Genomic DNA, 72,089 nt, shown 5'->3' on the forward strand with positions numbered 1-72,089 from the left:
ATTTCTTTTGGGCATAGAGCTAACTAAATGCAAGCGATAAATCCGCAACATAGAAAAATGCTAAAAAGCAAAAACACCTCACTAGTCTATATCTACAACATCAATTTTTAACCACACAAAAACTTTATCAACAAACCTCTAAATTTTGTTATTCATTGGTATTTTTCTTCCAGCTTGAGAGTATTTTCCATGAAACTCTTTGTCAACCAAATTGTAGTTTCTCTAGGAGAAACCTTTTCCAACCCAAACGGCTTCAACAACACCCCCAGTTCTACCCACACCAAAAAAAACACCCCCAGTTCATCGTACCTTTCGTCTTGCAATAATCTCGCACTAAATTTTAACAAACCCTCCAATTCGAACACCTGCACCGTATTTCCTAAGCACGATTTTTGAAATATTTGAATGATTGAATCATATCTCTTCACATCACAAATGTTTTTATTTTCCTTACTTTTGCATCATCTAACATAATCTAACAATTCTACTTTGGAACATAATTTAAAATTGCTTTGGTTGTAATGGAAGGATAAATTACAACATTAACCTCAGGAGCTTAACTGAAATATAACATTAATGTTCATAGTTTTAATTTGAATAATTTAAATTTTATATTAGAAAATATTTGAGACATTCAAAAAGTATTTACAATTTTACTCACATTGATGTAGCAGGATATGTGTCAACTTTTAATTTATTACACCCTTAATAGTGGGCCTAATTTCCATACCACATCACTGTGAGCGAAATTGTGACTCTCTAACATTACTCTTTTATATTTTTAATTTTATTATAAAATTTAAAAAAAATTAAAAGAATTACTAGTGTAATTTACAAATGATAAAACTGCAACGTGGGAAATGCAAAGAAAGCAAGAAAACCTCACTAACATCTACAATATGAATACATTATTATAACTCATTGTTATATTTACTCATATTGTAATTACATTATTTTATTATATTTTATTTTTAAAATAAATTGGGAAAATAACTCACTGTTATATTTTTATTTATTTATTTGTTACCTTCGTTGACGAGAAGAACAAAACGTTATGCGTGACATCACCATATCAGAAAGCACCTAAAAAGCTGGACCGTGACGCAATCCATGACATCAGCAAAAGCCCTCACCTATATATATAGGAATGCATTGCATTGCAGAGTTGAGGAGCAGAGGAAGAAGAAAGATGATTGATTTTCAGATGCCTAAAGTTAGACGTGGAACTCACGGGCTAGAGGTAACCAAACCAAAAAACCCTATTTACCCTTTTTCAAATTCCCACCCATACTTGGTAATGTTTATGTTTGAGGATTGTTTTGGGTATGTCATATATATATATATATATATATATATATATATATATATATATATATATCATGAAAATACATGTTAAAAAATAAATAAATGCTTGATGTGACTAAAATAAGTCAATAAGTTAATAAATTGATTTTCTATATAAATGTTGTTTCAATTCTTTAGACTCCAATCACATTATCATCAACAAACTTTTACTTTTATTTCGTGTATATATATATATTAGAAGGTGTGCACACTCAATGAGCGTGCTATGAAAATCAACCAGTTGAATATGGAAGGAGAAAAAGAAAATGAAAATTTATTAAAATTTAAAATTTAAAATCAAAATAGAACGTAATGAGAGTGAGAAGAGAGTGAGAGCGTCTATATTGAGTAATGAGCAACAGTTGATTTTACTTTCTACTCCAAACAAATGTGTGATGATACAGAGCTCTAGAGCTGGGCTCTAACCCAGCTCTAGTGACGTGAAGTGAAAAAAAAAAAAAATCACATCACATCACATCACATAAGACCCATTATCCCCTAAAGCTCCATTAGAGCTCTTATTTTAGAGCTCTAAAATATGTTTGCAAACAAATAACTACTAATCAAACGTAAATATTTGGGAAAAATAAAATGTTGCTATAAGTTTTGGGGAATCAAAATTATGTGACAAAGATTCACACCAAGTGATTTGTGTGCTTTATATAATAGAATAGATATACATTAATGGTGGGTGCAAAACGCAATGCATTTGTAATTTTTATCTAAACTGAGTGGTTTGATGAATAAGAAAGATGTGTCAAATTTGAGAACTTGTTAATAGCTATTTGTAACTGGATGTGGACTTTTAAATTAACTGAATTATAATTTGGGGAAAAAAAATGTGAACAGTTAAAAAATTTACGGGTGTTCTTGAAAAAAGAAAAAGAAAAGAGTGATGGATTTTCAGAAAATGTTCAGATTGGATTTCAATCTTAGTAGTGGCTTCAAATCAGGCTTTTAATCCTCTTCTGCCTTGAAAAATTAGTTTTATTGATTTATTTAAATATTTTTCTAGCTGGGTTATATACACTGGGGCTTTGTACGTCCTGTAGTTTTCAAGTTCTATACAAAGAATTTTATTAGTTAAGCTAATTTGTACTGTCGAAATACTGCTTGTAAAGCTTTGATTCATCAACAAAAATGGACTACAATAGCAAATGGACAACGTGTCTTTCTCATTAATTTTTGATTTTTTTTTCCCAGGTTTCAAAATTGGGTTACGGTTGTATGGGGCTTACTAGAATGTACAATTCTCTCATCCCTGAAGAAGATGGCATTGCAATAATCAAGTATGCCTTCAGTAAAGGAATTACTTTCTTTGATACATCATATATTTATGGAGCTGACAACGCTAATGAAATATTAGTGGGAAAGGTAATGCTTTCATTCATATGGTACCTGAGCATTTTGGGCTTGCTATGAAATTTGGTTATAGCCATTTATTACTTTCAATGTATTCTATTAATAGAGAAATATAAAGGCCTTGTTTGGTTTGTGTTTTTCAAAAAATTTTGAAAAAAAATTCTTTACAAATAAGTTTTTAAAAGTAATCAAACCAAACAAATTTTTCTAAATTTTTTTTTCAAAACATTTTTGGTTTACAAGTTTTCCAAACAAATCTCTCTCTCATACACATAAAATCAATCACTTTTTCAAAAACTCTCTCTCAAAATAATTTTTCAAAACATCTTTTGAAAAAAAACCAAACCAAACAAATTTTCGTACTTTTTATCTCAAAACATGTTTTTCAAATACAAACCAAACAAGTTGAAAGAATTTGAACTTGATAAGTTTTAAGAAAATGAAATATTTTGTTGAAATTGTTTGTTTTGAGAATTCCTGAAACGTGAGTTCTTCTCTGCTCTACATTGGGACAAAGGACCATTAGCACTCTGTTGTCATATATTCTAAGTCAAGTTTTCTAATCACACTTTCTCTGCCTTCTTTTTTTCTTTTTGTTTCCGTTCCTATTTTTTATGTTGCCCATAGTGTTTTCTGGACTATATCTGACAACAAATCTTTTTTTGAGGGGGAAAACATTTCATACTTTTGAAAGGTAGAAAACATTTTCTGAACTAATGTCTTACTAATTCCACCACACTACCACTACCACCACCCCACTGCCAGTCACAGGTGCTGCCCCACCACCACTACCACAACAACTACAACCATTGACACATTAGTTTCAAAGTCGTAATCAAACATATGAATGAAAATATTTTCTAATCCGTAGAAACGAATGGAGTGTAAATATGTAAAATATGATACATGCAGTGGATAATCTTATCTTTTTGTTGGCTGTTTTCAAAGAAAAAATGAATCTATTTTTGGGTGTTTTGTGTGTTAGTTATTTCAGTTGTAGATCCTAAAACTTGCAGGCATTAAAGCAATTGCCTTAAGAATCAGTAATGATTCAGAATACTAATTTTGGTGCTCTAATGGAACACTAATGACATGGCAAGAAGAAAACAAACAAACAAACAAACACAAACTAAAACATCACGTCACAGTGGGTGGAGCCCACTACCAGCTCATTGGAGCTGGCTTTAGAGTTCAAGAATTAGAGCTTCAAAGCATTTTTTGTGTTGAATATGTGCGCTCCTATTTTGAGGCTAGCCTGAAGCTCCTTGGTGTGGACTGCATTTATCTCTACTATGTACATCAGATTGACACATCAATCCCTATAGAGAAGACTGTAAGTGGCTTGTTTCTTTTTTCCATTTATCAACACACTCTCAAGTCCTGTTCTTTTGGCTCCCAACTTTAAGCTGGCTTTGTTTTTAGTGAAAATTTTTCAATTTTTAGTCAAAATTTTTGTACATTTTAGGTTTGTATAGACAAGATGACCCTAAAATTTAACTTCTTTTTTTTTTTTTTTTTTTTTGGACACAATAGCCAACTGTCTTATTGATGTTCTTTTTGTTCTTTCTTTTGAAAGGAATGGTACCTTAGTAGCTACTAATTTCGAATTAGTTGGAATACTTTCCTCAAATCTAAGTGATGTTCGAAATATTTACTGATTGATGTTGAATTTTCTTCATGAATGACAGATGGGGGAACTTAAGAAATTGGCAGAAGAGGGTAAAATCAAATACATTGGTTTATCAGAAGCAAGCCCAAACACAATAAGGAGGGCGCATGCTGTTCATCCTATAACTGCTTTACAAATGAAGTATTCCCTTTCGAGTCGTGACATTGAAGAAGAAATAATCCCGATTTGTAGGTGCTTCATTTTGTTTCCAAAATTTACTTAAATTTTATCCAAAATGTTGGAGATTCCTGCCCAATTGTTACTCTTCATTAAAATAATCCTCAAAAACACCGCTTTAACGAGAGCCTCATGCTTTGGATCACCTTTTTTTGCTTATAGAAAGATGTTTATCATAAGAAGACACCTTACTTTCTGTTTGAACTCCAAATTCTTGTAATCATTTTTTGTGATTTCTTCTTTATTGCAATTTCCATCTTAAACTTGTAGCCATTTTTATTATTTTTTATAAGACTTCCAATTTGTTTTCTTTTCTCCTTTGACCTTATTTTTGTCTAAAACATGTGTTGGTTATCGGGGAACTTGGAATTGCAATAGTTCTATAGTCCCCCACTGCTCATGGGTTTTTTGGTGGCAAGGCAGTTGTGGAGACCGTGCCTACAAATAGCTTCATGGTATTGAACTGGATCTTTATCTTTTATTTTCTTTCAATTTAATTAATGTCAGAAAAAAAATCATCTTTTTGTTTGTTTCAGCAGAAAGCAAATGTCAACAGAAAACAAACTTATTTAGGTAGAATTATCATTATTATTTTTAAAGTTTTTGAAAGGTAGAAAACGTTTTCCAAACTATGGTCTTAGTAACACCACCGCACTACCACCTCCCCCTCCACCTCCACCTCCACTGCCCTGCCACAACCACCAATGCCATCACTAATACAGCAACTAATAGTACATTAGTTTCAAAGTCACAACCAAATATAGGAAAATATTTTTGGCTCAAACAAGTGGAGTGCAAATTCATTCAGATATTTCCTCGTTTTGGTTAGTAAAATAATAATATGAATGAATGACTAACTTAATCTTTCTATCAGCTATCACATCCTAGGTTTACAAGGCAGAATTTAGAGCACAACAAGATCTTTTATCTTCGAATAAAAGAGTTGGCTAAGAAGCATAGTTGCATCCCTGTTCAAATCGCACTTGCATGGATTCTTCATCAAAGGGATGACATGGTACCTATACCTGGTGAGTGGCTCGTCAAAATTTTGATTTCCTGGTAATGAAGTAAATGTGAAAAGCTATGTCAAAAATGCTAAAAGTTTGATAAGTAGGAGATTGTGGTCTTTCTTACAATTCAACGTAAACCTTGCCGAAATATGATTTTTTGGCTTTTGAATTAAATTAAACATAATTTCTATTGAATGATTACTTTTGATTAGTTTTTTTGAAAATTCGTGATTTTTTTTTTATCATATTTGGATGTATAAAATGTTTTAATAATTTGTGTGGTGGATGTTTATGCAATCAAGGCAAAGTTAATCAATTTAAGAATTCTAGGAAGTTAAAACAAAACTAGCTCAAAGAACCATGGGATCTCTTCTTGTATTGAGTTCTTGAAATCAAACAACTATATATGAAGGGAAAACGGTAGATTGAAAGATTAAATAAAGTTATTATTGGAATGTTTATTGTTAAATTTTAGAAATCTGGTTTGATTTTTGTTCTACAAGTTTTCTGTAACTTGTAGCAAAACAATGTAATGAGGAAGGAAAGTAAACAAAAGGATGAGAGAGAGAGAGAGAGAGAATGAATCCTTATTGATTTTTGGTATTTATTTTCACCACACTAGTTTTTAGTATTTTCCCAAATACAAGTTTTGAAAACAAACGCAAAACTTTCCAAATGTGCTCCTAAATATTGTATTTCAAATGGTTATATTAATATTTGACCTCTGATTGTGCATTTGCAGGAACAACTAAGATTAAAAACCTTGATGAGAACATTGGTGCCGTGAGAGTGAAGCTTACAAAAGATGATTTAAAAGAGATTTTTGATGCAGTGCCCGATCTTTGAGGTAGTAGGGCCTAGAATGTTTGAAAGTTTTCATCACACCACGTATCAGTTTGCAGACACACCATTGCCAAAGAATTCCAAGTGATCATCTTAGATTTTTCAGTTTTGTATTTCGTCTTTGCAGCTTGTTGTGGCTTTGTTATGTTGTCTTAATAAGATTGTGATGTTAGTGTATCTTTTTTGCTAAGCATTTTCATAATGTGAGGTGAATGAGATGTGAATACCAAGTTTTATACCCAAAATGTAGCCCCACTATTGAGAAAAAAAATAGGGGAGAGAGGGAGAGAGAGCGAGAGAGCCCTTTATTTTGTGTGGCACATGGTAGGATGTCAATAGGTTAATTACTATAGCAAGTCGATGACATTCTATTGACTCACACTTGAAACTTCACCTCACTGACAAGTGGCCCCTCATTACCACTTGAGCTACAACCCAAGTCCATTAAACATCATAGGGAGATTGTATCGAAGGCAAATCTTAGGGGCTGTCAATGTAATTTATCTATTAAAAAAAAAAGAAGTAAAAAGAAATTTGTGTTTTGTTACTGCATTGGTGGTAGTGGAAGAGAGGGCTTTCATTTGTGGTGTTGGCGAGGACCGTGGCGGTCTTATTGGTAGTGGTGGTGGTGGGATTTTGGGCCAATATTTCCCTAGTCTACAAAAATGTCAAGTTTTAACCCTTGAACCAGTGACTCTCCTTATAGCATTTCTTATTAACCACCCAATTCTCTGCAACATGCTTTGTTTGCCTTTGTGCTCCTTGACCTCATGAAAGAACTTAACAATATATATATATATATTGACAATAGAATGGATATCCATAACAATATATATCATCACAATTAAAAAGTAATAGCCAATAGTAGCAGTAATACAACCACACAATAGGTTTTAATACATAAATAATAAAAAGAAATGTCATTGGAAATCCAAATACAACAAACATGACAAGCAAACCAACATGACAACAAATAAAAGAAAAGAAAAAAGAAAAACTCCAAGTCTCCAACAGCACAATGGGCACAGTAGCATCACCAACAACTTTTATTTGTTTCCTCCAACTTTTATTCCTGGTAAATAAATAAAATGAAAAAAAGAAAAGAAAAGAAAACTAAGATGTAAGAAATGTGTTAAAAAATTAAAAATTAAAAACAAAATTCTTAAAGATGTATGTAAAAAATGAAATCAACTATCACACAAGTGACACACGTGAGGTGGGTCAGTCCAAGACTCTATGATTTGTCATCTAAAAAAGAGACCTCTTTGAGAATGATGGTGGAAACAAGAGGAATCTCAGCAACTTGGAACCTGATTTTTAGATCTTTATTTGCTTGGGAGGAGGAAGAACTGGAAAGACTCATTACCATGTTGAACTCTTACTTACCTTTCTTTTGAATTAAAGAGGATTGCTTATTTTGGAAGGCTTCCCCATCATTCAGTTTTCTGTGTCTACAATTTATAATAGGAATGCTTCTAGAAATAGCATTGGGGTCACTAAACTGCTTTGGAACAATATTACACCACCAAAAGTGTAATTCGTTGGTTGGCTTGGAAAGGGAGAGTTAAAACAGCTGTCTATCTCCAAAGATTAGGGGTAATTGACCAGAATGTGAGTACTGAATGCATTTTCTTTAAGGTTGAAGTTGAATCTGTGAATCATGTGTTGATGTGGTGTCCCATTATTTGGAGGCTTTGGTCGAATCTTATGAATTTGTGGGGTTTAACTTGGGTAATGCCTGATAAGGTGGTTGGTTACTTGAGTGGTGGAGGGGTTTTAAATGGAAGAAGTTGGAAAATAAAATTTGGAATGCCATACCACTAGCAGTAATATGGTCCATTTGGAAACTTAGAAATGAGTGCATCTTTAATGGGAAGCAGATTTAGATGGAGGAGATTTGTGAGTTGATAAAAGTAAGAATTGCTCTATGGGTCAAATCTCACTATATATATTTTGTATATGGTAATAAGTCGTATTTCTTTTTTCGTTTTAGGGTTAGATTGTTATATAAACCAATGTATTCTTGTATTACGATTACATTTGAATATACAGATTATTTAGAAATCTTACATGGTATTAGAGCCGTGTGTGAAATCCTAGCGCCATCGTTGTTGACTTCGATTCTAGCCTCTTCGGTTGAGGTTCTCTTCTGATTCTCTCTGTGTTCTTAGAAGTCGCAATTGTATCGGAATCACAGTTCATGACTCACCCATCTAGTTCGCAATAAGCACCTCTGTGTTCGACTCGCCTCGCGTGATTGAAATTTTTAATCTCCTGTCTTGCGAGTCTCAACCCTTCTTCCTCTGTGCATCAACAACCCGGTCTTCTGAGTAATTGCTGAAGTTGTTGATCCGAGCTGCCTCTTTCTAGACTCATGATCCTCGTCTCCATCTGAACACGTGATCACGAGTCTCGAGTAATCCATCTGGGTTCGCGATTCTCTCTTCCTTACTGGTTCTGTCGTCAGGTTTGAGGAGCTTGGTTCATCGCGTGACCTAATCGTCTGGTTTGTGGAGTTTGGTTTTCCCGTACTGAGTATTGATCGAGAGTACCACTGGTGTTCTCCCACTCAGTGGTCTAATATTATGGTTATTTTGTTTTCACCCACCAGTTCTCAATTTATTACACTTGAACCCCCTGGTTGGCTATTTTGTTCTGTTTTGGGTTTACTACAATCTCTCAAATTTCTGGCTATTCAACCTCTCAGATTTCTGGCTATTACGATGTCTCTGGCTTCTGATGAGTGTGCCTTTTACCATCAGAGGGGCCATTGGAAGTATCACTGTCTTAAGAAGGGATGTCTGTCTAGCTCGTATTCTCAACAGTCTCAGACCCAATTTTGTCCTTCTTCTCCGAGTAATTTTCAGGATTCTGCTGGTTCTACTGCATCTGCTCCAGCTTCTAATCCTGATTTGGCTTTCTTGAGTGCTCAGATTAGTGAGCTTTAGCATACACTGTCTATCTCCCAGCCATCTCCGTCTGCCTCCGCTCTCAGAACTAGAGCCGACATCATCATCTCCGCTCTTAGACGATCTAGAGTGCTGACTCGCTACCTCCTCCGAGCCGCTGGTCTCAGCATCATCGTCGCGCAAGATGGGCTCGGGAGGATTTCTCCGGCCTCGAGTGCCCCTATCTTTGCCTCGCCTCCCTAATGCTAGAGGAGGTACTGCCACTACTGAAGTAGTCGGTATAACTAGGATCTGAAAAGGACAGTTGTCACGTATCAGTTTCAGTATGGGTATCATATGCAAGTGTGGTATGCAGAAGTCAAATATAATGCGTAAGTGCAGTGTGTGAATGTAGTGTATCAGTGCAGTTTGGAACAGTCTACGGTTGAAATGCTAATGCATCAGTGGAAATTTGATAGCATAAAGTGTAAACTGAAGAAATTACCGGGATGCCGTGGAGACCAAGCAACGTCCCCTTCCTCTATATTATACCCATCGATGAGGCTATTAGCTCAAAAGCGCTCCTCATGTACTCAATGGATGCCTATAAATGCATTTGGATGATCAGTGTTCGCAGTGAATATATCTGAAATGAAATATGGGGTGCAAATAGTAAAGAGTGGTCCATACCTTAGTTGGGCCTCGAACCTTGACAAGCTCGTGCCTAGCTGCTACAGGCTCAATCGGGACCTGGTAAGCATCCCTGTTATGCCACCAACATGTTAGCGTAGTGAGAAGCTCTGGCCAACCAGTCCTCTGCCTCATCTGGGAAGCCCCTCTAGTACGGGCCCTGGTCGCCTTAGTTACTCTGGTCACTCTAGGCACCTCTCTCGCACCAAGGGCTCTCACTCCCTCACCTCTACGAGCACTGGTCAAAGGTGGCATGAGGTGTGTCTGAATGAAGGTCGCATAGTCGCCCTCTGCTCAGAAGTAGTCAGCATCCAAGCCCACCATAAATTAAGTCACCTCATCAATAGATAGGCTGTCTGCTGATCACATGGACTCTGGCTACACTATCAGAATGATCAGGTCAAGAAGGCCCACAGTCTGGTGCATGAATCGCTCTCTCAGGAACCAGGCCCGACAGACTAGGCCCTCGAGTAGAATGCGAAAGCGAGAAGTGGCCCAGGCCCAGGCGTATTGGTCCCGAATCCCGGCCGGCATCATGGCCCATGGTTGCCACATGATCTACAAGTAAAGGTTGTACAGATTATTAGTTGCTATCAATTGCTAAATGTGAATCAAAATAGCTGTAAAACAAAATGACTGTGTTTCGGGTTACCTCATGAGCAACCATAGTGTTGAAGTAATGGCGAAAGAACGAGGTCTCGCGGGTCCTACACTAGTGTCGGCCGTCATACCTCCGTGAATAAGGGACTGCCAGTGGGAGCTTCTTTATGGGCTTTGGAGCCAAAGTCGGAAAATAAGCATACACCCCAGCTGCGGAGAAAATGCAGTGATATGTGTCAATACAATATGAACATATATAGAAAGTGCAAAGTAGAAAGCTGCAATGTATGAATAGATACATAAAGTGCAAAGTAGAAAGCATAATGTATGAACAGATGCAGAAAGTGCAAAGCAGAAAACACAGGTGTTGAACAGATGTAAAGCAAAAAATGTAAAATGCAAAGAGGGAACTGAGATGCATACCTCCCAGGCTCTCTAGTAGCCTCCGATCAAGTCTCCTCTCAGACGGGAGGTCGAGCTCATGTAGCTATATAAGGTGGCAAGGCCGACTCCACCCCAATCATAGAAGCTCACTCGGGAAAGAGTCACCAGAGCGCTCAACAGATACAAGCCCACAGTGTTCCACCTGTTCGAAAACAAGGTGGTACCGAAGACGAACATTAGAAAGCCTCTAACGTACTGCTCTATCTCCTCTACTGTCTCGGGCTCGCTCCCTTTAAACTGCTCAGTAAACCAGGTATATCTAACCATGCCTATTCGGTAAATGCGTGGACGCACTCCCAGCAGCTTAACCCAGGCTGCCTCTTACTCTCCAATGTCGGTATCGAACGGGATCGGATCACCCCTTACGTCTAAGCTGGTGATCATGGCGAAGTCATAGGGAGTCATCGTCATCTCCTCGGTAGAAAAATGGAAAGAGTTCGTGGTATCCCACTACCTCTCCACAAGTGCGCCCAAGAGAGGACAACTCGTGATAAATCGCGTCAGGCCGAAGCAGAATAGGCCGAAGCCAGTCTCGTCTACAATGTCGCGAACTCTTGCGGGGAGCTCGTCGTACAAGTCTTGTGCGGTCGTGGCTCCATACCCTCTAAACGCACGAGACTCACCCTATGGCAAAGAATAGATGAATCAAATCAGACAGTGATAAAAGTACAATCAGAAGATGTAGTGCAAGAAATACAAATAAAGACAAGCAAGGATGCATGAAAATAGGGCTCATACCTCAACTGTGATGGATGAAAGATGAGAAGTTGACTCCCTCAGCAGAAGGTCCTCCGGTACGCCGAGAAGGAAGTTGCTGAAGCGCTTGATGCCTCCAGCTGGTAGGATATGTGTGCGAGGATGATACCTCTCCGGATCAAATGGTCGTACTCTCACTGGTAGTGGTTTTGGCTCTGGCCTGAACTCCGCCTGGAGGTCAGCCTTAATACCTCCAGCCGTCTCGGCAACGACTGGCTTATCTGCTTCGAGAACAGGTGAAAATGCAGGGGGAACCTCTAAAGGGGGCCCGTCGTGTGGTGAACCATCTACCATCTGGAAAATGAAGAAAAATGAAGAAAAGATGGTAAACTTAGAAAAAGTCAACCTTAGGAGAGAAAATGAAAGAAAAAGTCAAAGTCGAGAAAAGTGCACGGAACTCGAGAGAAACTCGAGGGGAACAAGCCTAGAAGGGTGAAAATGAGAAAAAGTGTGTCGAAATCAAATTCCAATTGGTTCAAAGTGAAGAGGATCAAGCGGGTTTAGCGAATAAAGTTTGCGTGGGGCGTTGGAAAATGCGTAAAAAGTGCAAATCTAAAGAGAAGGAGCACCTAGAGAGAGGGGGAGAGGATTTTTGGATGTGTAAGTGTGAGGAAATGAAGGGCCTTCACTTATATTTATAGACCCGAGCCGAAATGTCCAAAAAACCCCCGAGCTGCCATCGTTGGCTGGCAGGTGGCCGGCAAGGCTCATTCATGGCCGGCAATGTTCTTCCATGGCCGGCAGGTGGCCGGTCAATGGCCGATGGCCTTCTTTTGTGTTTTGATGTTGTGTCTTTGTTTCCCAAGAGTTGCTAGGAAGGTTCACTGTTGGGTCCAAATTGTTTCTACAGAAGCTCAAAACTATGTTTTGGCGTACGATGTTCGTCACTTGTCAACATGAACGAGGTGTATCCTTTTTAAACATATTGTAACTCTTCCAAGAGGTAAATCAGAAGTTGCTAATGAATTCTTTTTTTTTTTTTTTTTTTGGTTAAATTACACTTTTGTTCCTTGCATAGAATATGCATTTCACTTTTTTCCATGCATAGAATGTGCATTTGACTTTATTGTATAGAATATGCATTTCATGCTGTTGCTTAGAATATGCATTTCACTTCACATATATATTGCACACGTGTCTTGCATCAGTTATGAGTCACACATAGAATATGCATCTCGTTTAATGCATAAAACATGCCTTCACTTAACTTCATATTTTGGTTGTTTATCTTTCATAGAACATGCATTGTCACCGTATCACATACTAACCGGCAAACAATATTGTATGTACGGTTTATTCGGAGGAGTCCCGGATAAATTCATTTGTGTCTCGGTAGGAGAACTCGCACTTGTTCACTTTGTGCATCTATCGTACTAGTTCACTTTATGTATCTATCGCACTTGTTTATCTTCGTGCATCTATCGCACACCACTCACCTATTTCTCGAGACGCATGAAACGCGAGCTCGAGTGATTTTTCTTGTTATCTCAAGACGCGTGATGCGCGACCCTGGGTGGGTTTCATCTCAAGACACGTGAAACGCGAGCCTGAGCAGTTTTTCTTGTTATCTCAGGACACGTGATGCGCAACCCTGGGCGGGTTTCATCTCGGGACACGCGAAGCATGAGCCCGAGCGGTTTCTTGTTATCTCAAGACGCGTGATGCTCAGCCTTGGGCGGGTTTCATCTCAGGACGCGTGAAATGTGAGCCCGAGCGGTTATTCTTTCATCTCGGGATGCGGGAAATGCAAGCCCAAGCAGTTTCTTTTCTTGTTTCTTGGGGCGTGTGAAACACGACCTTGAGCGGTTCTTATTTTTTCAGGGATACGTGAAACGCAACCCTGAGCGGTGTTTTGTTTCCTCGTCTTGTGTTTTGGCGTGGTTAAACGTGTGCTTATCTTCGTTTTGCATGAAACCTTTGTTGGTTAGTTTGAAACTGCTTATTTATATGTTGTTATCTTGCTTATCGCATTTGTTATTGCTTATTGTATCGTGTCGCATGATCATGAGTTTTCAAAATAGTTGGCTTCGCGAAGCGTGTGAGTCCCGCTTTCAAAGTTGCAATGTGCATATCATTTGCATTTTGCCCCAGAACTACGCTGGTTTGATTCCTTGCAAAGGGATACGTAGGCAACGTGCGGGCACAACCATTTATTTCTATCTTGATTGTTTGTCCAAGTCTTACAGCCTTGTCAAAATGGGTCGTCTCTGGGCTTTAACATTCACTCATGTCATTTCATGACTCCAAGTTCTGTCAAAAAGGGGTAACTGTAGACACCCCTTTTTTGATAGCCCTTACGACTTGGACGTCCTCGCATGCACACCTGATGATGAGTTTATATGCTCGCCAAGTGCTCAAAGTCCTCAGCAAAATGCCACAGCTTTGAGCCTTTCAAACCCCACACCTTTGTTGTCCCAGTTTTGGACCAGGCCAAGCTTTTCCAGCTTGCAGCCTGCAGCCTTTCAAACCTCACTGATCCTAAAGTACCTCAAGTGAATGAACTTCTCAATTGCATCAAAGAAGATTTCTTTGAAAGGGTAGAACCTACTTTTTTCAAGATCTAACTCTCTCAACAATCTCAATTTTTTGTACAGAAATTATATCTCTCATATTTTGGCGGATTCATTTTCCGAGTTGAAGAACAAAAGGGTTCATAAACGCAAATTTGATAAATGATCAAAGGAATCAAACATTTTTAATCCACAGCTACGAGAAATTAGTCTTCGATGTTTACAGGGAGATAGTGCGAATAAACATTTCCATCATAGGAAATTTAACTCCTTTGACTTTTCAATTGCAAAATCTCGAAGAAGATCATGCATTCGGCAACTTCTAATTCTCCTCCAGTTTCTTTTAGTTACTTGAATCAAATTTCTGTCAATCAGCTCATTTAAATATTCCGCAACTGTATCCTCTAAAGCTTCTCTACCTGCTTGTTGTATGAAACTTCTACCGACCAAAATCGTTCTCTTTTAGTGTTCAGTATTTTAAAAAAAAAATAAGTTTTGAAAACAAAACAAAAAATTCCAAATGTGCTCCTAAATGTTGTATTCTGGATGGTTAAGTTGTATTTAACCTCGCATTGTACATTTGCAAGAACAACTAGGATTAAAAACCTTGATGAGAATATTGGTGCCTTGAGAGTGAAGCTCACAGAAGATAATTTAAAAGAGATATCTGATGCAGTGCCCATCCTCGAGATCGCGGGGCCTAGAATATATGAAAGTTTACTCGTGTCTCATATATTTTTGCAGACACACCGTTGCCAAAGAATTCCAAATGATTGGATTTATATTTTTTTGTGATAATGTTAATAGTGTTTTTGATCAATTTTGTATTTCCTCTTGTTGCTTGTTGTGGCTTTGGTGTGTTGTCTTAATAACATCATGGCCACGGCGGCTGAAACCCGCGCATGTTTTGATGTGTTTCGATGGTGTCAAGTTTGGGATAGTCGAGTTCTCCAAATTTTCACAAATTGCTTATGGTTGGTCGAACAGCTTTGTGGTACATCATCATGAGATTGGGCCTTAAAACCGCTAATTTTGGAGATTTGATCTTTACTTATTGTTGTCCAAATTGTGTAATTAAAGAAAAAAAATAAATTCATATTTAATAAAATAAATTCCAGAACATAAACATGGTAAACAAAAATACATATGAAATAGAAAACTGGTAAAGAAAGCAAACCGAAACCTGTGTGATACCACAATGTCCTTAAAATAGATTAGCTCATTGTGGATGCTAGAGGTACATCAACTTCTATCTCCTAGGATACGACGGTTTAGACCGACTAACGCAAAAGCACCTTCTGTTAGCTTTGGTGAACCAACAATGGCAATACTCTCTCTCACAGGAAGAAAATTATAGGAGAAGACTGACTCGACTATAATTTGAGAGAAAAATTTTTGTGTTGAACCCAAGGGAGATGGGCCTCATTTTATACACAATGGGGGAGAGAGGAGTAACCTTCCAGCCATGAAGGTTGGCAACCAATGCCCATTACTCCTGCAAAACTACTGAAGTAATGCACACAATTGATGGGGATTCAATGTGCACTATACACCTGTGTGTATATACATATCTGCAGCAGACTTGGCCCAAAAAGATTAGGTTGGTGGACCACCAATCCGGCCCAGCTCAAACCTAATTCATTCTAACAAACCTCAAACCTCAAGCCCCAAGCCCAAGCCCAAGCCGCATGTGCACACTCGCATGTGTGGCAATTTTTCCATAACTAACTTGGACCTCCTGCCAATTTTTCCATAACCAATTTTTCCTGACCAACTCCCTCCTGCATTGCCGGAACGTCATCCGGTAAAGGCACCTCCTGCCTACCATGCCTGTCACGCCTACCACGCCCTCGTCCTGACATCCTAATAAAGGTAACCAAGACTATTAGCACATTCACAAATGTGCCAAAGCTATAACACTCGCGTCCTAATGCATGGACAACTGTAATTCACTCCACGTAAGCACATAATCACGTAAGCAATTACAAATTTCATTTCTGGATAATGATAGTCCCGAGGCGTTACTAGAGTTCCGGTTAGAAACAGCATTGATCAAGTGCTTTTCCAACAAGACTCCCAGAAACCCAAGGATCCAATCAACATCCTAGAAACTACGTTCCATACCCACATAGTCACATAAGCATGTTATCAATTAAACACATAGCATATGACACTACATCTAAGTCTCTATCAAGCGAGACAAACCCATTGTGATACTAATCACTTCCCACGTACCCAAAGTATTCGAACCCGGTACGCTCTGATACCAAGTTGTAACGCCCTCAAAATAATACATAAAACCCATCACTTTTGACATGCATTGATATAAAAGAAACCAACCATTTCTATTCATCAAAGTAAATTTTACAACGGTATTACATGTTAACAACAAAAGCAAATGCCCTATCGGCTTACAGCTTTCCAAGTCAACACTTGGTTACACAAAAGAAGAGTACTAACTCTATACAAAATAAGCCCTTGGCTTGATATACATGTAACACAAACAAAATAATCAAAAGAGTCTTCAACTCTCATCATCATCCAAGCTATGTCCTTGGAGGTGGCATGCTACCTGTACCTGAAAATAATGTCCCATATAGGGTAAACCAACGCCCAGTAGAGATATGCTAAACACAGTATGAGCAATAACTAAGACATTAGCAATTGATAAATGTTCAATTCCCATAAATCAATTCATAACCCATTTCCATTTTATAATCACTATGACCATGTTTCATTTCATTTTCCAATTCTTAACAATTTCACAATTTATATCAACGGCTCAGAACCTGGCCAACCACTTATGAGACAGTGACTCATATTAAACGTTTCTCAGTACACAATAGATAAGCCTACTGGCTATATCAACATCTCAACAAATAAGCATACAAGTTGTATCCACACTTTAACAGATAAGCATATGAGCTATATCAACACTTCCAAAGATAAGCATATGAGTTGTATCAACACTTCCATAGATAAGCATATGAGCTGTATCACCACATTATCTGATAAGCATATGAGCTGTATCAGTGGAGTCCATCCCCTATCTCCTCCCAAACAACATCTGGTTTAGAGGTCCATCCCCTATCTTCCCCTAAACCGTGGAGTACATCCCCTATCTCCTCTGACACACACACAACGTATATACACATAGGTCATATACACAATCAATCAATACATAACGTTAATGTATTCTATCAACCGTCACACTCTATGACATATCCAATTGATTAGTTTTAGTTTGCCTAATCATCATGCATTGTCTACAACAATCAAAACTACCCTCCACCGGTAGCCCAAGCAATTATTTCTAAACAGATAATAAAAGCTCCAATAGATAAAATATCAATGTTTTCAAAAGTGAGCGATTAACAAATCCAACTCCACTATTTTACCATATAATGAGCCAATTTCATTATTTCCAACACAATTCCATAAGTCCACAAATTTCCCAAATTAATTATACCAATTAATTTACACCACAAATTAGGGTTGTCTACCCCATTTCCCAATATTGGCCCAATGGCCTATATATCAACAACCAACAACAATATCATTATTTTGAAACCCAACAATACCCATTTTAGGATCAAAACAATAAACCCTCTTTTAACATTTTGAAACCTTAGGTCCCAAATTTTCCTAACTTCAACACTTTATCAAAACAACCAAAGATCTATGTCAAAGACCATAAGAGTGAGTAGGAATCCCTACCTCAAAAGATAACACCCAACGGAGAAGATGATGAAAACGAAGTTGCTCCAAATCACGAGTTTCTTGGACCAAAAGATAGCCCTCGACGATCAACAACTTTTTTGGAAAGGCCAAAGGTGAGGAAACAACTCCAACTAGATCAATACCTAGAGAGAAGGCAAGGTTCTAGAGACAGAGGCTCAACAATGGAGTTTTTGAAAAAGTAAGAGAGAGAAGAGATGAGAAAAAGTGATTTAAAAATGCCCCCCAGCCAACTGTTATACGACATTCCCGCTGGAGCGTAAAACACAACGCTGGAGCGTCAAGAACAAAAACTAGGTCCGTTCGAGCGCAAGAAGTCCCGCTCGAGCTCCAAGACACAAGAATAAAGTACATCCGCTCGAGCGAGAAAACCAGTCCGCTCGAGCGCAAATCTCCTTCTCCCAGAACTTTCACCAAGACAGTATTACCCGCTCGAGCGCGACCCGCTCGAGCGCAGGAAACCCGCTCAGGCATAGAAATCACACCTGCAGAAGCTTTGCAGGGACACGAAACACTGGGAGTGTGCAATCTCCGCTCGAGTGCCAAACGACCTGCTCGAGCGGAATGACCAGAAACCTGGTAACTAGATTTTAGACCAAGGTTCTACCCATCTGCTCGAAACATACCCAACATATCCTAAAACTCAAACAAATGGAATTAAAGGATGGCAACAAGATAGATACAACTACCAACTCCACGGAACCGAGTCCGGAATACAACAGAACAATAAAGGGACAACCCGGATCGCTATAACCTCTCCCCCTTAAAGAATTTCGTCCCCAAAATTAAACACAAGTTTCTCAAAAAACAGGTTTCCTCCATTTTCAACAATATTACAACACAATATTAAACATTCCGATCCATTACCGGTCAATCCCATCTCTTTTCAAGAGGCATTTCACATTATACATAACAACCTGCATACCAACATGCATTCCTTTGAAATTTACCAATTCCAACTCATTTTCCACAATTCCACAACACATGCAACATTAATATCATGCTTGCATTTTCATAATATACTTAACATGCACAATGCTAACATAGCTTCCATTTACCAAAACATTCACAATGTTTTACAACTTAAGGCATATATAATGTTCTTAAAGTTCAATATTATTACAAAATTTCAATACATGATTACACATCAACAAACATGTCCGGATACTTTTCACGGACTTCCAACTCACGTTCCCAAGTGGCTTCCTCCACTCCGTGATACTTCCACAAAACTTTTACCAATGGAATAGTCTTGCCTCGCAAGACTTGATCCCGCCTATCCAAGACCCGAACCGGTCTCTCCTCATACGAGGCATCCTCATCTACCTCTAAGTCAGTCCAATCTAACACATGGGATGGATCCGGCTCATACTTCCGAAGCATACTCACATGAAACACGTCATGCACTCCGGACAACTGCGGTGGCAAAGCTAAACGATAAGCGACCTCCCCAATCCTCTCAAGGATTTCAAAGGGACCGATAAACCGAGGGGATAACTTCCCACTCTTCCCAAACCTCATCAAACCTCGCCTAGGTGATATTTTCAAGAAAACATGATCACCTATCTCAAACGCCAAAGGCCTCTTCCTACGGTCGGCATAACTCTTTTGGCGACTCTGGGCTGTAACAAGCCTCCTACGGATAAGCTCAACTTTCTCCGTCGTCTCCCTAACCAACTCCGGACCCAACAAAGGTGCATTACCCACCTCGGCCCAACAAACTAGAGACCTACATGGTCGGCCATACAAGGCCTCAAATGGTGCCATACCGATGCTAGACTGAAAACTGTTGTTGTAGGCAAACTCCACCAAGGGCAAGTGCCTCTCCCACGTCCCACTAAAGTCAAGGACACAACCTCGAAGCATATCCTCAAGGATCTGAATAGTACGCTGGGACTGCCCGTCAGTCTGAGGATGATAAGCCGTACTAAAGGTCAACTTAGTGCCCAAGGCACTCTGCAAACTTTGCCACAACCTAGTAGTAAAACGAGGATCTCTATCTGAGACGATCGTCACTGGGACCACGTGCAATCTCACTATGTCCCGAATGTATAAGTCGGCAAGATGATCTACCGAATCTCTCACGCGCATGGGAATAAAGTGCGTCGGCTTAGTCAACCGGTCTACAACCACCCAAATAGCATCACTACCCCGCTAAGTCCTCGGAAGACCTACAACGAAGTCCATAGTGACATGCTCCCACTTCCACTCAGCAATAGGCAAGGGTTGCAACAAACCCGCTGGCCTCTGATGCTCAGCCTTCACTTGCTGACAAGTAAGGCACTTAGACACGAAAATTGCCACATCTCTTTTCATAACCCGCCACCAAAACTGGCGACCCAAATCATGATACATCTTAGTACCTCCCGGATGTACCGCAAGGCGTGAATGGTGAAACTCTCGGAGTACTTCCTCTCAGCAAGACTCTGGTACAAACAAACGGTCTCTGTATCTCACACTCAGGTCGGGATACACCGTCAAACCCTTCTCAACCTTTCCACTAGAGATCTTCTCCCGGAGGGATTCTACCTCAAGGTCACCTCTTTGTGCCTCTAACACTCGAGTCACAAGTGTAGGCTGTGCAACAACAGAAAACAAGGCCGCAGCCTCAACGGATTCGCCCAGAAGCAAATCAAACTCGCCCAGTGCACCCAACATCTCCCATTCCCGGATGGCTATACAAGCTACATCACTAATGGATTTCCTACTAAGGGTATCGGCAACAACATTGGCCTTTCCCGAATGATAGTGCAACTCAAAATCATAGTCCTCAATGAACTCCATCCACCTTCTCTGCCTCAAATTTAAGTCTCTCTGTGTAAACATATACTTCAAACTCTTATGATCCGAGAATACCTCGAACCTCTCACCATAAAGGTAGTGCCTCCAAACTTTCAAGGCAAAGATCACTGCTACTAACTCTAAGTCGTGTGTAGGGTAATTCCTCTCGTGTATTTTCAACTGACGTGAGCCATAAGCTACCACTTTCCCCTCTTGCATCAACACACAACCTAAACCCTCTCGTGAGGCATCACAATAAACCGCATAACCCAACCCTCTCTCCGGAATAATCAAAATCGGAGCAGTGGTCAATCTAACCTTCAACTCTTGGAACGACTTTTCACAAGTCTCACTCCACACAAACTTGACCCCTTTCCACGTCAATCTAGTCAACGGCGAAGCTAGCTTGGAGAAATCTTTCACAAACCGACGGTAATACCCAGCTAATCCCAGAAAACTACGGATCTCAAACACACTCTTAGGCTGTGCCCAATCTTGCACTGCCTCAATCTTGGATATATCAACAGACACCCCTTCTCCGGATACTACATAGCCTAAGAATTTGACTTCCCCTAGCCAGAACTCACATTTCCCAAACTTAGCATAGAGCCTATGGGTTCTAAGCAATTCAAGCACCACTCTCAAGTGTTCCTCGTGCTCCTCCTCAGATGGTGAATAAACCAGAATGTCATCCACGAAAACGACCACGAAGCGATCTAAGAATTCCCGGAAGATCCGATTCATCAAGTCCATAAAGACTGCCGGTGCATTAGTGAGCCCAAATGGCATCACCAGAAACTCATAATGGCCATACCGCGTACGGAATGTCGTCTTCGGAATATCCTCCTCCCTGACCCTCAACTGGTGGTAACCCGATCTCACGTCTATCTTAGAGAAACAACGGGAACCTTCAACTGGTCAAACAAATCATCTATACGGGGCATAGGGTACTTATTCTTGACCGTAGCCCGATTCAACTTCCGGTAGTCGATACACAATCTCAAGGCACCATCTTTCTTTTTAACAAAGAGGGCCGGTGCTCCCCGCGGTGAAACACTAGGTCGAACAAAACCCTTATCTAACAACTCTTGAAGCTGAGTCTTTAACTCACTCAACTCGGCTGGAGCAAAACGATAAGGTGCCATAGAAATCGGCGCCGTGCCGGGCACTAAATCAATAGAGAACTCTATCTCTCGGTGAGGTGGCAAACTAACAAGGTCCTCGGGAAAAAATCTGAATACTCGCAAACCACCCTCGGTAACACAGTCTGGGTCTCATTACACTCACCACTCATGAAGCCAGCAAGTAGACCACTAAGCTCACTCCGCCCTCGCGGATCATACATCGGTGGCAATACACTACCAACCCGATCCCCCAAGAAATGGAAACACTCCCCGCTCAAGGTACAAACTGTGACCCTCTGGCGGTAGCAATCAATAACTGCCCGGTATGACGATGGCCAGTCCATACCCAAAATAACATCAAAGCCCTTCATGGGCATAACAACAAAGGGAAAAGGAAGCCTACGGTCAGCGACCTCTATATCACAACCTCTACATCCATGTTTAAAATTAATTCACCCCCAACAGGTGATACTACACAAATAGGAGATGCTAATAGTGCCAACTCCAACTCCAGCACAGATGCAAATGCAGCAGATACAAAAGAATGAGACGCACCCGTATCAATTAATACACTAGCAACCGAGTTGCAAAACAGAAATGTACCTCTCACTATTGATAGAGCCAGTACTGGGTTCTGCGCGGTAACAACATACACGCGCCCTGTAGGCCCCTGATCCACCTGCTCACCTCTAGGAGCAAAAGACTGCTGCACTGACTGGGATGACAAAGCTCCCGGATTGGCCCTCGAGGCCTGCACCGACTGAGCTGGCTGAAAACTCTGCGTCTGCCTAAAACCAGACGCTCCTGAAGTGGCACTCAACTATGGGCAATACCTCTTCAAGTGCCCAGGCTAACCACACTGATAGCAAGATAAAGGCGGGCCCCTGCCCTGACTCTGGCCCTGAGGTCTAGCTGAAGAAGAAGCAGCTCGCTGACCCCCTCCCTTCTGCGGGCAAACCGAAGACTTGTGACCCAGCTGGCCACACGTAAAACAAGTCAAGCCTCCCTGACTACCTCTCCCAGAGCCCGCACTCGGCACTGGAAAGGTCGATCTAGCCAAATCGCCCTGAGACTGCTGAGGGTTAGAACCCCTCTGTCTCCTGCCGTCACCCTGACCATCTTGGCTCCTCTTGGAGCCTCTCTACCCCTCATCCTCCTCCTGCATCATGAGCTCCATATGAGCTGCAGCATCCACCAAACGTCTATACTCCCAGATAAACGACCCTCCAACCCTCAACTTGAGTCCGCGCCTCAACTTCCGCTCAAACTCAAAGCAACGGCGTTCCTCGGACGCCACAAGTTCAGGTACAAACCTGGACAGATTAGTAAAAGTAGCCTCAAACTCAACCACTGACAAGCCCTGCTGTTTAAGCTGGCAAAACTGCTCCCTCAGCTTCTCCCTAGCAGCTGAAGACAAAAACTTCTCCTGGAAAGCACTCACAAACGCCTCCCATGCATTACCAACACAGCCCTTCTCGTACTTCCACCACTGACCCGCATCTCCCTTCAGTTGGAAGGATGCCAAGGTCACCTTTAAAGCCTCGTCCTCGATGCCAAGCATCTCGAACGTCTTCTCCATCTGTTCCAACCACTTGTCAGCCTTAAGTGGCTCTTTCAGATCCCCAACAAATTCGTCCAGGTTAGACCGGAAGAACTTCCTCTTCAAGAAAGAAGGTCCTGCCTCAGCAACCTGATTCTCAGCTCTGAGAATACCCAAAGCTCCCACTATCTCTCGGGCCAAGGCGCCCATAGCCTGCTGACCCGCTGGCACGGCCACATTGGCCTGACCAACTCCCTCCTGCATTGCCGGAACGTCATCCGGTAAAGGCACCTCCTGCCTACCATGCCTGCCACGCCTACCACGCCCTCGTCCTGACATCCTAATAAAGGTAACCAAGACTATTAGCACATTCACAAATGTGCCGAAGCTATAACACTCACGTCCCAATGCATGGACAACTGTAATTCACTCCACGTAAGCACATAATCACGTAAGCAATTACGAATTTCATTTCTGGATAATGATAGTCCCGAGGCGTTACTAGAGTTCCGGTTAGAAACAGCATTGATCAAGTGCTTTTCCAACAAGACTCCCAGAAACCCAAGGATCCAATCAACATCCTAGAAACTACGTTCCATACCCACATAGTCACATAAGCATGTTATCAATTAAACACATAGCATATGACACTACATCTAAGTCTCTATCAAGCGAGACAAACCCATTGTGATACTAATCACTTCCCACGTACCCAAAGTATTCGAACCCGGTACGCTCTGATACCAAGTTATAACGTCCTCAAAATAATACATAAAACTCATCACTTTTGACATGCATTGATATAAAAGAAACCAACCATTTCTATTCATCAAAGTAAATTTTACAACGGTATTACATGTTAACAACAAAAGCAAATGCCCTATGGGCTTACAGCTTTCCAAGTCAACACTTGGTTACACAAAAGAAGAGTACTAACTCTATACAAAATAAGCCCTTAGCTTGATATACATGTAACACAAACAAAATAATCAAAAGAGTCTTCAACTCTCATCATCATCCAAGCTATGTCCTTGGAGGTGGCATGCTACCTGTACCTGAAAATAATGTCCTATATAGGGTGAACCAACGCCCAATAGAGATATGCTAAACACAGTATGAGCAATAACTAAGACATTAGCAATTGATAAATGTTCAATTCCCATAAATCAATTCATAACCCATTTCCATTTTATAATCACTATGACCATGTTTCATTTCATTTTCCAATTCTTAACAATTTCACAATTTATATCAACGGCTCAGAACCTGGCCAACCACTTATGAGACAGTGACTCATATTAAACGTTTCTCAGTACACAATAGACAAGCCTACTGGCTATATCAACATCTCAACAGATAAGCATACAAGCTGTATCCACACTTCAACAGATAAGCATATGAGCTATATCAACACTTCCAAAGATAAGCATATGAGCTGTATCAACACTTCCATAGATAAGCATATGAGCTGTATCACCACATTATCTAATAAGCATATGAGCTGTATCAGTGGAGTCCATCTCCTATCTCCTCCCAAACAACATCCGGTTTAGAGGTCCATCCCCTATCTTCCCCTAAACCGTGGAGTACATCCCCTATCTCCTCCCACACACACACAACATATATACACATAGGTCATATACACAATCAATCAATACATAACGTTAATGTATTCTATCAACCGTCACACTCTATGACATATCCAATTGATTAGTTTTAGTTTGCCTAATCATCATGCATTGTCTATAACAATCAAAACTACCCTCCACCGGTAGCCCAAGCAATTATTTCTAAACAGATAATAAAAGCTCCAACAGATAAAATATCAATGTTTTCAAAAGTGAGCGATTAACAAATCCAACTCCACTATTCTACCATATAATGAGCCAATTTCATTATTTCCAACACAATTCCATAAGTCCACAAATTTCCTAAATTAATTATACCAATTAATTTACACCACAAATTAGGGTTGTCTAACCCATTTCCCAATATTGGCCCAATGGCCTATATATCAACAACCAACAACAATATCATTATTTTGAAACCCAACAATACCTATTTTAGGATCAAAACAATAAACCCTCTTTTAACATTTTGAAACCCTAGGTCCCAAATTTTCCCAACTTCAACACTTTATCAAAACAACCAAAGATCTATGTCAAAGACCATAAGAGTGAGTAGGAATCCCTACCTCAAAAGATGACACCCAACGGAGAAGATAACGAAAACGAAGTTGCTCCAAATCATGAGTTTCTTGGACCAAAAGATAGCCCTTGACGATCAATAACTTTTTTGCAAAGGCCAAAGGTGAGGAAACAACTCCAACTAGATCAATACCTAGAGAGAAGGCAAGGTTCTGGAGACAGAGGCTCAACAATGGAGTTTTTGGAAAAGTAAGAGAGAGAAGAGATGAGAAAAAGTAAAAATGCCCCCCAGCCAACTGTTATACGACATTCCCGCTCGAGCGTAAAACACAACGCTGGAGCGTCAAGAACAAAAACTAGGTCCGCTTGAGCGCAAGAAGTCCCGCTCGAACTCCAAGACACAAGAATAAAGTACATCCGCTCGAGCGAGAAAACCAGTCCGCTAGAGCGCAAATCTCCCTCTCCCAGAACTTTCACCAAGACAGTATTACCCGCTCGAGCGCCAACAAACCCGCTCGAGCGCGACCCGCTCGAGCACAGGAAACCCGCTCGGGCGTAGAAATCACACCTGTAGAAGCTTTGCAGGGACACGAAACACTGGGAGTATGCAATCTCCGCTCAAGCGGAGAGCGCCAAACGACTCGCTCGAGCGGAACGACCAGAAACCTGGCAACTAGATTTTAGACCAAGGTTCTACCCACCTGCTCGAAACATACCCAATACATCCTAAAACTCAAACAAATGGAATTAAAGGACGACAACAAGATAGATACAACTACCAACTCCACGAAACCGAGTCCGGAATACAACAGAACAGTAAAGGGACAACCGGGATCGCTATAAAAACTCTCCTTCGTGGCAGTTAACTAGTAATATTTGGTTATGTCTATTATGGAAGTTGGTTTGGCTTTTAATATCAAAAAATAAGATTGTGATGTTAGTGTATCTTTTGGCTAAGCATTTTCATAGTATAAGATGAATGAGATGTGAATACCAAGTTTAATGCCCAAAATGTAGCCCCATAATTGAGAGAAAAAAAATAGGGGAAACTCTCTTTTAAATCTTTTTGTCATGTGATAAGATGTTAGTAGGTTTGACACTACCTATTATATTGATTCAAATTTTAGATCTCACTTCACTGGCAATTAAATACTCGGATCATTAGTTATAGTTCGATTCCATCAAAGCTTGGCGGTAATGGAAGAGAGGGCTTTTGTTTGTGGCGGTGGCAATGAACGTGGCGGTCTTATTGGTAGTGGTGGTGGTGGTGGATTTTGGGCCAATATTTCCTTTGTCTACAAAAATGTCAAGTTTTAACCATTCAATCAGTGAACCACCCAATTCTTTGCAACATGCTCTGTTCCCTTTATGCTCCTTGATCTCATGGAGGAGCTTAACTCAACCATCAAGTGACTCTCCTTATAGCTTTGCTCATTAACCACCCCTTAAGCAGTGTTTGGGAAGTTGGGCTAGGAGGTTTTTTCTGTTAAAATAGTTAATAAAGGCAAAATAAATATAAAATAATTAATAAGATAAAATGCCACATCTAAATTATAATTATCTAATTTTTTCTCTCACAAATATCAAATCAATTAAAAAAAAAACTAATTATCATTCTAAATACAACTTTTTTAATCAGTCTAAACAACTAAACAATTAAAAAGCCAACTAAAATAGTGAATTTATATTTTGACAATAGAATGGATGTCCATAACAATATATATCATCACAATTAAAAAGTAATAGCCAATAGTAGCAATAATATATCCACAATAATCTTTTATACATAAATAATAAAAGGAGAAGTCATTGGAAATCCAAATACAACAAACATGACAACAAATAAAAGGGAAAATAAATAAATAAATAAAAAGAACTCCAAGTCTCCAACAGCACAACAGGCACACAAGCATCACCAACAACTTTCTTTGTTTCCTCCAACTTACATTCCTGTTAAATAAATAAAATGAAAAAAAAAAAAAACCTAAGATGTAAGAAATGTGTTAAAAAAATAAAAAATGAAAAACAAAATTCTTATGTAAACAAACAAACAAGTCCATATATGAATTAGTTTAATAAAAATAAAAAAATAAAAAAACTCCTAAAACTCTTGTTTTGTTTCTCACCAAAATCACCAATTTTGGTAAGAAACAAAAGTAGTTGAATAAAAAAAAATGAAAATACTTAAACTCTCTATATAAATACAAAGCATTGATAATAAAGAGATGTGTTTTCTCTTTCGAAGCCCATTTTCTAGATCATTACAGGTTCAATTTTTCAAAGTAACTAATGAAGTTCAATTTTTCATTACAAGTACCAATTATCATACACCAATACAATAGAAAGCTAGACATATTCGAGGAAAATTCTTTCCTACCTTCAATATCATATCCTTCTGTAAACTCAATTGAAATGAACAAGCATTTTCATGCAAATTGTTATGCGTGGTCTTTTTCTTTATTTTTTTTAATTTTTCTTTATTGGATCTTGCTTTCTAAACATACAAGATTTCCATAGTTGTGCAAGAGCTTAACCCACCCCTAACAAAATGAAAAAATGAGTAAAGTGTGTCAATAAACATAACACCTTGGCCATTCATAGGAACTAGAAATGTACTAACATGTAGACACACACGCACAAGGCGCACATGCACACATACAAATGCATGTATTAAAAGTACTAGAAATATCCCCACACACTACATGTGTGCATTTTACTACACTTATTTATCTCTACTCTTCTCCCACACAAAAAAATCCCTTATTCTGAACTTACTGTTTAAATTCTTCTAAAAATAAAATGCTATGATTTTAACAACAAATATTGCTGAGAGACTTTGTGACCAAATCAAAAAGAAATGTTTTTTGGACACAAATCAAAAAATTTACAAAAATTTTCAAAAAAAATTAGGTTCTATTTGGTTTAACTTTTCAAAAACTGTTTTTAAATGAGTTTTTATTTGTATTTAGGGATTTTTTTTCTTCATATTTTAATTAATTTTTTTATATTTTTTAGATGCACTTAATCTAAATGCATGTAAAAAGTATTAAAAAAAAATTGACTAAAATATAAAAATAGATGACTAAAAACAAACGAAAATTAGAAGAAAAAAACTATGTGCGTTTTTGTTTGAATTTTCGTTTATATTTAGTAAATTTTTTTTTCTTCTACATTTTAGTCAATTTTATTTTTATGTTTTTTAGATACATCTAATTTTGGTGTATCTAAAATGTAAAAAAATAAAATAAAAATAGAATATAAAAAAAGTTCATTAAAAAGAGACGAAAACCTGTTTAAAAATGATTTTTAAAAAATAGAAAAACTAACTTTTTTTTGGGTGAAAAGTGGGGTGGGGTCAACAATATAATGTCCAAACATTGAGGGAGGTGAATATAATTTATCTAAAAAAATTAAATTACAAATACATCCCTGAGATTTATTTAAAATACAGATTATTCTTTATAATTTTGAAAATTACAAATTCTCTATTGTAAAAAAATTTATTTAGCAGAATTAACAGAAAAAATAAAATTTCTAACTACTCTCTTATACAATAATAAAATTATTTGAATTATTAACTAAAATATATTTATAACATTATTAAAAATTATTAATTAATTTAATAATTTTTTAATAAAATGAGTCATTTATTATGAGATTAAAAATTTAAAGGGACAAGATATAATTTTCAAAACTATAAGAGAGCATATATTTTAAGCAAATGTCATTGTCGTGTATTTGTAATTTATTTTAAATTCAAAAAAAAAAAAAAAAAAAAAAGGGGTAAGTAAACTTGCCCAATATATATATTGGTATTCAAATTTTTTCCCTATATTGGTAATGCTATATGGCCCAATATATATAGGGAAAGAGTGAAGTTACGGAGTTGAGGAGCTGAGGAGGAAGAAGAAAGTGGAAGTGATCGATTACACACACAATGGCTGATTTTGAGATGCCCAGAGTTAGACTCGGAATCCACGGATTTGAGGTAACAAAACCCTAATTATCTCCCCCCCCCCCTTTTATTTATTTATTTTTCCAAATTCCCACCAATAATCGGTATTTGTTTCTGTTCAAACACGATTATGGAGCTGGAATTTGAAATTTAGATGATTATCAATGTACATGTCGGTTCAATTCTTTACACTCCAATCGCATTTGAGTCAAGAAATTTGTGTATGTGTGTGTAATAGAATATATATATATATATATATATATATATATACATTAGATTGAATTTCAGTCTCGGTAGTGCTTCAAATCAGGCTTTTATTTGAATAGACTGTGAAAAATCAGAGTCTTGTTGATATATTTTCATTATTTTTCTGGCTGGGTTATTTTTATTTTTGTTAAGCTAATTTGTACTTTTGAAATAATACTCGAAAAGCTTTGATTTTGCTGACAACAACCAAAATCAAAAAATTTATCCATTATCAAAAGTTTTCTTGGCAACAGACAGGACTGCCATGATTTATGAAACATAGATATGAATACAGGATAGAGAAACAACATGGGAAGGATACCAATATGACAAATTTATAAAAAAAAAAAAAGTATGATACAACAATGAATATGTATTGTACTAGCTACGATAAACTGCTAAGAACCTACCAGAACTTTCAATTCAGTAGTTTTCACCTCCTGAGCATTGCATCTGCACTTTGCTAAGTCAAAAAGTGATGTGGTGTGTAGTGAGCTTTCTTGCGGAAGGGCAGATTTGAAACTGACTTACAGCTTGCTTTGCTCTGGAGGGAGCTTCCTGAATCGGATCAACTCGGCTGGACGGATCAGTATACCAATAATCAAGTCTTCAGTCAACTGGTCAAATACATTGCATCAACCTAGGTGACTCGTCTAGAGTGAATATGCCACTGATGCATAAGGCAGTGTGGCACCTACTTAATCATATAGAGTTTAGCTAGGCGTCACATACACAAAGACCTTAACATTGCGTTAGACTAGGTGGTCAAAATAGAAAAAAGATGAGCTGCTGACATGAAGCTACCTTGTTTGCATTCTAGAAACAGTAGCTTCCACGCCCTTCCTGCCTGCTGAAATTGATGTGAATGATCGTGACAGCTCTTCAAATCCTATTCAGTCAGCATTCCTCACAGAATGGTCTACTGTTGATTGAGAACCAGGGCGTTGAATCTGTTTTGCACTTTGATGTGACAACATTCAAGAACAAGTTGGATTGGATTTGAAAACTACACTAAACCTATGTATATATAGCTTGTATGTATGTATGTGTATAAATATAAAAGTAATTTTATCATAACATATTTATTACTAATTATGTATTTAAGTATCAGTTAAATATTCTTAATTTCAGTTTTATAACATATTCATGTAAAAAAAGATCAAGATTATGTTATGAGGACACAAATTTTGACAAAATTCGACATGCTTTAATTTTACTATTTCTCAAATTTTCTGGTCTACAATGCAAAGTATTTGAAGAAACTAGTCTTACATTTATTCTAACAATCATAATCTAAACATTACACAAGAAATGTCACATCTTATTGTCAAAATATGTTGAATACTTAAGAGTATCTTGAACATATATGATACTTTGATTCTAAAATTAAAGACAAATAAACCTTAATTGGGATATTTTTGGAAGTATTGGATAAGCATTTGTGAGTATCCAAAGAGTATTGGTATCCAATACAATTTCGATATGGAAGTATCCATGCTTCATAGGCTATGATAACAGGGCCGTTGAAAATGTTAAGGTTGTTTTTCTTTTTGTTTGCTAGTATTTTTAAAAACAAAATGGTTTATGTCATTAGGTTTTTGTCGCTGTTTTATGTAATTGCCTAGTTGGATGCTTGTGATTAGTTCCATGTTTGGAATAAATTATATTATGAAGAAAGTTATATATATATATATATATATATATATATATATCTTTCCATGTTTGCCATGATAAAAGTTGGTGACCTTCAGCTATATTTAGAACTTAAGTTATATGTCTTTTAATAGGAATGAGGGAAGGGGAATCAAACCCTTTACCAACTAGTTAGGCAGGCTAGGTGTGAGTGTTAGAAATGTTTTGTCAATGTATTTTTGTTTCTCATTCATTTTTTGAATTTGGAATCTTTTTTCTTTTTCTTTTTTTCTTCTTCTTTTTCTTAGGTCTCAAAATTGGGTTATGGCTGTATGGGGCTTAGTGGAGCCTACAATTCTCCTTTATCTGATGAGGATGGCATTGCAATAATCAAGTATGCATTCAGTAAAGGAATTACTTTCTTTGATACGTCAGATATTTATGGTGTTGACCACTAACGAAATATTAGTGGGAAAGGTAATGCTTTTATTAACATGGTACCTGAGCATTTGGGCTTGTTAGGGAATTTGGTTATAGCCATTTATTACATTTAATGTACTCTGTTTATAGAGAAATATAAAGAATTGAACTTAGTAAGTCTTAAGAAATTGAAAGATTTTGTTAAAACTATATTTTGGGAGAATCCTTGAAAAGAAAAACATGAGTTCTTGTTGTTGGTGGTGTTGTCCTGTTGGGTGTTGGGGAGGGTTGAGCTAGATTTATTTTCCTTATTGATTTTTGTTGATTCTTTAGTTGGCTCAGATGTAATTTTCTTGGTGTGGATTGTTTTTGTTAGTATCGTCTTGATGTTTTTTTTTATAATAAAGTTATTCTTATTTATAAAATAAAATAAAAAAAGAAAAAGAAAACATGAGTTCTTCTCTACTCTACATTGGTATAAAGGACTGTTAGGATTATGCTCATTTAAAAACTTGTTGAAAAGATGTCATATATCCCAGATCAATTTTTCTTAGGGAAATGGCGTCTTAGTCGAAACAACTCAAAAAAAGTGCATTTTTATGGAGGTGCAAGTGGGAGTTGTGTTCTATGCCACAACTTTCACTGATACCAAACTAAGACCAACTTGTATCTTCATGAAAGTTGTAATTATTTTGAGTTGGTCCCACTAAAACACAATTTTCCATTTTTCCAATCACACTTTCTCTGTCTTTTTTTTTTTTTTTTGAACATAGATCGAGGTAGGTCAATAAGGGAGGAAGTAGTTAGTAATAAGGAAAACCAGAACTATAAGTTCTATCGCAAGATTAGGAATTTTGAAGTGGAGATTGCACTTAAGAAAATGAAATTGAATAAGGCTTTAGGACCCGATGATATCCCTATTGAAGCTTGGAAATGTTTGGGTAAGAAGGGGATTGCTTGGTTGATTAGGTTATTTAGCAAGATTTTGTTGACTTGGTTGACTACGAAATGGCCTCTCTATCTTTTTTTATTATGTTTTTAACTGTTTTTTATGTTGCCTAAAACGTGTTTTGGACCATATCCAACAACCTATGAAGTAAGGATATTGATACGAGATACAGATACAATACGATACGGATACGACAATACAATAAAATCTAATAAAATAGGATACGGGTATGGCAAGGATATGTTGAATTTTTCTTTTTCTTTTTCTTTTTTTCTTTTTTATTTTTAGTATTATATTATACATAAGCTCAAAGAATAGTGAGAAACCATTATTTAGATATTAATTATTAGAGTAAGAGCTAGTTTACTTTTTTTTTTTTTTTTAGCCAATACACTAATTTGATAATATTTGAAAAGGTAGAGTACTACTTTAATCTCACTATTTTCTTCTTGGGTAAGAAATTAGAAAATATTGAAAAATTATTTATGTATCTATTTTAACAATTATACTCTAATAATATGCAAAATTATTATAATTTCAGTTTCATAATAGTTTGGATATGTTACCTAGATTATCCAGAAAGTATGCAATACTTCTCAAAATTGGCATCAAATATTAGATACGTTTTAGGAAGTATTGGATACGTAACCACGAGTATCTGAGGAGTTTCGGTATCCAATATGGGTACAATATAGATACAATTTCCTCTTAGAAGTATTTATGCTATGAGTCCAAGAAAGGGAAGGGAAAAAAGTTCGGTTTGAAAGGTTTTGGAGCTATACTTCTTTGATTATTAATGTTGTTGTTGTCATTTTTCTTGCATCATTGAATGGGATACATTTTCAACTGATCTGAGAGATAAAACCTGATTATGAATGTTTTGTATTCACACCTTTAGAGTGGAGACTCCACTAACTTTTTGAAAGGTTTTGATAGTATACTTGATTTGATTGTTGTTGTTTTTCTTGCATCATTGAATAGGATGTGTTATAGATTGATTTGATAGATTAGACTTGAACTAATAACACCTACAGGGTGGAGACTACATTTGGGAGATAGTGTTCTCTTTTCATAGTTTGTTTAACAAGAAATAAAATATTCGAGGAGGATATTAATACTTTTTGTTTTGATGGTTTACTTGGGTATGACTGTAACTATAAATGTAGTTGTTCTTAATATCAATCAGAAAAGCGAAAACAAATAAATATGCAGAATATGATACATACAAATATTGTCGAAGTTTTATTGGAAATTTTTGTTTCACTTTCTTAATCTATTTTCTGTATTTTTTTTTTTTTTGAATAAAATAGAAGCTAGTCTGATAAAAATAAGCACCAAAAAGGTATTTTCAAATTTTCAAAGAATATTTCTGTCTCCCTTAAAGATAAAACCGTGTAAAAATGATGAGTATTTTTCATTTGGGCAAATTATACAAATGGTCCCTGTAGTTTACATGTTTTTTCATTTTGGTCACTCTAATTTCAATTTGCTCGATTTTGACCTTGAATTTTGAACTTTGTATCATTTTGGTCCAATTGAAAACGGAAATTAAGAAATTGGACGAAAAATTTGCATGTGAATGACATGTATCCAAGGGCAAAATAGACATTTTGCTTTCTCTTTTAGCTTCTTCCTTGCTTGTTATTAAACAGAGCCACCGACCACCGTCATCCGCCATTCCACTGCCTTCTGCTAGCGCCACCACAACCAAACAACAATCCCAACATCAATAGATCATGATAACTATCAAAAATTACAAAACAAAATCTAACTTTCTACCCTAGATCAAAAATCACAACACAAAGATATCTTCGGGTCCTCTCCATCAACAGTCTTCAAACCTTGCAATCCCATAATAAACTATGAAACCATCACATACTGACCATTAAGATACCTTCAGGTTGTGCTCGGTGTGAGTTTGTCTCGGCTTCCCCACAACAGTTATATGAGAACCCAATGTCAATCCACATAGAAGAACAATGATTCCTCCACGGTCTGTGAATTCAAACCCTGACAATGAAATCAAGTTTGGGCACGGCTTGGTTCGATTCTCTGTAGTCTTTTTCACATTGTTTCGAACTTTCCCTAATTCGAGATCATCCCAGAGCCTCTTCCCCAATTTGAATGCCTCTTTATTCGACTTCAAAATCCTTGAAAACTTATTTTTACTACTATTCTTAACACTATTCTCGAAATTCAAACTAGATAGAGTTTTGTACTCTCTGATTCGCCTCTCGGGCCTTCTCAATTGTGAATGTTGGTGATTTGAATCTCTTGGAGGGACCTCTAAGGGCCGAATCGGAGCTTCTTTTTCTACCAATTCTTCTTCACTTTGAAGCTCTAGAGGCCGAGACAATACGCCATCGAAGAACCCATTCAAACCCCCTTGTGTCATAGCACTGAATCCAGTTCTAAACACTAAAGGAACTTCTAAAGTAATCATGAACACATACAAAATATAGCGATCCCGGGTTTACCCTTGTTGTACAGTGATCCGGACATGTGTCCGTGGATGTTGGTAGTTGTTTATTATCTTGTTTACATCCTTTCTTACTTTGTATTTGAGTTATAGGATGTGTTGGGCGGGTTGGTTACAGGTTGGTTGAGTTTAGAAACCAAAACTAGTTGCCCAGATTTTTGGCCTGTCCGCTCGAGCGGAGGTGTTGGCGCTCGAGCGGGGAATACATCCATCCAGTATCTTGTTGTGCAGTGTTGTGAGCTCGAGCGTAGGGTTGGGAGCTCGAGCGGAGGCCTGGTTCTGCAAAAGTGCTGGGCGAGTGCATTCTGCGCTCGAGCGGGAGGTTGGCCGCTCGAGCGGTAGTCTGTGAGTGGCCGCTCGAGCGGGGTGTTTTACGCTCGAGCGGAGACCTGGGTTAAAGTCCCGAAATTGTGACTTTTCAAATCACTTTTTCACTTTCTCTTCTCTCTCTTACTTTTCCTAAATCACCATTGTTGAGCCTCTCACTCTAGACTCTACCTTCTCTCTAGGTTTTGATCTAGTAGGAGTGATTTACTCACCTTTGGCCTTTACAAAAAAGTTGTTGATCGTCGAGGGCTTCATTTTAATCTGAAAATCTCGGGTTTTGGAGCACGTTGGGTTTTGTCGTCTTCTCCTTTGGAACTCCGAATTTGAGGTAGGGATAACCTACTCCTCTCTATGGGTTTTGTCTTTAAATTTTGGTATTTTGAGATGTTGGGCTTGGTTTGGTAATCTTGTAAAGGTTTGGGGCTTTTGTGTAATTTTTTACAAAGATTGGGGTTTTATTCATAATAAACCTAGATGCATGTTTGGCATAGAAAAATGGAATGATTGTTGAATCATTGATGAACATGGGACCTAAGGGTTGAAATAGTAATTATGGAAAATGGCCTAATTACATTGTTTAATTAATTGGGATAATTAATTGGTGAGAAATGAGGAAATGAAATGTTGATTGAATATCCATTTGTGCATTTATTTTCTGTTTTAGAAATAACTGCTTGGGCTATCGGTGGAGGATAGTCGAGATTGTTGTAGACAATGCATGATGATTAGGTAAACAGAAACTAATCAATGGAATGTGTCATGGAACTTGACGGTTGATAGAATACATTAATTGTGTGTATTGTGTGATTGTATATAGAACCAATGTGTTTATATACGTTATGTGTAGAGGAGGAGATAGGGGATGTACTCCGCGGTTTAGGGGAAGATAGGGGATGTACCTCTAAACCGGATAGGTATTGGGAGGAGATAGGGGATGAACTCCGTAGACAGAGCTCATATGCTTGTCTAGAGAAGTGAAGATAGAGCTCATATGCTTATCTTTGTGAAGTGTGGATACAGCTTGTATGCTTATCTGTGGATATTGTTGATATACATATCTGTTGTAGAGTGTGGATACAGCTTGTATGCTTATCTGTGGATATTGTTGATATACATATCTGTTGAGAATGTGGATATAGCTTTTATGCTTATCTGAATGTGAGATATAGTTTTTTATACATATCTGTGGAAACGATGATAGAGCTAGCATGCTTATCTGTTGAAAAAGGGAAAATGAAAAGTAATTGGGACTTGTAAGTCGTTGACATAAATATGTAATTTATGTGATTGTATCAGTGTTGACCAACTATCAATTGCTAATGTTTTAGTCATTGTCCATGGTTGGTTTAGTGTATTTCTACTGGGCTGTGGCTCACCCTATATGGGAATATCATTTTCAGGTGCAGGAAGCATGCCACCTCCAAGGACATAGCTGGGAGGCTAGTGGCGGGCATAGTTTTGTCGTTTTACTTTTGATGTATTACATGTAATTTCAAGCCAAGGGCTTAATGTGTAAACGAGTTAGAACTCTTTGTTGTAACCAAGTGTTAACTTGGAAAGCTGTAAGCCCGTAGGGCATTTTGTTACGAGGTTAACATGTAATACTTATGACTTGGAATTTTAATGAATGAAAGGAATGCAGTTAGTTTAAATGTAAATGCATGTCTTATCTGATGGGTTTATTGTTATTATTTTGAGGGCGTTACAACTTGGTATCAGAGCGTACCGGGTTCGAATACTTTGGGTACGTGGGAAGTGATTAGTATCACAATGGGTTTGTCTCGCTTGATAGAGACTTAAATGTGGTATCATATGTTATGTGCTTAAGTGATAACATGTTTATGTGACTATGTGGGTATGGGATTTAATTTCTAGGATGTTGATTGGATCCTTGAGTTTCTGGGAGTCTTGTTGGAAAAGCACTTGATCAACGCTGTTTCTAACCGGAACTCTAGTAACGTCTCGGGACTATCATTATCCGGAAATGAAATTCGTAAGTGCTTATGTGTTTATGTGCTTATGTGGAGTGAATTACAGTTGTCCAGGCATTAGGACGTGAGTGTTTAGTTTCGGCACATTTATGAATGTGCTAACGTTCTGTGTTGCCTTTATTAGGATGTCAGGACGAGGAAGAGGTGCTAGGCGTGGTAGACCTGCGAGGCAGGAAGTACCGTTACCGGGTGAGATTCCGGCAGTGCAGGAGGGAGTTGGGCAGGCCACTGTGGCCGAGCCAGTGGGTCAGCAGGCTATGGGTGCCTTGGCCAGAGAGTTAGTAGGAGCTTTGGGTATTCTTAGAGCTGGGAATCAGGCAGCTGAGGCAGGGCCTTCTTTCTTGAAGAGGGAGTTCTTCCGGTGTAATCCGGACGAGTTTATCAGGGATCCTAAAGAGCCGCTTAAGGCAGATGAATGGCTCGAACAGACAACGAAGACGTTTGAGATGCTTGGCATCGAGGACGGAGCACTGAAAGTGACCTTGGCATCCTTCCAACTGAAGGGAGATGCAGGTCAATGGTGGAAGTACGAGAAAGCTCGTGTTGGTGGTACTTGGGAGGCGTTTGTGAATGCTTTTCAGGAGAGGTTTTTATCAGCAGCAGCTAGGGAGAAGCTGAGGGATCAGTTTAGCCGGCTTAATCAGCAGGGCTTGTCAGTGGCCGAGTTTGAGGCTACTTTTACCAGTCTGTCTAGGTTTGCACCTGAACTGGTGGCGTCTGAGGAACGCCGTTGCTATGAGTTTGAGCGGAAGTTGAGGCGGGGCCTCAAGTTGAGAATTGGTGGGTCTTATATTCGAGAGTATAGACACCTAGTGGACGCTGCAGCTCATATGGAGCTTATGATGCAGGAGGAGGATGAGGGTCAGAGAGGCTCCAAGAGGAGCCAGGATAGTCAGGGTGATGGCAGGAGGCAGAGGGGTTCTAACCCTCAGCAGTCGCAGGGTGGTGTTGCTAGATCGACCTTCCCAGTGCCGAGTGTAGGCTCCGGGAGAGGTGGTCAGGGGGATTTCACCTGTTACAAGTGTGGCCAGCTGGGTCATAAGGTATCTGTTTGCCCGCAGAAGGGTGGGGGTCAGAAAGCTGCTTCTTCTTCAGCTAGACCGCAGGGTCAGAGTTTGGGCAGGGGGCAGCTCTTGACTTGTTATCAGTGTGGACAACCTGGGCACATGAAGAGGTTTTGCCCACAGTTGAGTGCCACTTCGGGAGCGTCTGGTTCTAGGCAGACGCAGGGTTTTCAGCCAACTCAGTCTGTGCAGGCCTCGAGGGCCAATCCGGGAGCTTCGTCATCCCAGTCTGTGCAGCAGTCTTTTGCTCCGAGAGGTGAGCAGGTAGACCAGGGGCCTACGGGGCGCGTGTATGCTGTTACCGCGCAGGACTTAGTACCGGCTCCATCAGTAGTGAGAGGTACTTTTCTGTTTTGCAACTCAGTTGCTAATGTGTTGATAGACACGGGTGCATCTCATTCTTTTGTATCTGCTGCATTTGCATCTATTTTGGAATTGGAGTTAGCACAGTTAGCATCTCCTATTTGTGTGGTATCGCCTTTGGGTGGTGAGTTGATCCTGAAACAGGGTGTTAGAGGATGTGATATAGAGGTCGCCGACTATAGGCTTCCTTTTCCGTTTGTTGTCATGCCCATGAAGGGTTTTGATGTTATTTTGGGTATGGACTGGCTATCGTCATACCGGGCTGTTATTGATTGCTACCGCCAGAGGGTTACATTGTGTACCTTGAGCGGGGAGTGGTTCCATTTCTTGGGAGACCGGGTTGGTAGTGTTTTGCCACCGGGGTATGATTCGCGAGGGCGAAGTGAGCTTAGTAGTCTACTTGCTAGCTTTGAGAGTGGTGGGAGTGGTGAGACCCAACATGTATTGCCGAGGGTGGTTTGTGAGTATTCGGATGTCTTTCCCGAAGATCTTGTTAGTTTGCCACCTCACCGAGAGATAGAGTTCTCTATTGATTTAGTGCCTGGTACGGCGCCGATTTCTATGGCACCTTACCGTTTTGCTCCAGCAGAGTTGGTTGAGTTGAAAGTTCAGCTCCAGGAATTGCTAGATAAGAGCTTTGTTCGCCCTAGTGTTTCACCGTGGGGAGCACCGGCACTCTTTGTTAAAAAGAAAGATGGTGCCTTGAGATTGTGTATAGACTACCGGAAGTTGAATCGGGCTACGGTTAAAAATAAGTACCCTATGCCCCGTATAGATGATTTGTTTGACCAGTTGAAGGGTTCCCGTTGTTTCTCTAAGATAGACTTGAGATCGGGTTACCATCAGTTGAGGGTCAGGGAGGAAGATATTCCTAAGACGGCATTCCGTACGCGGTATGGCCATTACGAGTTTTTGGTGATGCCATTCGGACTTACCAATGCACCGGCAGTCTTTATGGACTTGATGAACCGGATTTTCCGGGAGTTCTTAGACCGATTTGTGGTTGTTTTCGTGGACGATATCCTTATCTATTCGTCTTCTGAGGAGGAGCACGAGGCACACTTGAGAGTGGTGCTTGAGTTACTTAGAACCCATAGGCTGTATGCCAAGTTTGGGAAGTGTGAGTTCTGGCTGGGGAAAGTCAAATTCTTAGGCCACGTGGTATCCGGGGAAGGGGTGTCTGTTGATACGTCCAAGGTTGAGGCAGTGCAAGATTGGGCACAGCCTAAGAGTGTGTTTGAGATCCGCAGTTTTCTGGGATTAGCTGGGTATTACCGTCGGTTTGTGAAAGATTTCTCCAGGTTAGCGTCACCGTTGACTAGACTGACTCGGAAGGGAGTCAAGTTTGTGTGGAGTGAGACTTGTGAAAAGTCGTTCCAAGAGTTGAAAGTTAGATTGACCACCGCTCCGGTGTTGATTATTCCGGAGAGAGGGTTGGGTTATGCGGTTTATTGTGATGCCTCACGAGAGGGTTTGGGTTGTGTGTTGATGCAAGAGGGGAAAGTGGTAGCTTATGGCTCACGTCAGTTGAAAATACACGAGAAGAATTACCCCACACACGACCTAGAGTTAGCAGCTGTGATCTTTGCCTTGAAAATCTGGAGGCACTACCTTTATGGTGAGAGGTTCGAGGTATTCTCGGATCATAAGAGTTTGAAGTATCTGTTTACACAGAGAGACTTGAATTTGAGGCAGAGGAGATGGATGGAGTTCATCGAGGATTATGATTTTGAGTTGCATTATCATCCGGGAAAGGCCAATGTTGTGGCCGATGCCCTTAGTAGGAAGACCATTAGTGATGTTGCTAGTATAGCCATCCGGGAATGGGTGATGTTGGGAGCACTTGGCGAGTTTGATTTGCTACTGGGCGAATCTGTTAAGGCTGCGGCCTTGTTTTCTGTCGTTGCGCAGCCTACACTTGTGATTAGAGTGTTAGAAGCACAGAGAGGTGACCTTGAGGTAGAATCCCTCCGAGAAAAGATCTCCAGTGGGAAAGTTGAGAAGGGTTTGACGGTGTATCCCAACCTGAGTGTGAGATACCGAGACCGTTTGTTTGTACCGGAGTCTTGCCGAGAGGAAGTACTCCGAGAATTTCATCATTCGCGCCTTGCGGTGCATCTGGGAGGTACTAAGATGTATCAGGATTTGGGTCGCCAGTTTTGGTGGCGGGGTATGAAGAGAGATGTGGCTGTTTTCGTATCGAAGTGCCTTACTTGCCAGCAAGTGAAGGCCGAGCATCAGAGGCCAGCGGGTTTGTTGCAACCCTTGCCTATTGCCGAGTGGAAGTGGGAGCATGTCACTATGGACTTCGTTGTAGGTCTTCCGAGGACTCAGCGGGGTAGTGATGCTATTTGGGTGGTTGTAGACCGGTTGACTAAGTCGGCGCACTTTATTCCTATGCGCGTGAGAGATTCGGTAGATCATCTTGCCGATGTGTATGTTCGGGACGTAGTGCGATTGCATGGGGTCCCAGTGACGATCGTCTCAGATAGAGATCCTCGTTTTACTGCTAGGTTGTGGCAGAGTTTGCAGAGTGCCTTGGGCACTAAGTTGACCTTTAGTACGGCTTATCATCCTCAGACTGACGGGCAGTCCGAGCGTACTATTCAGATCCTCGAGGATATGCTTCGGGGTTGTGTCCTGGACTTCAGTGGGACGTGGGAGAGGCACTTGCCATTGGTAGAGTTTGCCTACAACAACAGTTTTCAGTCTAGCATCGGTATGGCACCGTTTGAGGCCTTGTATGGCCGACCGTGTAGGTCTCCAGTGTGTTGGGCCGAGGTGGGTGATGCACCTTTGTTGGGTCCGGAGTTGGTTAGGGAGACGACGGAGAAAGTTGAGCTTATCCGTAGGAGGCTTGTTACAGCCCAGAGTCGACAAAAGGGTTATGCCGACCGTAGGAGGAGGCCTTTGGCGTTTGAGGTAGGTGATCATGTCTTTCTGATGATATCACCTAGGCGAGGTCTGATGAGGTTTGGGAAGAGTGGGAAGTTATCCCCTCGGTTTATTGGTCCTTTTGAGATCCTTGAGAGGATTGGTGAGGTTGCTTATCGGTTAGCCTTACCGCCGCAGTTGTCCGGAGTGCATGACGTGTTTCATGTGAGTATGCTTCGGAAGTATGAGCCAGATCCATCACATGTGCTGGATTGGAGCGATTTAGAGGTAGATGAGGATGCCTCGTATGAGGAGAGACCGGTTCGGGTCTTGGATAGGCGGGATCAGGTCCTGCGTGGCAAGACCATTCCTTTGGTGAAAGTCTTGTGGAAACATCACGGAGTGGAGGAAGCCACTTGGGAACGTGAGTTGGAAGTCCGTGAGAAATATCCGGACTTGTTTGTTGATGAGTGATCTTGTATTTAAATTTTACTTTTGGCTGAACTTAAGAGCTTTTATATATGTCTTAAGTTGTGAAACATTGAAAATGTTTTGATTATTGGAAGTACGTTTTGGAACTTGCCTCATATGGAAGTTGAATGTAACATTATATCTGTTGAATATATTGTTGACATTGAAAAGATAGTGCATAATGTTAATGCATGTTGAAAGTACATATGTTGTTTACATATTGTGGAATGTCTCTTGTTAAAGGGATGGGATGACCGGTAATGGGTCGAATTGTTGAATGTTAAAATGTAACATTGTTTAAAAAATGGAGGAAAGCTTGTTTTGCAACTTGTGCTTAATTTCGGGGGCGAAATTCTTTAAGGGGGGGAGGTTATAGCGATCCCGGGTTTACCCTTGTTGTACAGTGATCCGGACATGTGTCCGTGGATGTTGGTAGTTGTTTATTATCTTGTTTACATCCTTTCTTACTTTGTATTTGAGTTATAGGATGTGTTGGGCGGGTTGGTTACAGGTTGGTTGAGTTTAGAAACCAAAACTAGTTGCCCAGATTTTTGGCCTGTCCGCTCGAGCGGAGGTGTTGGCGCTCGAGCGGGGAATACATCCATCCAGTATCTTGTTGTGCAGTGTTGTGAGCTCGAGCGTAGGGTTGGGAGCTCGAGCGGAGGCCTGGTTCTGCAAAAGTGCTGGGCGAGTGCATTCTGCGCTCGAGCGGGAGGTTGGCCGCTCGAGCGGTAGTCTGTGAGTGGCCGCTCGAGCGGGGTGTTTTACGCTCGAGCGGAGACCTGGGTTAAAGTCCCGAAATTGTGACTTTTCAAATCACTTTTTCACTTTCTCTTCTCTCTCTTACTTTTCCTAAATCACCATTGTTGAGCCTCTCACTCTAGACTCTACCTTCTCTCTAGGTTTTGATCTAGTAGGAGTGATTTACTCACCTTTGGCCTTTACAAAAAAGTTGTTGATCGTCGAGGGCTTCATTTTAATCTGAAAATCTCGGGTTTTGGAGCACGTTGGGTTTTGTCGTCTTCTCCTTTGGAACTCCGAATTTGAGGTAGGGATAACCTACTCCTCTCTATGGGTTTTGTCTTTAAATTTTGGTATTTTGAGATGTTGGGCTTGGTTTGGTAATCTTGTAAAGGTTTGGGGCTTTTGTGTAATTTTTTACAAAGATTGGGGTTTTATTCATAATAAACCTAGATGCATGTTTGGCATAGAAAAATGGAATGATTGTTGAATCATTGATGAACATGGGACCTAAGGGTTGAAATAGTAATTATGGAAAATGGCCTAATTACATTGTTTAATTAATTGGGATAATTAATTGGTGAGAAATGAGGAAATGAAATGTTGATTGAATATCCATTTGTGCATTTATTTTCTGTTTTAGAAATAACTGCTTGGGCTATCGGTGGAGGATAGTCGAGATTGTTGTAGACAATGCATGATGATTAGGTAAACAGAAACTAATCAATGGAATGTGTCATGGAACTTGACGGTTGATAGAATACATTAATTGTGTGTATTGTGTGATTGTATATAGAACCAATGTGTTTATATACGTTATGTGTAGAGGAGGAGATAGGGGATGTACTCCGCGGTTTAGGGGAAGATAGGGGATGTACCTCTAAACCGGATAGGTATTGGGAGGAGATAGGGGATGAACTCCGTAGACAGAGCTCATATGCTTGTCTAGAGAAGTGAAGATAGAGCTCATATGCTTATCTTTGTGAAGTGTGGATACAGCTTGTATGCTTATCTGTGGATATTGTTGATATACATATCTGTTGTAGAGTGTGGATACAGCTTGTATGCTTATCTGTGGATATTGTTGATATACATATCTGTTGAGAATGTGGATATAGCTTTTATGCTTATCTGAATGTGAGATATAGTTTTTTATACATATCTGTGGAAACGATGATAGAGCTAGCATGCTTATCTGTTGAAAAAGGGAAAATGAAAAGTAATTGGGACTTGTAAGTCGTTGACATAAATATGTAATTTATGTGATTGTATCAGTGTTGACCAACTATCAATTGCTAATGTTTTAGTCATTGTCCATGGTTGGTTTAGTGTATTTCTACTGGGCTGTGGCTCACCCTATATGGGAATATCATTTTCAGGTGCAGGAAGCATGCCACCTCCAAGGACATAGCTGGGAGGCTAGTGGCGGGCATAGTTTTGTCGTTTTACTTTTGATGTATTACATGTAATTTCAAGCCAAGGGCTTAATGTGTAAACGAGTTAGAACTCTTTGTTGTAACCAAGTGTTAACTTGGAAAGCTGTAAGCCCGTAGGGCATTTTGTTACGAGGTTAACATGTAATACTTATGACTTGGAATTTTAATGAATGAAAGGAATGCAGTTAGTTTAAATGTAAATGCATGTCTTATCTGATGGGTTTATTGTTATTATTTTGAGGGCGTTACACAAAAACCCAACACAGATCAAAATTTGAATCAATCTTTGTCGACTCAAATGGCCTCGGCCGAATAGGGTTTAGGGTTTTGGTTAGAACTCTCTTCTTTTTAGGGGCTTTCTCTCCATCGCGTCACCCTACCTCTTCCACAATTGCGAGCCATCACCCCACTCCTTTCATTCCAAACTCACGACAACAACCGCCTTGCTATCACCCTACGCTGCCTTGCCATCCCACATAGGCCCTCGATGCCACCTCCCTTTCCCTCCCCCAACTCTTCGACATCTCCTCCTCTCTCTCTCTCTCTCTCATGTGTACAGAGATAGATATATATATATACACATATATCATTGAGTTAAATGGGAGTGAGTTAACTCACTTTGAGTTAGATGGATCAATCATTGAGTCAATTGAGAGAGAGCGAATTGACTTTTTTGCCCTTAAAAACTCTGCACCTGTTGTCCACGCAAGCCTTTTCCATCCAAATGCTTAACAGAAGTTATCTATTGGACCGAAATGATACATAGTTCAAAATTCAAGGTCAAAATCGAGCAAATTGAAATTAGAGGGACCAAAGTGACACAACGTGTAAATTATAGGGACCATTTGCATAATTTTTCCTTTTCATTTTTTATGCCAAATTAGTTTTTAGTTTATTTGAATTTTTTTTCTAGAAAATTTATTCTGAAAATCAAACCAAAGAGAGTCTTGTTGGCTGTTTTCCAAAGAAAAAATTAATATGCTTTTGCAATTTTGTGTGATATTTTAGTTGTTGATCCTAATATTTGCAGGCATTAAAGGATTTGCCTCGAGAAAAAGTTCAGTTAGCTACAAAATTTGGAATTGTCAAAATGGAACCTACTCAAGTTGTGGTGAAGGGTACTGTTGAATATGTGCGCTTTTGTTGTGAGTCTAGTTTGAAGCGCATTGGTGTGGGCTGCATTGATCTCTACTACGTACACTGGATTGACACATCAGTACCTATAGAGGAGATTGTAAGTTTCTTGTTTATATTTTCCATTTACCAATGCACCTCGAGTCTAGTTCCTAGTTTGAAGTTGGCTTCTTTTTTTTTTTGGTGGTGTTTTTTTTTTTGTTTTTATTGAACTTTTTTCAACTTTGAGTTGTTTTTTTTATGTACCTTTTAAATCCATCTAGGCTAGGGTGGTCATGGGCTTGATGGCCCAACCAGCCCAACTCATTCTACTGCTTGAGATAGATATTTGGCCCATGAGTTGAGCTGAGATTTTGAGCTCGTTTACTTTTTGGGATGGGCTTGGCATGAGTAATTCTAGCCTGGCCCCGCCATTTATAATTGTTTAGTTATTAGGTGATGGGTAGTTCAGTAATTGTTACTAAGTTGCTTATTAGTAAAAATAATAGTGTTAGAGAGGACAAAATAGTTTTAGGTTTTGTGCCTCTTCCCTTCATATTACTCTCTCATCTTTATTCTTTCTCTCTAAAATTTCTTCTCCTTACAATTTTAACTCGGTATCAGAGCGATAGAAATCCTTGATTTCTTTGGTTGTTCTTGTGTACTTCCTCTCCTTTTTCCTTTTTCCTCTTTCTTTTTTCATATGATAATGAAAAAAAAAAAAAAAATCACAGCCATGCTCGTCTAGGGCTTGGGAGTTCCCAGAAAAATTTCAAATTTTTCCTACCACTCTTTACCTATTTTTTGATTTTTTCTTTATTTTTCTGAAAAAATGGGTCATTTTTCAGATTCTCGATCTCCACCTGTTTTTTGCTTGAATCAAGGCCTAGGTCAGTCCTTGTAGGTGCCAACTGGACCCCTTGAGGCTCTTATTGGCTTTGGTTTTTACTTCTAGGGTATTTCCAGGTGTTTTTCAGCCTCCAAGTTCTACCAAGTATGTTGTTTTGCCTCTGTTTGGCTCTGTTTGGGGTGTTTCTTGCTGCTGCTTGTTTGTTTTAGTGGAAAATCATATTCTTCTATCATCTCCTCAGTTTTTGGATAAAGTAGTGTGTTTTTAATCCATGGGTGAAGAAGGTGATATTCCTCTCAGCAGTGAGACTAAAAACCTGAGTCCCACTGTAACACTGGGTGACTTTCATTCCCTTCAACTCACTACTAAGCTCAATGGCACCAATTACTTGGTTCGGTCTCGTTCTTTTCAATTGGCTATTACTACTTGGGGCTTGTTGGGGTAATCAAAGGTGTTACTAAATCTCCCATGGAGGATGGACCAACCCGTGACAAATGGAACAAAGAGAATGCTCTTGTCATGACTTGGTTACTCAATTCTATTCATCCCAGTATTAGTTGGTCTTTTGTTTTAATGGATACTGCTCATGAGATTTGGACTGCCGCATATTAGATGTATTCTCAGCGGAGTAATGATGCACAGGCTTATGAACTACGGAAAACAATTTGAGGGTTTGATCAGAAGGATAGGACTCTTGCGGAGTACTATTCCGAGTTGAGTAGCTTATGACAGGAACTCGATTACTATCAGAATTTTCAGGCTTTTTGTTCTCAAGATGCTACTATGTTCCAGCAGATGGTATCCAAAGAGCGTGTTTATGACTTTCTTGCTGGTCTCAATAAAGAGTATGATCTGATTCGTGTTCAGGTTCTTAGCCGTGATCCGTTTCGTACCATGCGTGAGGTTTATGCTTATATTCTGCAGGAAGAGAGCCGGAGGAGTGCTATGGTTCATCGGCCTCTCCAAGATCGCTCTGCCTTAGTCGTTTCCTCTGCACCTCTAGATGGGAAATTTGGTTAGCCCAAGTTTGGGGGGACAGGCTCATCTACTGATCATGATCAGATTATTTGTGATTACTGTGGAAAAGGATGTCATGAGCAGGACCATTGTTGGAAGTTGCATGGTTGTCCTCCTCGAGGACGAGGTAGTGGTCGTGGTAATCGTGGTGGTACCGTTCGCTCTCATGCTTATCTCTCAGAGTCCTCTCCCACCACTTCCAGTGATTCTGCAGCCCTTTCCCAAGATGAGCTATATACTCTCCGGCGTCTGATGGCTTGGCTCAACTCTCCTACTGCCACTGCTTCAGATCCTCCTTCCTCCAACTTTGCTTCCATATGTATTCCTCCAAGTGCCTTGAGTGTTGTCTCATCATCTCCTTGGATTATTGACTCTGGTGCTACCGATCATATGGCAGGTTTGTCTAACCTCTTCTACTCTTACTCCCTTTGTTCTGGCAAGGATAAAGTGAGTTGCCGATGGGTCTTTATCCTTTGTATCTGGGACAGGCTCAATTTCTTGCTCCCCTTCTATTTCTCTATCCTCTGTGTTACATGTCCCAAATTTCTCTACTAATTTGCTCTTTGTTAGTCGTCTTACCACTTCTTTAAATTGTTTCATTACCTTTTATCCTTCTCATTGTGTCTTTCAGGAATTGGATACGGGGAGAACGATTGGCAGTGGTAAATCACATGAGGGTCTATATTTTTTGGATGGTGGCTCTTCTTCTCCAAGCCAAGCTCTTCACACTACTGGCACTCCTGGGCTTTCTCTTTTACATCAATGACATCGGCGTTTAGGGCACCCCTCTATTTTTGTTTTGGAAAAATTGTTCCCTAGTTTAGTGAAGGATTTACCTCGTAATAATTTTCATTGTGATGCTTGTGAATTTGCAAAGCATAAACGTTTTTGTTATCCTTCAGTTAATAAAAAAAGTTTGTTTCCTTTTCTAGTTATTCATTCTGATGCATGGGGTCCTCCTCGTATTTTGACTATGTCTGAGTGACAATGGCACCGAATATATTGATGGTGTTTTTCGTACATACCTTGAAGAACATGGCATTCGTTATCAAACTAGTTGTGTTGGTACCCTTGAACAAGATGGTGTTGCAGAACGGAAAAACCGTCATCTACTTGAGGGTGCTTGTGCTCTTTTGTTCATGATGCATGTTCCTAAACCATACTTGGGGGATGCTGTTTTAACTAGTACTTGTCTTATTAACCGCATTCCCTCTAGTGTTCTTCAGTTTTAGTGCTCTCTCCAACTTCTTCCCCCTACTTCTGTGTCACCCATCTCTCTCCCTCCTAAGGTGTTTGGTTGTGTCTGTTTTGTCCGTTCTTCTCGCCCCACTCGGAGCAAACTCGACCCTAAGGCTGTGCGTTGTGTTTTTCTTGGTTATTCCTCCACCCAAAAAGGCTACAAGTGTTATGATCCTCACTCCCGGAAGTTTTATGTCACTATAGATGTCACCTTTTGTGAGTTTGAATCATTTTTATCAGGCCAATCTCTTCAGGGGGGAGGTTTTTACTACAGAAGAGATTGTTTCTTCTGATCTAGTTGATCCAGTGCTTTTTCCCCCCATTTGTAGTGAGGTGGAGGAGGAACAATCTTGTGAGAAGTCACAAACTGTGTGTTCAGTGGGCGTCTAGTAGGTTGGATATACCAGATCTCAAGACCTACTCCCAGCGACAAAAAGAACAGTTATCTCACAAGCTGCCATGTCCATCGCCATCTCCGGATCCAGTTACTAATCTCTTTGTGGAACCTTCAGGTAATAAGCCTTTGGCCACTACTAATCCTGTTCCTATTGATGAACTTGATCTACTTATTGCTATTAGGAAAGGAGTTGGAACTTGTACTCAACATCCTATATCTAAATTTGTGTCATATGATTCCTTGTCTCCGTTATACCGTGCTTTTGTCTCGTCTTTGTCTTCTGTATCTATTCCGCAGGGTTGGAAGGAAGCACTCAACGATCCCAAATGGAAAGAAGCCATGGCAAAGGAGATGAGAGCTCTGAGTAAGAATGGCACTTGGGAGTTAGTTTCTCTACTATTGGGAAAAAGATCTGTGGGCTGCAAATGGGTGTTCGCAATTAAGCAGAGAGTAGGTAGAACCATTGAGAGATATAAAGCAAGACTAGTTGCTAAAGGGTTCACTCAGGCTTATGGTATTGACTATCAGGAGACCTTTGCTCCGGTGGCTAAGATGAATTCTATTTGTGTCCTCTTTTGTGCAACAAATCTAGGGTGGCCATTGCAACAATTGGATGTAAAGAATGCTTTCCTCCATGGCGATTTAGAAGAAGTGTTGTATATGGATGTTCCTCCTGGTTTTCTTCTTCAACCACTAATGGAAAGCTATGTCGGCTAAAGAAGGCCTTGTATGGTTTGAAGCAGTCTCCTAGAGCCTGGTTTGAAAAGTGTCTGAAAGCAATGATTAGATTTGGGTATAAGCAAAGTCATGCGGATCATACTATGTTCATCAAAATGTGTGCAAATAAGATAACCATACTTATTGTTTACGTGGATGACATAGTTTTGACTGGTAATGATGTGGCGAAAATGTCCCAAATCAAAGCTCGACTCTCCAAGGAATTTGAGATTAAGGATCTTGGTGCTTTACAATATTTTATTGGGATTGAGATTGGTAGATCAGACAAGGGTATCTTCATCTCTCAAAGAAAGTACATATTAGACCTCCTTGAGGAAGTAGGGATGTTGGGGTGTAGACCTGCTGATTCCCCTATTGAGGCGGCCAACCACAGACTTAGTAGTGATGGATACCATGTTGACAAGGGAAGATATTAGAGACTTGTGGGGAGATTAATATACCTTTCTCACACTCGACCAGATATTGCGTATGCGGTGGGTGTCGTAAGCCAATTCATACACGATCCTCGAATAAGTCATTTGGATGCAGTGAATCGAATTCTAAGGTATTTAAAGTCAACTCCTGGAAAAGGCATCTTGTTCTCTAATCATGGACATTTGAGGTTAGAGACCTTCACTGATGCTGATTAGGCTGGAGCTATTAATGACAGGAGATCTACCTCAGGTTATTGCACTTTTGTAGGAGGGAATTTGGTGACTTGGCGATGTAAGAAGCCAGCAGTTATAGCTAGGTCAAGTGAAGAAGCTGAATATCGAGCCATGGCAAATGGCATATGGCATTTGTGAGCTTATATGGCTTTAGGTTTTGTTGGCTGACTTGGGACTGTTAAGTAGTGGGCCAATGAGATTGTACTGTGACAATAAGGCTGCTATTAACATTGCCTATAATCCAGTTCAGCATGATAGGACTAAGTACATTGAGATTGACAGACATTTTATCAAGGAGAAGATCAATAGTGGAGTAATTTGTATGTCCTTTGTAAAATCAGCAGATCAGTTAGCAGATATATTTACTATAGGGTTAGGTAGTAAGGGTTTTCATCCTATTGTATGCAAGTTGGGCATGAGAGATATCCATGTACCAATTTGAGGGGGAGTGTTAAGTTATTAGGTGATGGGTAGTTTAGTAATTGTTACTAAGTTGATTATTAGTATAAATAATATTGTGTTAGAGAGGACAAAACAGGTTTAGGTTTTGTGCCTTTTCCCTTCATATTACTCTCTCTCATCTTTATTCTTTCTCTCTAAAATTTCTTCTCCTTACAATTTTAACTATAATATATTTAAAGTCCATTAAAGAACCCTCCCCCCCCAAAAAAAAAAAAAAAAAACCCACTTTTTAGGCAATTTTTTTTTGAGAAGTACGTAGTGTACTTTTTGCAAAAAAATTCTTTTTCCTTTTTATGTTTTATTTGTTGTAAGGATTGTCTCATTTAGATGAACCTAAAAAGTAAAAATCTTGAATCATTACTGAAGTCAATATAAAGTAGAAAAAAAATCCCAAAAAAACCAATGCCTAAAGGGATGCCATAGTTTTTTTTTTCCTCTCTTTTTGACAAGATAGGCAACTGTCTTATTGATTTTCTTTTCTTTTGTTCTTTCTCATAAAAAGAATGGTAACTCTTGTGGAATGCGCCAATTGTGAAATTGTTAGGTAAGTCCATTAGCTTTCCGCTTATGTGTGATCGTTTACAGCAGATGTGGGGAGCTATGAGAGATGTGAAGGTTGTGGATCTGGGATCAGATTTCTTTTTGGTAAGGCTTTCCAATAGAGATGGTTATGATCATGTGCTTTTTGATGGTCCATTGGTTATTACGGGGCATTATTTGTCTATTCGGAAATGGCATCCAAAATTTTGTCCCTTGGAGGCGTCTCACTAAACAAATTCTCTTCAAAGGCTATCACTGCAATCAAGGTTTCAAAAAGTGGTTGCAGTGATGCAGATGCGGTTGCGGGGTGTGAAGCCCGTAGCATAACGATTGCAGTAACCGAAACCATAAAAAATTTTATAATTCACACAATTTGAAAAAAACTTACCCAATACTCTTTTTTTTTTTTCTTTTCAAAATCACATTTATTGGGGTTTAAAATAGATTTTGATCAATATTTGTTAGTTTTTAAGTATGATCTAATATATTTCATATTTTTAAACCACTATAAAAAGAGTTTTTTACATTTTATTTCAATAGTTAATGACTTTATATGTCATAAATCTATATTGTACCTCTTATTTTTATTTATTTTTTAAGAATAATTGATTTTAAATGTCTACAAAATTATTTTTGACCAATTCCTGAACTAACTAAATAAAAAATGTTTACAATTATTAAATGAAATAATTATAAAAATAAAACAAAAATTATTTTTGAGCTACTGAGTATTGCAAATGTGTATAACGTATATTTTATAAGCTTTTTTTATTTTTTTTATTTTAAAGAAGTTCAAAATATTGTAAATGTGTATAACGAGCCGTTACAACCGTTACCTAACACCGAAACGGCCGTTACACGTTTGAATTTCCGTTACACTGCAAAAGCGGATGTAATGCGTAGTGCCTACCGCCGGAATTGTTACATAACGGCCGCAACCGTTACGTAAACCATTACGTGAGACCGCTTTTTGAAACCTTGATTGCAATGGTCTCTACCAACTTCCTACTTCTCAGTCTATGTCTTCTCGAACCTTGCATTCGTCTTTTCTGAAAACATTCTCATTTTCTCAAGCAGAGAAAGCCTTTGAGAACTAGTTCAGAGCAAGAAAGTCGTATGTAATGAGGTACGGCCACACTGTTTATACCTATAGGACTTTTACGTTTGCGGCGAACTCATTGTGAGATCAGCAACAAAAGACATTCTATGGTGACGAAATAGGTGTTTCACTCGTTAGTCGACTTGCACTTATTATATACATCCATGTTAGGAAAGGCATTACCGATAGAATCATTTAAAAAAATAGCACTACCTATTGTAAAGGAAATGTCTTCCGTTGGTATTTGATTATTTGGCATTTTCATGATATAACCTATAGTAAACTTACTGTCCTCAAACCAATTCCACACTGTTGCTGAGTCGTCGGACTTATCCACCAAGGATTCATGGAATTTCTGTGGATTGCATTGGGGGAAATCTACCAAAGCTAGGCAGATAGATAGACTCCTTTCCCGCTGCTAATGGAGAGTGACACACGAGAGAGCTCATAACTCTTGTTTTTCGCTAATAAAATGGGGATTCCGTGCCCACTACATAGGTTCAACAATTTCGTTTGATTCCAGACAAGAAAGGGTAGGAACGCTTCAAATAGACTATAGTGGACATACGGATATAGTTCTTGATCAACTGTGCAAGAGGAGAGTAGACGAAGTGCTATGGTGCATATTCCAATTTCTGGTCACTCTGTCATTCCTACTCCATGGGATGGCAAGCCTATCCAGGGTCAGCTTTGGTGATAAAAGTGGCAATGTGCCCTAATCTAATCAATAAGGGTTTAAGCGAGGACAAAGATGATTTACTTACAAGTTAGGCTTGTGCTGCGACATCCGCAAAGGGGTCAAGGCATGCACCTCTGAGAGCACTCAACATGAAAGATAGATAGAAATCACTTGATTAAGTACTGGACTCACCCCGGGCACCCCCTACGAGAACGGTTAGCTGTCTCTAAAAGAAGGGTGATTTTTTGGATAATCCCTAAGGCGCCTTTCTCCTACAGGCATCCCAAAGTCAGGGACCTTTTTGTTTTTGTTAGGATAGACCTAGGATCACTTTCTTGTACTAGAAGTTGAGCAAAGGGGCCCATCCCTTCTATGGAATTGGCTAGTGATTACCTTATCATTTGAATATCCTATGGTTCTTTATATCTGTTTTTTCTGACCAATCTGAAATAATCAAAAGAGAACTCTGACTCTTATAGTTCTAATTCCTAGATTGCTACCCTACCTACTTATTATTGAGGGAGTCTGTAGTCCCCCCACGGGCATATCTAGTTTAGAAAAGACATGAGATGGGAGGGCGTGAGGCGGAAAAAAACAGAGTAGACGCTTCAATCCGAACACTCGATGATATGAGAGTTACATTATGCAAATACGTTCGAATCTTCAGCAAAAGAATTCAGTTTTGAGCTTCAAACCTGAACCTCGCACCCCATTTGGACCAAACCCTATTTTTCTAGCCTGACCACTCATAAAACAGCAAAACCAAAAAGGACCGGCAGGCCACATCATGTTGGCCGGCCGGCCATGTTTGCCGAGAAATAGATATTTTGCAGTTACAACTGCTCCCATGCACGAGCTTTGGCCAGCTGGTCTTTTTGATGATATTTGCATGTAGGTTGGTTGAAAGTCTATAAATGCAGCCCCTCACTTCATGGTTTAGGGTTAGAACATTTTACCCAAGGTTTTCCTCCACCCTCTTGATACACTATAGATACACCATTGGAGCTCGATTTGAAGCTTTTGGCTGGAACTTTGAGATTGATTTCAGACACTTGAGAGTGTTTGGATTGGAGTTTGTAAACTAAGAAACTCTTCCTCTTCTCTAGAGGTTGATTCTTCAACTCTTTCCATTTCCTTTTTCATTACTCTTTGCTCTTCATTCTCTGTTATAAACACTGATTTTCAGAGTTGTCTTAGGCTTAAAAACATGTGATTCAAACCTTGTTGAAGGTAGAAGGGTTAGCCACCCTACCGTAGGCTTGTTCTTTAGCTTTGTTCTCTTGTTCTTCTTCATATTTTTCCTTCTTTTCCTTCATTTCCAGCACTGTTTTAGGCAGTTTTTGATTGAATATGAACTGTATATGTCTGTTGAAAGCTTATATAGATAGTTTGATTCTTGTCTCATGTCTCTCTTCTTTGAAGATATTGCATAGCTCTCTTCTAGTTCCTTCTTTGTATCAAGGAAATGGATGTTTCATCCATGTTCCATGAGTAGGAAGATGAGCTTGTAATCATCTCTCCATAGCTTTCATTTCTTGCTTTTACTTAGTCTAGTTTTCTATTTGTTTTAAAGCTACATGAGAGCTCTCCATCAAGGCCATTAAAGACTCTTCTTTTTCCTTTGAAGCATGGAAATGGAGATTTTAATCCATCTTCCATGAGTAGGAAGATGAGTCTCTTTGGTCTTCCTAATGAGGGAATCTCTTATGTATATGCTTTGCCTTTAAGAATGGCTTCTTTTAAACCTATTATCTCTAAGCTTGAGTATTCGCTTGCTCTTGTTTTCCATGAGATTCAGTGGGTTTTTGTCATGTCTTTGATTGTATCTTTCATACTTAGCCTTAGTTAGCTTTGTTTTCATTGATTACCATCTCTTTGCTTCACTAATCCTCATCTAAATACCCTTGGGATGTTTGATGATTTGTAAAGCAAACCTACTCTCTCCTTCAGAAATTTTCATGACAGGAGAGAGAAGGATGGATGAACATCCTTGGGAAATCCCCTAATTGTGCTCTGTTCCAGTTCTGGTTGCAACAGATTCTTCCCCAGAAGTCATGGCCGGCCGACCAGTGCATAGTACAGTTGACCATATCTCAAGGCTGGCAGACCCCTTTTATTGGACGACAAAGGTGTATTTTCAGTAAAACAGAGTAGATCCTGAGGCCTGAAACAAAGTGATTTTCAGACAGTGAACAGAGATAACTTCTAGCAGTGAACAGTTGGGGTTTTCGAAGTATGTTCTTGCCCTTGACCGCTTGATTCACCGCCTCTCCTTCGATCCCTTTAATTTACGTCCTTTGAGTTGTATTTTGTAAATAATTAGTTTGCTAATTCACTTGTATTCGTAATTAATTAGTTACTCTACTTTCATTCGGACTTGTAATAATTGGTTGATTAATTAGTTCATTCATTTGTGTTGTAATAATTAGTTAATTAGGAAATTCATTCGGATCCTCTTGTGCGAGGGTAAATTTGTAATATTTGTATGTCTTCCAACCCCCATTTCTTTCTTTTTTTTATTTACATGCTTACCGTGATTGCATATAGTATCATGTTTTTGTTTCATATCATTACCATGCTTTATATTCATTTTTGCTTGCATTGGGGTTTGATTCATCATACTTGACTATCATTATCATTTTTACTTACGTGAATACATACACTACCGCATGCCTTGAATCGATTCATATGTCATGTTAAGAAGCCGAACCTAGTAGCTGCATTCTTGTATGAGATGCGTTAGCCATTTGCATATAGGATCATGAATTATTGTAGCTAACTCCTTTTTTGGCTTGCCTTGGAGTACTAGGTGAGCACTTTTTGACTTTAGCATATTGCATGTGTGTTTGCGTTGCCATATCAAGCATACTACTATAAGACTATGTGCTTATTTGGAATACCTCTTTGAATGCATGTGGATGAAGGCTATTTCGCTTAAGTTGGAATGATTTTGATTAATATACATATGAGCTTGCTTTTCAAAGTAGCACATATTCAAAATTCTTTTCAAACAAGTATGAAATCAAAGCATTCCAAAGTAGGTAATGTTGTCTATACTTGTGTGCCTCACATAGTAAGTTAGTATATTAATAATCAGAACAAAAGCATATAATGTTGATAAAAATCACATCATGATTAGTAGAGGCCGATCTTTGATCGGGTGAGGGGGGTGCTCAATTCATGACCTTCCCCTCTCGTACCTAAGTTCCCGAACCAAGGCAACTTTGGTTATGACAGACAAGTGGCCTTTGGCACGAGTCACGGGTTTCTTAAATTTTTCAAAAATATTTAGGTGGCGCCTTTGAAATTTGGCAATGCGGTCCATTTTTGGCATCTCTGATGATAAATGGATTTTCTAAGATTTGTCGGATTTGGACTCTTATTTGTGTTTTTTCTGTTTCACATTGCACTTGTAAAATCAGATTCAAAACCATTGAAGTTCGAACTGTAGGGTCATCGTACTCGAGGAGACTAAACCCCTCCGAGGAGCACAAAAAACCAGCTACAACATAGCAATAAGCTTTGTCTTTGGTCCTTCCATGCTGCCATCAACGAGTTATGAATAGTTAAATCAGCATCAACTAGAACTATTGAATAAACTGCTAAATCGATTGCTTCAACCGAATCACCTACTGTGGATTGTGAATCCACCATGCGCGGGTTCAATTCCCTTCATTTTCCTATAACTAATTTGCTACAATCAGGGGGTACCTAGGTTTTGATTTCCCTACTTCATAATAGAAAGGCAGACCCGAAGCAAAGAAAGAAGAAAAGGGCAGGCATAAACAAGAGATGCCACCACTGATTGCCTATATTAGATAGGAGATAGGATAGCGGACCCTATCTCTTACAAAAATAAATACAAGAATCTTGGTTGAAAAATGGGACGCTACTCCGATAGCTTCCTACTCGCAGCTAGGAGAGGAATGAAAACTACAAGGTAACGAGCTCAGAGGAAAGAGGCAGCAGGTTTGAATCTTCTATTGCTGAAAGAATGAAAGAATGGGGAGCTAACCTTTGAGAAGAATCAAAAATAAAAATGGAAAGTGTTCAATTGGAACATGAAAACGTGACTAAATAGGTCCTATCGGGACAGAGTGGAAGAAAGAAGGAGATTCTTGAACGAGGAAAAGGATCCAATGACTTAAAAAGAATTGAATGAGGAGGCATATGAGGTGAAAATCTCACGTACAGTTTTGTAGAGTGGCAGTAAGGGTGGCAAAGATGGTAGAGAATATGATTCAAAACAGCCCTCATACTTTGAAAGATAAATCAAATATCAAGTCATCAAGGGAAACGGAAAGAGAGGGATTCAAACCCTCAGTACAAATAACTCATAAAACAGATTAGCAATCCGTCACTTTAGTACACTCAGGCACCTCTCCCAATAAAAAAAAAAGATAATTACTATGTTACATTACACGTAAAGTAAGGATTAAAAAAAGTCTTTCTTTCTCTCTATTTATCTTTATCATACAGATATGTTACAATTTTTATCAGCAATTCCATTTAGATAAAAGAAGGGCTGGAAAGATCCAATATAAATATAAAGAAAAATCAAAATAAAGAAGACTTACTTTTCTTTGATTTTGTTCGGAAAGGCCTTTTTTTATCCCATGGCCGAGCTAGGTCAGTATCTATCCTGGCCTTTTTTTGTTCCAACAAATCATAGTATAGATTGAAGAAAAATACTTGCTATTAAAGCAACAAGAAAGTATCCTTTCTTATTAGTCCTTTCTTCTCTTTGTATTTGCTTTTTTTTTTTAATTGCTTTACTGGAATATATAAAAAAAAATAAATAAATAAACTATGAATTCTTACACAATGCATTTTTTGTTATGATTTCGGTGTTTTTATCGAGCCGTATCTATCAAAATTCCTCCAGTAAAAGAAAAGAGAAAACTTCTTTTTTAGTTATTTAAATGAATCCTCTAGTATGGCATGGGTTACTTCAGCGTCGTATTAGTTGCCACTCATTTCTATTTAGTTGGAATCTTTTCCTTAATCTAAGTGACATTGGAAATATTTACTGATTGGTGTTGAATTTTCTTTTTAAATGGCAGATGGGAGAACTCAAGAAATTGGTGGAAGAGGGTAAAATAAAATACATTGGTTTATCAGAAGCAAGCCCAAACACAATAAGGAGGGCACATGTTGTTCATCCTATAACTGCTCTACAAATGGAGTATTCCCTTTTGACTCGAGACATTGAGGAAGAAATAATCCCGCTTTGCAGGTGCTTCATATTGCTTCCAAAATTCTGCAAAAATCTTCATCTTGAGTTTACTTACATCTTATTAAAAAATTTGGAGGCTCCTGTTCAAATGTGGCTCTTTGTTAAAATAAAAAATTCATCCACAAAAAGATGTTTGAAAGGGCTGCTTTACTTAATAGTACGGCCCAAGTTCAAGTTATGGAAACCACCTCTCCAGAAGTGGGGGTTAGGCTGTGGGCATCTTGCCCTCCTAAGACCTCGCTTTAGCCTCATGTACTGGGTTGCCATTTTTTATTCACAAAAATATGTTTATCAGGAGAAGACACCCTACTGTCTGTTTGAACTTCAATTTATAATAATTTATTTTATTTTTTTATTGTGATTTCTTCTTTAGTGGAATTTGCATCTTAAACTTCTAGCCATTTACTATTTTCAGTTACACTTCCAATTTGTTTTGATATTTCCTTTCATCATATTTTTTTCTAAACCATGTTTTGGTTATCAGGGAACTTGGAATTGCGATAGTTCCATATTCCCCTACTGCTCATGGTTTTTTGCTGGCAAGGCAGTTGTGGAGAGTGTCCCTACAAATAGCTTCTTGGTAATGAACTGGATCTATATCTTTTATTTACTTCAATTTAATTAATGTTGGATAAAAATCATCTCTGTGAACTAATGCTCTTGTTTTGGCAGAAAATGTATTTTAGAAAACGTTTTCCACATTATCTGGCATTTGGTATAATCGAAAATCAAAGGCAACTGAAAATGTTTTCTGTGGTCAATAGAGAACAAGTTTACTTAGGCGGAAAACATTTTCTACTTTTGAAAGGTGGAAAACGTTTTCCGAAATAAGGTCTTACCAATGCCGCCACACTAGTATCATCAACACCCTACCACAGCCACCAACACCCTACCACAACCACCAACTCCACTAATACAACAAACAACTAGTACATTAGTTTCAAGGTCTCAAACAAAGATAGGAAAACATTTTCTACGAAAAAATTTATTGGAAAATGTTTTTCATAGGAAAATAATCCTTGCTGAAACAGAGTGTTAATTCATTCAGACATTTCCTCTTTTGGTTAGTCAAACAACTAGATGAATGGATGACTGACTTTTTCTTTCCATCAGCTAGCACTTCCTAGGTTGACAGGGCAGAATTTAGATCACAACAAGATCTTTTATCTTCGAATAGAAGAGTTGTCTAAGAAGCATAGCTGCACCCCTGTTCAACTAGCACTTGCTTGGGTTCTTCATCAAGGAGATGATACAGTGCCTATTCCCGGTGAGTGACTAATCAAAATTTTAATTTCCTGGTAATGAGTAATACGTGAAAAGTTATGGAAAAAGTCCCAGAAGGTGAAATGAATCCTTGAACAAACCTCGAAAACTTTTAATTCCCTGGTAACTAGTTTGATATGTAGGAGGTTGTGGTCTTTCTTACAATCCAACCTAAACCTTGCCGAAGTATATTTTTTGGCTTTTGAATTAAATTAAATGTAACTTCTATTGAATGATTAGTTTTTATTAGTTTTTTTGAAAATTCTTGAGTTTTTTAATCATATTTGGATGTTTACTGAATGTTGTAATAATATTTTGTTATTGTTTCAAGTGGATGTTTATGCAATCAAATCACCTGTTAACCAATTTAAGAGAGAGATCCTTGCTGATTTTTGGAGTTTATTTTCACCAAACTAGTGTTCAGTATTTTTTAAAAAACAAGTTCTGAAAACAAAACCAAAACTTCCAAATGTGCTCCTTAATGTTGTATTTCGAATGGTCAAGTTGTATTTAACCTTGCATTGTACATTTGCAGGGACAACTAAGATTAAAAACCTTGATGAGAATATTGGTGCCTTGAGAGTGAAGCTCACAGAAGATGATTTAAAAGAGATATCTGATGCAGTGCCCATCCTCGAGATCGCGGGGCCTAGAATATATTAAAGTTTGACTAGTGTCTCATATATTTTTGCAAACACACCACTGCCAAAGAATTCCAAGTGATTGGCTTTATATATATATATATATATATTTTTGTGATGGAACTAATGTTAATAGTGTTTTTGTCAATTTTGTATTTCCTCTTGTAGCTTGTTGTGGCTTTGGTGTGTTGTCTTAATAACATTGTGGCCACTGCGGCTGAAACCCGCGCATGTTTGGATGTGTTCCGATGGTGTCAAGTTCGGGCTCCAAATTTTCACAGATTACTTATGGTTGGTCGAACAGCTTCATGGTACATCATCAAGCGATTGGGCCTCACAACTGCTAATTTTGGAGATTTGTTCTTTACTTAATGGTTTTAATTATGTAAATATATGTAAGTCGGCAAGTAGTCGAGCTGGCTCATGTTTTTGCTAAAACTGTCCTTCGTGGCAGTTAACAAGTAATATTTGGTTATGTCCATTATGAAAGTTGGTTTGGCTTTTAATATCAAAAATAAGATTGTGATGTTAGTGTATCTTTTGGCTAAGCATTTTCATAGTATAAGATGAATGAGATGTGAATACCAAGTTTAATGCCCAAAATGTAGCCCCATAATTGAGAAAAAATAGAGGAAACTCTCTTTTAAATTTTTTTGTGTCACATGATATGATTCTAGTAGGTTAATATAGTTAGATTGCTATAATAGGTTTGACGCCATTATATTGACTTGAATTGTGGATCTCACTTCATTGGAAGAGAGGGCTTTCGTTTGTGTCAGTGGTGATGACAGTAGTGATCTTATTGGTGGTGGTGGATTTTGGGCCAATATTTCCTTAGTCTACAAAAATGTCACGTTTTAACCGTTCAACTAGACTCGCCTCATAGCATTTCTTATTAACCACCCAATTCTTTGCAACATGATTTGTTTGGCTTTGTGCTCCTTGACCTCATGGAAGAGCTTAACTCAACCATCAAGTGACTCTCCATATAGCCTTTTTTATTAACCACCCTATAAGGGGTGTTTGGGAAGTTGGGTTGAGAGGATTTTTTGGCTAAAATAGTTAATAAGATAAAATGACACATTCAAACTATAATTATTTAATTTTTTCTCACAATCATTAAATCAATTACAAAAAAAAAAAAAAAAAAAAAAAAAAATCAACTATCATTTCAAACATAACTTTTTTAGACAGATTCAAATAATTAAACAATTAAAAAACCAACTAAAATAATCAATATATATTTTGACAATAGAATGAATGTTCATAACCATATATATCATTACAATTAAAAAGTGATAGTCAATAGTAGAATGTAACCACACAATAGTCTTTTACACATAAATAATAAAAAGAGAAGTCATTGGAAATCCAAATACAACCAACATGACAAGCACACAACATGACAACAAATAGAAGGAAAAATAAAAAGAACTTCTAGTCTCCAACAGCACAACAGGCACACAAGCATCACCAGCCACTTTCTTTGGTTCCTCCAACTTTCATTCCTGTTAAATAAATAAAATGAAAAAAAAAAAAAAAAAAAAAAAAACTAAGATGTAAGATGTAAGAAATGTGTTAAAAAATAAAAAATGAAAAACAAAATTCTTAAAGATGTATGTAAAATATGATATCAATTATCACATGAGTGACACATGAGATGGGTCAATTACTATGGCCCTGTTTGGTAGAGCTGTGGGAAAGTGCTTATAGTTTATGTCTTAACAGCTTATAACTTATAACTATGAACATAAGCTGATTTCTGACTTATAAATTAAGCTTCTCCTGCCCTACTCAAAAAATAAGCTGATTTCTGACTTACAAAAAGCTATAAGCTGCATTGTTAAGCTAAACCAAACACATCAAAATAACTTAAATTAAGCTGAAAGCTGAAATAAGCTGAAAAAAAATTGTACCAAACAAGGCCATATCGATTATCACACTTGAGGTAGGACATGTGCTGATGTGAAACTATGAGGTGGAGATGCTATTTAAAATATAGCACTACCGCCTTACTTTTTACACATTGCCAATATTAATTTAAACTGTAACTAATGCATATTATAGGAGGATTATCCCATTTTCTAAGCACAATTTTTTAGATAATTGAATGATTGAATCATAATATCTCTTCACAAATCGTTTCATTTGTCTAACTCACTAAACTAGCAAGGAACTAAATGCTTGGATTCATCATTTGGCAGATAAGAAAACAAGCTCTATGAAAACTAGTCTATATATGAATTAGTTTAATAAAAATAAAAATAAAAACTCCTAAAACTCTTGTTTTGTGGAAATTCACTAAATTCCAAAAATATTTTATAAAAAAAAAAAGAAAGAAAAAGAAAATTCAACATGCTTTTAAGCAATTTTTTTTTTTTTACTTTTTACATGTAACTAACCTAGATGTACCTTAAAAGTAAAATATTTGTAAAAAAATATTTTAAAAAATTAATAAATATACAAGAATACGAAAAAAGTAAAAAAATTACTTAAAATATTTTAAAAAATTCCTTAAAAAAAACACAATTTTCAAAAAATTAAAACCAAACAAGGTGAATCTTATATGTTTGGTTTGTGTTTGAGAGATAAAAAGTACGAAAAGTTGTTTGGTTTGGTTTTTTTCAAAAGATGTTTTGAAAAATTATTTTGAAAGAAAGTTTTGGAAAAAGTGATTGATTTGATGTGTGTGAGAGAGAGATTTGTTTGGAAAAGTTGTTTGGTTTACAAGTTTTGAGAAATTTTTTTAGGAAAATTTGTTTGGTTTGATTACTTTTAAAAACTTATTTGTAGAGAAAATTTTCCAAAAATTTTTCAGAAATACAAACCAAACGAACCCCACCTAGCTAGTTTACCAAACATACATTGTTAAGAAAACACACACACACACACATATATATATATATACTATATATTTAATTATACATAGAACAAATAAACTTTACAATATATTTTCTGGCAGCAACGATTACTCACCTGTAACTTGTTTTCTTTGTTAGTAAGGCCACTCACCCGGCTCTGCCGTAGCCCAATTTTTGGGGACAGGGATGGACCTTAATCTCTCTGGGATGCTAATATACCTCTCAAGGTTGTTCAAACCCAAACCCCGAAGCAGAGGCATTCCTCCTTCATCCACTTGTAACTCCTCCACAACACAATAGGAAAGAATTAGAATTTCGAGCTGAGGGAACCCTCCTGCAGTGCAAACAAATTTATTTACTCTGTGGTGAAACAAGTCAAGAATTGTCAGCTTTGGAAGCTTCTCCAATGACGGCATAGGATCTTCCCCCATTTCAAATCCAAACAAGGAGAGGTATTTGAGATTCGGTAAGAATTCGTGCATCTCTGTTGGTAGCTTTCTTATATGTCCATGTAACTTCAATTGAAGGAGGTGCTGGCAGTGAGAAAGTGGTTGCAGTGTAGGATTCCAAACAGTTTTCGCAAATATAAATAATTTTTGAAGGTTTCTTAATCTACCAATAGAGTCTAGAGTGAACCCCCTGCTTTCTCCATTAAACATTACCACAAGCTGACGAAGATTGATTAAATCCCTTGATGGATTAAATGTTAGGATCAAACACACCCAGAAATATATCTCACACACACAGGGAACACAATATTTACGTGGTTCGGCCCAATGCCTACATCCACGGACAGAAATGAGAAGTTTTCACTAAAATGGAGCAAAATACAAAATACAGAGGAGGAGATGAAACTCACTCAACTCACAGCTCTCACTCTCTAATTTCTGATCTGTATCTCATCCTCTCCCTCCCGTCTCTATTTATACACAAAGGAGTAGGTGGGAGTGCCTTTGGGTAGCCTCCATGCTTGACTTCGGCAGCCTCCTTCTTTGACATGGTTGGTAGCCTACTTCCTTGTTGACCAACCAAGGTGTGTTCACAAGATAATTTCCCCTTCACATGGGGTGAATTCAACAAATCACCCCCTCAACCCATGTGAAGTGATCCACTGCATACACTGCTGCTAATCTTGTCACGCCCAAATTCAACAAAGTCTGCATCTCTTCACTGAGACGCTGCATCCCCTGAAGCTAGAGATAAAACACCAGAGATACAAGAGGAGGAGGGAATCCGACATCCTCAACTCAACTCACACCACTCTCTGATTTGGAGAGAGCCACTGCTCCTATCTCCCACAGATCTCTTCCATGCTTCTGTCTCGGATGTCTATACCTGCTATGCTTGAACTTGCGCAACCAAGATATCCGACACCCCCTGATTGGATGTCCTGCACCCCCTGCTTGGATGCCCTTGACTATCATGCAACTCCTTGCATGATGAACACTGGAGCAACTAGAAAACTTCAGAGTTTGACACATCAACATCCTCAAGTTTCCTTGCTCGGAGCTTATTTCGGAACAACCAGCCTTTGCGTGGTTCGGCCCAATGCCTACATCCACGGACAGAAATGAGAAGTTTTCACTAAAATGGAGCAAAATACAAAATACAGAGGAGGAGATGAAACTCACTCAACTCACAGCTCTCACTCTCTAATTTCTGATCTGTATCTCATCCTCTCCCTCCCGTCTCTATTTATACACAAAGGAGTAGGTGGGAGAGCCTTCATTCTTGACTTGGGTAGCCTCCATTCTTGACCTTTGCTATGGTTGGTGGCCACCAAGCTTGACTTGGTTGGTTGTCTTCCTTTGTTGACATGAGGATCACCCCTTTCACATGGGGTGACCTTCAACAATCACCCCCTCAGCCCATGTGAGGTGATCCACAACAAAACCTGCTGCCAAGGTATCAAGCACCCCCTGATTGGATGCCCTGCACCCCCTGCTCGGGATACCCTTGCATTACCGTGCAGCTTCTTGCATGATGAAACACGGGAGCAACTAGAAAACTTCAGAGTTTGACACATCAACATCTTCAATTTTCCTTGCTCGGAGCTTATTTCTGAACAACCAGCCTTTGCTTTCTGCACTTCAGAACAACTTCCCAGCGTTCTCATACGCCCGTTGTCTGTGCTGCAATCCCTGATGTTCGGTTCTGTCTCACTTGTACGTCCGTACTGATGTTTGACAGTTAGCCCTTCTGCCAAGACAACTTCCATCGGTCTGTACAAGGTATCACTATGCAACTCCGTGCATAGTGCTCGCACCCCCTTATTGGAGTGCATTGCAAAGCTCACTTTGCGACTTGAGATTGCATCCCTCCCTTCCATGCATCTTTTGAGAGGTTGCAAAATGTCTCTAACACGGAAGCAAAAGAAACTCTCTTCTTTACTGGCATAGTCTCTACAGATTTGGTTTCTTTGCTCTGAACTTTCTTCAAGATAGGCTTCACTGGCTCAGATCTGTGCACCTTTGAACTGCCTCCTTGCGTTCCCGTGCACCGTTTTCGCCATTCCTGATGAAAGCCTTGCTCAATCATACGCTTTGGTTGCGTATGTTCTCTCTTTGTACCCTTTGACTGGCATTTGACAACACTCATCTTTGTCAAAGCTTCTCCTTCCAGTCTATACAGTTTGTTGCACAATTTGCCTTGCAACATTTCTCTATCACCTCTGCGTACATGAAGAACCCCGCCACTAGATGAGAAACAATTTCCTTTTAGATCTAGCATACTTAGGGAGATTAGATTCCTCCGTACTCCTGGCACATGTCGGACCTCAGATAAAATTACTTTTCTTCCATCCTTAGTAAGGAATCGCACTGTCCCTATGCCGACAACTCTATTCACTGTGTTGTTGGCCATCCGGATAGTGCTACCGCTGACTCTTCGATAAGTGGAGAAAAGCTTCTTATCCGCACATATGTGGAACGTACACCCTGAATCCAAAATCCAGCCGGGTGTCTCCAACTCTGACGAGATTGTAAGCAACACCTCTTCATCGTCAGAGGAATGCACTGCAACTGCTGTAGTTGAGGGACCTCCGTGTCCCTTAGCCTTCTCTTTGGCTTGTCTGTCCGCCTTTTTCTCTGGGCAATCTCTTATTACGTGATCCTCTTGATCACAGTAAAAACACCTCCTCGTGTTGTCCTGTCTGAACTGTGAACGCCCTCTGCTTTTACTTCTTCCTCTACCTCTGCCCCTTTCTCTATCTCTGCCTCTACTTTCTGTGACAAGGGCATGGGACTGCTCTCCTTCCATCTCTTTCTTCCTTGCCTCCTCGTTGAATAAGGCGTCTGTGACCATTCCCATGGTCAGCTTCCCTTCGGGTGCAGAATTACTGAGAGAAACCACCAACGTCTCCCAGCTATCTGGTAAGGAACTGAGTAATAATAATGCTTGCATCTCATCCTCCAACTCCATTTTGATTGATGCAAGCTGGTTCACAAGGCTGTGGAATTCACTGGTGTGTTCAGCAACAGACACACCATTCTTCAGCTTCAAGTTTATAAGCCTTCTCATTATCAAGGCTTTGTTCCGTGCGGTCTTGGACTGGTACATGCCCTCCAATTTCATCCATAGGGCATAGGCGTCTGTCTCTTGGGCAACATGGTGGAACACACTGTGGTCAATCCACTGTCTGATTTGACCGACAGTCTTCCGGTTATTTTTTATCCAGTCCACATCCTTGTCTCCATTTGGTTTGACCCCCTTTAGCGCTATAGGATCAAACAAATCTCTACAATACAGGATGTCCTCCATCCGCGGCTTCCATATCGCATAATTAGAAGCGTTCAACCGAATCATCGGCCCTGAAACTGATGTGGATTCCCCCATCATCCAGAAAATAATCTCTGTTTGAAAAACAGGCTTTGCTATGAAGTCCGGACTACTCAAATTAGCCGGAAAAGCACTTCGGATTGCCAAAAATAAAAACTGCGAATTTTTGAAAAACTTATTTGCAAAATCTGATCGTACGGATGTGTCCGGAATACTCCAAATAGTCAGAAACCACTATTGGATCACCAAAAACGGACTCCAAATGGCTTAGATCAAGCCAAAACAATTTTAACGGTGCAGATCGGCAGAATCTGGTGCGTCTGCGAAGCACCAGATTACTCCTCCAGTTATGCTGACGTCAGGCTGGCGTCATCGGCTCAGTCAGCGGCTCGGTCAGCGGCTCCGGCTCGGTCAACGCGGCTCCTGCTCGAGCGGCTTGATGCGCGCGCGTGCGGCGCGTGTCACGCGTGAGATCACGCGTCGTCTACCTCTGAAAGCGCGTGAGGCGCGTGCATGCGCGTGAACTCACGCGTCTTCTACCTCTGAAAGCGCGTGCGGCGCGTGACGCGACTGGGATTCACGCGCCAACTTCTAGGGGCGCGTGAGAGCGCGTCTGGCCTCTGTTGGGTGTCTGTTTTATGTTTCTGGACTCCTCTCGTCGAGCCCTTGCTCCTGGTATGCTCAAAATCTGATTTCGAGCAATACGATTTCTGGGCAGTTTCGGAACAACACTCTGTTTGTCCGCAAAACGCACAACACCGGCTCTGATACCACTTGTTAGGATCAAACACACCCAGAAATATATCTCACACACACAGGGAACACAATATTTACGTGGTTCGGCCCAATGCCTACATCCACGGACAGAAATGAGAAGTTTTCACTAAAATGGAGCAAAATACAAAATACAGAGGAGGAGATGAAACTCCCTCACCTATAAATGGAGGTTGAGAGGAGAGAGCAAAATGTGAGCAAACCGTGAGACAACAAAGAGAGTGAGAGATGTGAGGCGGAGAGACCGTCTCCCTCGGTGTGAGCGAGGGAGACGGGTGAGTGGCTGAGTGAGGAGAGTGTGAGCTCCTCCTCTATTGTAATCTTTCTGTAATCTCCTCATTGGTATAGTGATAACCGGTTACTCTCCCGTGGACGTAGGCATTGGGCCGAACCACGTAAAATATTGTGTCTCCTTGTGTGTGGGTGTGTTTTTCTGCTTGCAATGATTTCTATAAGGTCTTGGGCGGGATCCCAGATCCCAACAAGTGGTATCAGAGCCGGTGTTGTGCGTTTTGCGGACAAACAGAGTGTTGTTCCGAAACTGCCCAGAAATCAAGTTGCTCGAAATCAGGTTTTGAGCATACCAGGAGCAAGGACTCGAAAAGAGGAGTCCAACCATATAAAGCAGACACCCAGAGGAGTTGGCACGCGCCCCCACGCGCCGCCTGAAGAAGGCGCGTGAGAACCAGTCGCGGCACGCGCCTCCACGCGCCGTGAAGGAAGCCGGCGCGTCGGCCCAGTCGCAGGCACGCGCCCCACGCGCGGAAGAAGGAAGAAGACGAGTGGGGGAGGCGCGTGTATGGCACGCGCGTGCCACGTCAGCAGCCACGTCAGCTGCCACGTCATCCGCAGGAGGAAGAATCCTGTGTTTCGCGGCGAAGGTACAGCCGCAGATCTGAGGCGTACAAAATGTTTTGGCTAGATCGAAGCCATTTGGAGTCCGTTTTTGGTGATCCAATAGTGGTTTCTGACTATTTGGAGTATTTCGGACACATCCGTACGGTCAGATTTTGGAGATGAAGTTTCTGTAAAAAGAAGGCAGATTAAAGTGGCAGACGGCGTTAGGGGCAGTGGACGGAATATTCTGTTGGTACACGGAATATTCCCTGAACTTCTGAAAATTTCAATTTGGCCCAGAATTTTCAGAAAATTGTGGTGTGGCCCAGTTTTCGGGGAAAGTTTTTTCAGTGAGGTCCCTGGAAATGCAGCGAAGGTTGGTCCTAGCTAAACGGACCGCTCCGGACGCAACCGCGAGGTCAGAATAGTGAAATTCTGAACGGTTTGTAAAGATTGTCAAAACATGGGAGTTTGTCATCTTCAATACTCGAAGGAAGGTTGCCGGATATTGTGGAACGCTGCGGATTCACTGAAGAGGTTAGAATGGGCAGATTCTGACCAGATTGGACAACCAGATACAGATTGATATAGATCATTGAAGACCAGAGGAGATCAGGCTTGATCAAATGGCAGATCGAGGGAGATCAGGATTGGTCAGGGGCGATCAGAGGATTGCAGACATGATTATCTCAAGATCAAAGGTCTAGGAAAGTTCTGTCAAAAAGACACTGTCTAAGGAGACTGGTTCTTAAGTGGGACCGGTTGTGACCCCACCAGTCTTTCCTGGGAACTTTCCTGGTTGTTGAGGTGATCGGAGGATCTGGTTCAATCAAAAGAGAAGACCATTCATCGACGGATAGATGATTTGGCAACCAGTACAGGCTCAGGGAAATACTGTGGCTGTTGGAGCTACTGTATACGAGAAGGTACTAATGGTATGTGGACATGTAGAACAATAGTTGCAGAGGAGCATACTAAGCGCAGAAGTACAATTGCAGACGTGCAACAGTGCAAGGGTACGCTAGAGTGTCGTACAGAGGCGCGAGAAGAGTGTGCAGCAGCGGGTTGTTGACAGTTCACAGGAACTTCCAGACAGAGAAATTGAGACAGGTAAAACGCAAGAGTGCGTGCCAAGGAGTGGCAAGTCTTATTTCTCTATGGTGGTTTCTTTAGTTCCATGGCAGCGGAGGATAGAGTTGATGCGGATCTCTCAGGCGAGCTCGACGCAAGGAGACCAGAAGCCATGGGTACGGGCACTATGCAAGGAATTGCATAGCTGACGATGCTTTGACAGATGGAGCTACTGTCAACCATCAATCTACTGGACAGCAAATCAGGGATTGCAAAGGCACAGACAACAAGCGTATGTGGAAACGCCAGGAGGTTGTTCAGAAGTGCAGAGGGCAAAGGCTGAAAGTTCAGAGGAAAAGCTCCGAGCAAAGAAGACAGAGGACGTTGATGAGATAAACAACGAGTTTTCTATTGCTCCAATGACTAGTCCTGCGAGGTAATGCATGACAGTCAAGGGCATTCCAGCAGGGGGTGCAGGACATCCAATCAGGGGGTGTCGGATATCTTGGTTGCGCAAGTTCAAGCATAGCAGGTATAGACATCCGAGACAGGAAGCATGGAAGAGATCTGTGGGAGATAGGAGCAGTGGCTCTCTCCAAATCAGAGAGTGGTGTGAGTTGAGTTGAGGATGTCGGATTCCCTCCTCCTCTTGTATCTCTGGTGTTTTATCTCTAGCTTCAGGGGATGCAGCGTCTCAGTGAGGAGATGCAAACTATGTTGAATTTGGGCGTGACAAGATTAGCAGCAGTATGTGCAGTGGATCACCTCACATGGGTTGAGGGGGTGATTTGTTGAATTCACCCCATGTAAAGGAGGTGTCTCTCTTCCATGGGAACACACACAAAGGTCAAGGAAGGAGGCTACCAACCATGTCAAAGAAGGAGGCTGCCGAAGTCAAGTATGGAGGCTGCCCAAAGGCTCTCCCACCTACTCCCTCACCTATAAATGGAGGTTGAGAGGAGAGAGCAAAATGTGGAGTAAGTGAGGAAGAAAACCGTGAACCAAAGAGTGCGAGAGATGTGAGGCGGAGAGACTGTCTCCCTCGGTGTGAGCGAGGGAGACGGGTTTGCTCACATTTCCATCCGGTCATCAACCTCAATATAGCTTAGAGTTTGAAGGTTTGTTAGGTTTTCCACTCGGAAAGGCCACTTGAAGCATCCAATTAAATGTCTCAACTGCTTTGCATTGCATATCTCATCTGGTAACATAATTGAGCCATAATATCCGGAAAATTCCAGGGTTTGTAGGGTTTGCAAGTTACCTATGGATGGTGGAATCTTGTTTTTTTTGGAGCCACTTATCCTAAAGTACCTCAAGTGAATCAACTTCTCTATTGCATCAAGTAAGCTTATATGCTCTGTTTCTTCTTGGGAATGATTGAAGCTAATTTCCTCAAGATCTAGCACCCTCAACAATCTCAATTTTTTGTACAGAAATTGTAACTCTCCTATTTCAGCGGATTCATTTTTTGAGTTGAAGAACAAAAGGGTTCTCAAATGCAAATTTGATGAGTGATCAAAGGAATCAAACCTTTTTAATCCACCGCTATGAGAAGCTAGTCTTCGATGTTTGCAGGGAGATAGTGCAGAATGAACATTTCCATCATTGATATGAAGGAATTTTAACTCCTTCGACTTTTCAATTGCAAAATCTCGAAGAAGATCATGCACTCGGCATCTTCCAATTCTCATCCAATTTCTTTTAGCTACTTGAATCAAATTTCTGTCAATCAGCTCATTTAGATGTTCTGCAGCTGTCTCCTCTAAAGTTTCTCCGTCTGCTGCTTGTATGAAACCTTCTGCCACCCATAACCGTATAAGTCTCTCTGCATCAATTTCAAAATCTTCAGGAAACAACCCCAAGTAAAGAAAGCACGACTTCAAGTGATGAGGCAAATCATTGAAACTTAAAGCCAATATTTGTGTAACACGAGTCAAGGCATGGCTTTCAAATTTTGTCTTGGGCCACTCATCGGGTTGTTTTCTTGACAATAGCCCACCCAAGACGACTATGGCCAGGGGTAAGCCATGGCATTTTCTGACCATATCTCTTGCCAATTCCTCCAAGCTTGGAGGGCAATGACTTGTTTTATCATTGGCCCCATCATGGTTCGGAAACACTTTTTTACAAAACAATTCCCAACCTTCTTCTTCTTGTAGAAATGGAAGCTCATGGACAAATGTTCTATCACCAGAACTCTTGGCAACAAGTTTGATACGAGTGGTGATAATTACTCTACTTCCTTTCTTGTTGTCTGGGAGGGCTCTCCTCAAGCTT

At 39.5% G+C, this 72,089-nt stretch overlaps 1 protein-coding gene and 2 pseudogenes across 3 annotated transcripts in view; 2 read left to right on the top strand and 1 right to left on the bottom strand.

Annotated features, from left to right (window-relative positions):
• Positions 1-2,586: 2,586 nt before the first annotated feature.
• LOC114291930 (perakine reductase-like) lies at positions 2,587-6,408 on the top strand (annotated as a pseudogene).
• A 23,069-nt stretch (positions 6,409-29,477) lies between these two features.
• On the top strand, positions 29,478-60,574 carry LOC114291921 (putative aldo-keto reductase 1; annotated as a pseudogene). Its single transcript, XR_014328906.1, has 7 exons — positions 29,478-29,611; positions 31,765-31,933; positions 45,602-45,805; positions 58,416-58,588; positions 59,073-59,168; positions 59,702-59,855; positions 60,387-60,574. The product of XR_014328906.1 is annotated as a putative aldo-keto reductase 1 (transcript).
• Positions 60,575-61,735: 1,161 nt separating this feature from the next.
• LOC114291913 (disease resistance protein RPP13) overlaps positions 61,736-72,089 on the bottom strand; it is an 11,474-nt gene continuing 1,120 nt past the window's right edge. Inside the window, exons 1-3 of one of the 2 annotated variants that reach the window (XM_082869947.1) lie at positions 71,343-72,089; positions 63,469-63,687; positions 61,775-62,000 (exon numbers count right to left, since the gene is read on the bottom strand). The exon at positions 71,343-72,089 is cut by the window's right edge and continues 1,119 nt beyond it. In XM_082869947.1, coding sequence (XP_082726073.1) covers positions 63,621-63,687; positions 71,343-72,089 — 814 coding nt within the window. In that variant the 3' untranslated portion in view covers positions 61,775-62,000; positions 63,469-63,620. Of the gene's footprint in view, positions 62,001-63,468; positions 63,688-71,342 lie in introns of both variants that reach the window. The other variant, XM_028235798.2, reaches the window with a different exon arrangement.

The sequence above is a fragment of the Camellia sinensis genome, chromosome 5 (assembly GCF_055761805.1).
Source record: "Camellia sinensis isolate YWXY chromosome 5, ASM5576180v1, whole genome shotgun sequence".
NCBI lineage: Eukaryota > Viridiplantae > Streptophyta > Magnoliopsida > Ericales > Theaceae > Camellia > Camellia sinensis.